A 72,089-nucleotide genomic window follows, 5' to 3' on the forward strand; every position below is an offset into this window, starting at 1 on the left:
ACACAGGCAGGGCCATCGGACCCCGACCAGGCTTGGAGCCGCCGACAATAGTCAAATCCGAATGTGACCGGAACCCCAGGGGTTTCCTAACTGCAAAAGTCCTGATTGAAGGCAACCACCCACACTGTGAGGGTATACAGCTACCGCCTAAGGCTAGAGACCCAAGGGCCAGCGCCTGCGGGCAAACGGGCTCCTCTGGTACCCATACACCGGGGAGCAGACTACCGTTGGGGATCCATAGTAGTCAAACGAGAACATCAAGGTGCAGGGAAAGACAGCCGCCATCACCTGTCCGGGGAGAGACACAGCAGGCGGCTGCGGGACCAGTCCATCCAGCCGTTTGGTTTACCGAGGACTTTGTACGTTTCTTACTGAGTGAGTACACCCGTGCCATCCGGCACCGCGCCGCGCTGTCCCTGCAACCCTGCACCTTACCAACCCTGCTTCCCCGTCACATCATCGGGCCCCGAGACCACTGACCCCTACCCACGGAGGTGGAAAACAACATCCCAGCTGCTCCCTACCATCGCTCCCGGGATCCCCGTCACCAGCAGCGGTGGTACCCATCTTCACCACGACCCGTGGGTGGCGTCACGGACTAAATCCCCCAAACCAACCACCCCTTTCACTCACGGGCGAGGAGCGCCGCTCGAATCCTCGGATCCGGCCCACCGCTCGAGCCACCGAGCAGCAGCCGCAGCAGCGCCGGATCCGAGCGTTAGCGAGAGCGCAGCAGTGGCGGCGTCCTCCCCGCCCGCGACAACTTGGCGTCACAAACAGGATTGGACCCATCTACTTACCATTAGAAGTGCGCCTTGTGATCTCCGCTGGCAGTGTCCGGCCGAAAATTTTGAAGCGCCGCCATCTTGGTGCGAAAATCTCCCGCTCGAGCGTCTTCTCCGAGCAGGGAAGGCGCGAAAGCGAAGCCCCACCCCCAACAAACGGAAGTGCTGAAGAGATCCAAGGGGGGGCGGGTGTAAGTCTGCCTAATGTAGCCAAGTGATGCTGTTGTGCTGCCGTAACCGGGCCCAAGTACGGGACCTGCTAGATTTCTGGACCGCTGAGATGGAGGAGCTGGCTGCGGTCGCGCGGGCGCATGAAATAGAGACCATGCTAGAGGAGCTGGTGAGAGACCCACACCCTTGTGTCCCTAGAGGACCGGCCGCTGCGGCTTAAGGACTCGGTCTACCCCTGGCCCAAGCAGGGCCCGACCCATCGCCTGTGCTGACCGCCCGTACAACCCCGCTCAGACCGCCGTCCCCGATGGAGGTGGCGGAGTACTTGTTGCCCCGCCAGGGCCCGGAGGCCCGAGAGAAAGCCAGCCAATCAACAGCTGGAGGGGGTGACTTAGAAGAACCGATGGCAGACCTCCATACACCGGCCAATGACGGGCCACTCGCCACGGAGGAGCCACGAGTCTGGGCTCAGCTGGAAACCGTTACCAACCTGCCAAACCCCACCATTAGTTCCCTGGAGTCGGATGACAGCAGCTCGGGGGCTGACACAGAACCGGTTTCGGAGTCCGAGGAGGCGGGTGAAAGTCTTCCCAATGGCAGTGCGCCAGTAGCTTTCTATGTCCCACGTGGTGGAGGGAACGGATACCGGGCGGCCCACTCAAACCAGGCCTGCCACCGGATGTTTGCAATATTAACAGCGGAGGGCGAGGCCACCTCGGAGGAAGAGGTGGAATAGGCAGCGGTCCGCCATTGCAAGCAGTTGTCTCCCATTGGGACCCTCAGCAGTTTAATTGAATGATAGTAATCAACCGTGACCTTCATCTGATTATCTGTGTGATTATCCCGACCGTTGCCGGCAAGTTGTCCCCGGAGGGACTTTATGTGTTTACAACCTGCATGAGAGACTACTCATGGACATGGCCGAGAACTGGCAGGCCACCCATGAACTGGTGGGCATGTAAATAATTTCATGGGATGGAAGCCGTTGCTGCCTCCGGAGAGGCAGATTAAAGGAAGGGCCCGCAGCAGAGCAGGCTGGGGACCGGCCACCACCAGGACCGGTGGACATCCTCCGGGGGTCAGGGGTCCCCCAAGGACGTGGGGTCCTTTGAAATGACAGCCGGGTGCGAGTTACCGTACCCGTTCCCGCTCGGGCAGCCTGAACCTGGACTGGGGTCAAGGGGTGCTGCCCACTTCTTAGGGGCAGCATCAGGGCGAGGATGCTTGGGTGGGAGAGCGGAAGACATCCATCCGTCTGTCAGTATTAAAAATGTTTTTGTTTTATATGTGCAACGTTTAAGTGTCCTCACAAAAATGCTTACATGTTCAAAATGTTTTATATGTTAATTTATATTTTACAGCTTTTAAAAAAAAAATAAAAAAAAAAATAAAACCGGTGATGGACGGGCAGCCCGCAGATGGTCTGCATTTCACCAAGGGGGAATGTGGCGCCCTGGACTAGCCAGGTCGTCACAGCTAACACACAAACACCCCCACCCCCATTAGACAGGGACACCAGCCATACACAAAACCCTTGTTGCCTCCCTCCAGTTTCTGATGTCCACACCAGGTGGGGCGGAGCCAAGCGGTTGGCCCCACCCACTGAGGAGTTCACAGGCCTGGAGGCGGGAAAAGTGAGAGTTGAGTGCTGGAGTTTGAGAAGTGAGGAGTAAGCACTTGGGTGTCTGGGTAGTGGCCCAGGCACTGACAGCAAGGTTGGCAGACGGTGGTGCAGGAGTGGTGGAGCAACGTGGAACCGTAGGACCAGGGTCGGGCGTTGGCCCGCCGGTACCGACCGGGGAGTGAAGTGAAGCCAGCACACACAGGCAGGGCCATCGGACCCCGACCAGGCTTGGAGCCGCCGACAATAGTCAAATCCGAATGTGACCGGAACCCCAGGGGTTTCCTAACTGCAAAAGTCCCGATTGAAGGCAACCACCCACACTGTGAGGGTATACAGCTACCGCCTAAGGTTGCAAGCAGTTGTCCACCATTGGGACCCTCAGCAGTTTAATTGAATGATAGTAATCAACCGTGACCTTCATCTGATTATCTGTGTGATTATCCCGGCTGTTGCCGGCAAGTTGTCCCCAGAGGGACTTTATGTGTTTACAACCTGCATGAGAGACTACTCATGGACATGGCCAAGAACTGGCAGGCCACCCACGAACTGGTGGGGCGGAGCCAAGCGGTTGGCCCCACCCACTGAGGAGTGGGTGATAATGTCACCTTTTGAAGCCAAAGGTACAGTACCTGGGTCATGTAGTCAGCGCAGAAGGAGTGGCACCTGATCCAGAGAAAGTCACAGTAATCAAGGACTGGCCAAGACCCACCACGATAAAGGAGGTGCGGCAGTTCCTTGGGCTGGTGGGCTACTACCGAAGGTTCATTGATGGTTTCACGAAAGTAGCAGCACCTCTTCAAGATCTCCTGGTGGGTCAGCCGAAGAAGGCTAAGAAGCAGAGTCCTCCATTCGAATGGAACAGCCAAGTAGAAACATCCTTTGTCCGGTTGAAGATGGCTCTCACTGGAGAAGAAATCCTGGCCTACCCTGACTATGGCCAGCCGTTTGTACTGTACACAGATGCCAGCAATGTAGGATTAGGCGCAGTCCTGTCCCAAGTACAGGGAGGCAGAGAAAAGGTGATAGCTGATGCCAGTAGGAAGCTTCGTCCCACAGAAAGGAATCCAGAAAACTACAGTTCTTTTAAACTGGAGTTCCTCGCTATCGTCTGAGCAGTGACTGAACGCTTCAAGCACTATCTGGCGTCGGCCATGTTCACCTTCTTCACGGACAACAATCCGTTGACCCACCTGGCAACAGCTAAACTAGGTGCACTAGAACAGCGATGGATGGCTCGACTGTCCAACTTTGACTTTACCATCAAGTACAGAGCTGGACGAAAGAATAACAATGCAGACGCGCTGTCCAGAATGCCTCACTTACTTGAGTCTGGAGAAGACCTGGATGAACTGGAAGAGATAGAGTTACCAGCTTTCCACCAACAAGGTGTCTCCCAGTGCGGGCATGCTGTAAAAAAGAAGCGCCCGAGCCAGCAAGGGGTCTCTGTCAACCCATTACTTCACCATGGTTGGGAGGGAACACAGAACAGTGACCCGGCCGTCCGGTTAGTCAAAGAAAAGCTGGCGCCAGATGACCCCCATCTTGGTCCAGATGCTCCACAAGAAGTCCAACAGCTGTGGAAGGAGAGGGGACGACTGTTTCTATACAAGGGCAAGTTATGCAAAAGATATGTTAACTGGCGGACCAATGAACTCGTCTGGCAAATAGTGGTTCCACAAAGGGATGCCTCTATGGTCCTAGAAGCTTACCACGATGGAGCAGGACACTTCGGGTGGAAGACGTTGGAGATCCTACTCCATGATCGGTTCTACTTGGTTGGCATGAGAAAGGCAATTGAGAAGTGGTGCCAAAAATGTGGTCCATGTAACCTGAGGTGGAAAGATGATACCAACCAGAGTTCGCCCCTGCAGCCCATTATCACGCAGCAGCCCATTGAGTTGGTGGCCATGGACCACGTGAAATTAACACCAAGTCAGTCAGGCTATGTCTATGCCCTCACCATTGTGGACCATTACTCTTGTTTCCTAGTAGTAGTGCCTGTGAAAGATCAAACAGCCAAAACAGCAGCTAGGGCATTTCAAGCATACTTTTGTCGGCCCCACGGTGATCCTGAAAGGGTACTGACTGATCAAGGCCATGCATTCGAGGCAGAAGTGTTCCAAGAATTCTGTAACATGTACGGCTGTAAGAACATCAGAATAACACCGTACCACCCTCAAACCAATGGACTGTGTGAGAAAATGAATCATGTGGTTATTGACTTGCTCAAGACTCTGCCTCTAGAAGAAAGAAACCAATGGCTGGAGAAGTTGCCAGATCTGGTGGACCTGTACAATCATATCCCAGTAAACTCCACCAACTGCAGCCCAGCTTACTTGATGCGAGCAAGACCTGTCAAGTTACCTGTAGACTTCGACATGGGAACTGTGTCACCTGAAGCAGTCCAACAGAAGGAATATTGGGATACAGAGTGACAACAACAATACTGCAAAGTTCAGGAATGCGTAGAAAAGAGCCTGTCCCAAGCAAGAATGAGACAAGAAAAGAACTACAATCAAACAGCCCCAGCAACTCCCTTAGCACCTGGAGAACAGGTCCTCAAGAAAAAGTGGAGAATGCACAAATTAGATGACCAGTGGGAAACTGAACCCTACACAATTATTCCCTCAAATTTTGACAATCACCAAGTCTGTCTCATAAGTAAAGATAGAGGCAAAACATATCAAGCAGTTTCAAGAGATCGTCTGAAAGTATGCCCTGAACGGTGTAAAACCAATGAAGAAGTACAAGAAAGTCCCCAACTTCAAGAAAAAGAAGAGATGATCCAAACAATACTTGGAAAATTCCCCAAAACATCAACCCAAATAAATCAGGCTATAGTGGTGCCAGTATTGACATTCCCGCAAGTGATCGTACCAGAAACAGAAGAGGTTCCAGATCCACCTGAAGACCTGTTGAGCCCAACACTAGATGCCACACCAGCAGTGGAACAGGAGAATCAACCCCCTGCCAGTGGTGAATCTGTCATGCCTATGGTGAATCTAAGAACACGTAGGAGATTGCCAGCCCTACCAGCTAGGCCAACCTGCAACATTACGGTAGTACACACATCAGATAGTGAAGAATTGCAACCACCACTACGTAGGTCCCAACGTAGCACTCAGGGACAGCCCCCTCTAAGGTATAGACATTAAAAAAAATAACTATTAGATTGTAAATAGTCATTTGAAATGTCTTGTTTATAATGCTTTTGTTTATGTAATTAAGCATATGGACAGCTGGGTCATTGGACTATGGGTGAGCAAAACTTTAATTGTATATAGTTAGCACCCTTTGTGCTCAACACCCCAGAAGAAAAACCCGTCCGGCGTGCATAGAATCGGGGCATCGATGCTCTGGCGCACGCCCAGAGCCTACGTTGGGGGTTTTCTTGCGGCGGGTACCCCATTAACTGTTACTTACAACTGGAGCAGTGTAATGGACACCCGGCAGGGAGCCACACTGGACTCACGAGAATTGTATTATTGTTATTACGTTTGTAACGTTTAAGTGATCTTGCCTCCCAAAAAGGGATGAAAAAGTCCTAATATGTTTTTGTTTGTTTCCTCAGTCCGGGAGTACTGATTTTAACTAAGGGGGAGTGTGGCACCCCAGCAGTCTGGTTGCCACAGCAGTATTGCCCTCCTCAAAAGAGTTAATGCTGAGCCTGGAGGTAGTTGGGGAAATCCATTGGCCAGTAAGTACCATCATCCAACACAGTTTCTCTCCCAGGCCAGCAGAGGGAGCTCTGAACCTGGAGTTCCAGGGAGGATCCCTTAAGCTCTGACCTGGGGGGGGAGTTAGTTAGTCTGTGAGGAGAGTTCAGTGAAAGAGGAACTCGAGTAGTGTGGTGTGTGAGCTGGGAGCTGAGCCAGATTGCTCAGCCCAGGAAAACACAGGCCACAGAGAGGCAAAAGAGGAGAAGAACATTGGGGAGTGGAGTGCAGCCAGCTCACCCTGACGTGATTGCTATAAAACTTGAATATCAGAGTTCAGGGCCACTCGAGTACTCGAGTACCAGTGGTCACATCCGGAGAACGAGAGGACTGCAGGTCTCTGTCCACCCCACACCCGGAGGCGCAGCTGTAAAGTCAGGACAGGGAGCCCGGATAGACATAACGGCACCTGTAATTGTCCACACAGCCCACCACACGGGGGAGGTAATAAACCACCTCAAAGAGCAACAGAACGGGTCTCAGCATTACCAAAACCACGGGGCCCCATTTACCAGACAAAGCATAGGGAGTAGGCCTCATTACTCACCTGGCCAGTGTGAGACCCCCGCCTTATTCCAGGCCTCCGGACCACCGTACCACCTGTAACAGGCTCCCAGGACTTCCCCAGTTGCCAAAGACAAGTAAAGGAGAAACGTAAAGAGATCAGTGTCAGTGTCTGTTCCTTTCTACTGTCCTGTCGGCCCTGCACCTCAACCCCAGCACACAACACCATAGAACCTGCAAAGTACCAAAGGTTGCCCCGGGGTACCCGCTCTACCTGTGGAGAGCAAGCAACATCTCAGCTGCTATAACATCAGCCCCGGAGGTCCCTTCCAGCAGCTGCGGCAGTAAAGAGCTGCAATTTACCACAGGTGGCGTCACGAATCTTTCATAAACTTTATTATAATCATCACCCCCCCCAGCCGCCATATTAATTGACCCCGCCAGGGTCACGGAATCGGGCCCCGCCACCGCTGACTACCCAGGACTTGTCCGGCCTGACACCGGGTCACCCAAAGCCGAGGGGTGGGCGAGTCAGATGTTCTTGGTCTAAGTAGATATAAATATTTTACATATATCCTACTAGCTGAATTAGCCACTTTCAGGGTCTGATAGAGTAAATTTCATATGTGTGCATCCATCATAATATTTAATATTAGAAAAAAAGGGTCCAATGGCCAGTACTTAGCAGCTCATCGCCCGACGCGTTTCTCCCCCAAGCATAATCAGTTGGAGGTTCATCAGGGGCTGTCCTCAATCAGACCACATCTTATGACAAGAATAGGGCCATATCATTCAGGAGCTGTCCTCAACCAAACCAATTTGTATATCAGTAACGGAACACGCTGTTCCACATAGCTCAAACCACAAACGCCGGTAATATGGTGACTGATTGGTGTCAATAGGGTCCCAATTCCGCGTCTTAAATGGTGGCGCCACCCTCCATTACATGTTCGCACTGAACAATCAAAAATCCCCCTTTGCGCATGTCTATTAGTGTTACTGCAAATCTACCCTCCCACTTACTTTCATTGGTGGAATACGTTCCTATGACTGGTAACACCTACGGTGTGTATGCGATAATCTAACAGCAGGTCAGCGTAAATTGGAGGAATTGGATGATATAGTGTTCAAACCAGCGGACAAGGGAGAAACGTACTCTGGCCGGTAGAAATGTATGAGAGGGAAGCATTCAGGCAACTAAAAGACAAAAATGTTTATGAAAAACTAGACAGTAATCCCCTACCTTCTTTCTCCTCTATTTTGGAAACGATTATATACTGCATAGTGATACACCAAAATATTGTATTTTTCAAAAACCAGATTTCATTATATTTAAATAACCCCCTTGGGGGAACCATTTTCAAAGTTCTATATAAATAGAGACATATACTAATGATGATGTAAATTGATATACTGCTGATGTAAATGGGAATATAAGTATCTGAGGATTTGGTGCAGCCCTATGCAAGAACACATGTAATAATAAAAATAAAAAAATAATAATCTATGATGATATGTGGCTAATCGAGACAAGTATAAGCAAATAGTGGTAATGAATTTTTAAGAGCTAATAAGCCAAACCATTGTTCTGGACTAGACAAGACAGCAACTGTGGACTGGGACTAAAATGTTTTTTTGATGATGATGGCCATGGCAATTTTAACTTTTTGTATGTAGAAATTTCAATAAAATAAATATATTTTTGATAGCGACTCGGATGTCTCCTGTTTGTAAATTCTATGGATTCTGTCCACTATGAGATCCATTGATTCGCACTCTGGGAGGAGCAGCTGGAGAAATTTGTGGAAGAATTCAGGCAGATCTTTGTCAGCCACTGAAGTCGGGATTCCCATTATTTTGAGGTTGTTCTGTCTGGATCTGTCTTCTAGGTCACAAAGCTTAATTTTCAGTAGCCCACTTCCTCCTCTAATGCTGCATTAGCATCTATCAGGTCATTATGTGATGCTGCAAATTTGGCCATTTTGGATTCCACAAGGTCTGTGTGGTCCCCCAGGGTTTTGATCTCCTCCTTCACCTCTCTTATCATGCCCTTGAGATCCTTAAGGTCCTCCTGCAGTATACCTCTCAGAGACCTGAGCAGGGACTGCATTCTTTCAACGGTAAGAGAAATGCCTGCTCTACTATCTCTGAAGGAGACACCGGCGACATTTTTTCAGGGGAGGTAGGTGCTTTATCCCGGGGGTAGTGTCTCGGGCAGGGGCTCAGGCCACGGCAGGGGAGGCTACCTGAGGCACTCGGATCTGGGATCGTGGCTTAAGTGGCAGCCGGATCCGGGGCTCGTGCAGCAGCCCGCCGCCCACAACTGTATAAAGAGGTTATTTGCAGGGGGAGAGTTTGTCAGTAACACCGCCGCTGCCTTTGTATGGGACGCTCGGGGCTGATGGAGTGGGGCAGCAGGATGGTATCCCCTCCACGGGTAGGGGAGGTGTAGTCCCGGGGCCCAGGTGTAGGTGGAGTGGAATGCTGGGGCGCAGTTTGCAGGGCTGGACCGGATGTTACCGGTGTACTCACAGTTTTCAAGTAAGTCACACAAAGTCCAAGTAGTAAACCAAGTGTCGCGGGCGGGGAGGAGGGTGTCAGCACTGCGCTCACCCCTCTGCTCGGGTCCGGCGGCTGCTGCTCAGTGGTGGCTCGAGCGGGGTGCCGGATCCCGGGGGTTCTCGAGCGGCGCTCCTCGCCCGTGAGTGAAAGGGGATTGGGTGTTGGGATTTTGTCTATTGTCCGTGATGCCACCCACGGTTGTGGTGATTTCACCACCGCTGCTCTATAGGCCCGGGAACGATGGTGTGTGGCAGCGAGATGTTGGGTTGCCCCTCCGTGGGTAGGGGTTGGTGATCCCGGAGCCCGGTGATGGGATTAGATGCAGGGCCTGGTGGGTGCAGGGACGCGGGGGCAGCGCTGTGCCTTGCGGCACTGTGGTACTCACTCAGCCTGAGACACTGACACAGTTCTTAGTAAAACACTCGGCTGGATGGACGGGTACCCTCAGACGGCTGCGGTTGTTGTTTCTCCCCTGACCCAGTTTGATGGTGTAAGTCCTTTCTTCCACCTCCGTGCACCCCTCTCCTGCACTCCGGCTTCCAGATGGCTCCCCGACTCCGGGATGTCTGCTGTGAACTGCTGGGGGTGGGGGTGTGTGTGTTGTTACCTGTGTCCCCTGGCTTGTCCAGGGCGACACACAAGTGTCGGTAGCCTCCGGAGGGGTGTGCTCAGGTCCCGCACCCCTGTGAACAGAACAGGGGCCCTCCCTCCTGCACTCTAGTTTGATGTCTCATCTGTATAAGTAGAAGTCAGTAAGATTCAAGGGAGGGGCGGGTTTTTTGGGTCTCCCCTTGGGCATGGGTTTCAGAGGGGGATTCTCCGGTGTACAGTGCAGTTTTGAGGCGGTTTGGACTACTGCAGCACGGAGCTCAGTTCTTAAGCAGTCGTCGCCATCAGCCTGCAGGTCACTCACCCAAGATGGAGGTTTCTAAAGAACCTCTAAAGGTCCATGTGTAAACGAAAATAGTCAAACTTATACGTGGGACAAAACGTTAAGCCCTTCTGTAAAAGTTGCATCTGCTCTGGTGTTTATCTTTTAGAAAAGATAATAATTACCAGTGGGTATTCCCTACCTGTGACCTGGTCATCATGTTTGTGTGTGCGGAGCCTCTGTTACACTGTCCCCCCCTGCCTCGTTTGCTTCTTCGGCCTGGTTGGCATCGCTGACCTAAAAAAGAAAGTTTGGTATATCTCCCTTGTCGATAGTATGCGTAAAACTGTCTGAGTCTGACAGTGAAGCATCCGGGGAGGAACGATAAGGTCTCGATTGTTGTGTTTTGAATGAGTTGTGCCATCGATAAACTCTATTATTCAAGTAGTCCTCTGTGTCACATAAAAAGTTCTGTTGCTTCTTTTACAGGGATTTTTGACGGTCGACTTAAAGGGAGTTTTGTAGTTTGTCTTTGATTACTGTAAAGGCCACGTCTCACTAAGCGTCATCGCTAGCGACATCGCTGCTGAGTCATGGTTTTTGTGACGCAACAGCGATCTTGCTAGCGATGTCGCAGTGTGTGACATCCAGCAACGACCTGGCCCCTGCTGTGAGGTCGCCGATCGTTGCTGAATGTCCTTGACTATTATTTGGTCGTTGCTCTCCCGCTGTGAAGCACAGATCGCTGTGTTTGACAACGAAAGAGCAACGATCTGAATGTGCAGGGAGCAGGGAGCCGGCTTCTGCGGATGCTGGTAACTAAGGTACACATCGGGTAACCAAGCAAAGGATTTGTTTGGTTACCCGATATTTACCTTGGTTACCAGCGTCCGCAGCTTCTAGAAGCCGGCTCCCTGCTCACGTAGCTAAGGTACACATCGAGTAACTATAAGCAAAGCGCTTTGCTTAGTAACCCGATGTGTACTATGGTTACCAAGCACAGGGTCATTACATGGGTCACTGGTGGCTGGTGGCTGATCTCTGATCGCTGTGGAGATCTGCCTGCTTGACAGCTCACCAGTGACCATGTAGCGACTCCAGCGATCCCTGCCAGGTCAGATCGCTGGAGGGATCGCTGGAGCGTCGCTTAGTGTGACGGTACCTTAAGTTCTTCAGGTGAGGAAGTAGAGATTAGATGTGTTTCAATGGAAGATACTTTTTCTTTGGTAGAATTGATAGTTTTATGTAAATATTCAAGTGTAGGGTCATCAGATTCAGTGAGCATTTGTTTAAAATCTGTTCAAAAACTTTGCAAAATTCCTTATTATCGCTAAAAATAGTAGGCCGTAGATTTACCAGGAGTCCTCTTGGGATCCTCTTCACCCGGAGGTATACGGGTTATTGTAGCGCAGTGGAGTTCCAAATTGAGAAGATGGCGGGATTCCTTTTCAAAGTCCCTGGTTTTGAACTCTTGTGTAGGGATATGCAGAAAGTCATCAGGTATGGTGGTCCATCTGATGATGTCTGCTGTTTCTACAGTAGAATATGAGAATGCTTCGGTGGTCATACAGGATTCACAGGTGCACATACTACAGGTAAATTCAATGAGGAAAGGAAGATACAGCACTTTGTGTATAACGGTGCTTTTATAGGATCCAAATCCTTAATATAATATCAAAGAAATCTGGCACTCAGACATAGGAGAACGTGAAATAACAAGTACTTTAATTCAGTGAACAAGGGCGTTTGCCTGAAATATGTTTGAATTTTATTCTGTCCAAGGCCTGTGCCTCCGGTACGTGTTTGGCAGTTTTTTCACGTACCGGAGGCACGTACACACGTGGATGGACATATGATTTCATAACTGCAAAAACTGCAAAATAACTACGCAAAACGTAACGGTGACCACTCGCTGCTTATTCTTCTTGACCTTTCTGCAGCCTTCGACACTGTTGACCACCATCTCCTTCTCTCTATGCTCCATTCTATTGGCCTAAAGGACACTGTGCTTTCCTGGTTCTCTTCCTATCTTTCTGGCCGCTCGTTCAGTGTATCATTTGCTGGCTCCACATCTTCTCCTCTTCCTCTCACTGTTGGGGTCCCTCAAGGTTCAGTCCTTGGCCCTCTTCTGTTCTCCCTCTACACTGCCCCAATTGGACAGACCATCAGCAGATTTGGCTTTCAGTACCATCTTTATGCTGATGACACACAGCTATACACCTCATCCCCTGAGCTCACCCCCGCTGTACTACAGAACACAAGTGACTGCCTGACTGCAGTTTGCAACATCATGTCTGCTCTCTATCTGAAACTTAACCTTTCCAAAACTGAACTTCTTCTTTTCCCTCCATCTCTCAACCTTCCTAAACCTGACATCTCCCTCTCTGTGTGTGGCACAGCGATAAGTTCTAGACCGCAGGCCCGCTGTCTGGGGGTTATACTTGACACTGATCTCTCCTTCACCTCCCACATACAATCTCTTGCCCGCACCTGCCACTTGCACCTTAAGAACATCTCTAGAATCCGCCCCTTTCTCACAATGGAAACGACAAAAACCCTCACCGTGGCCCTGATCCACTCTCGCCTTGACTACTGTAACTCTCTATTAATTGGTCTCCCCCTAACTAGACTCTCCCCTCTACAGTCCATCCTTAATGCAGCAGCCAGGGTCACCTATCTGGCTAACCGCTACTCGGACGCCTCTGCGCTGTGCCAGTCATTGCACTGGCTGCCCATATATCACAGGATCCAATTCAAACTGCTTGTTCTCACCCACAAAGCTCTCCACAGTGCAGCACCCTCCTACATCTCCACCCTCCTCTCTGTCTATCATCCCACCCGTTCTCTACGCTCTGCAAATGACTTTCGACTAACATCCACACTAATTCGAACCTCCCACTCCCGAATCCAAGACTTCTTCCGAGCTGCACCAAACCTCTGGAACGCTCTACCCCAAGAAGTTAGGACAAATCACAACTTACTCAGCTTCAGACGCTCCCTAAAAACGCATCTTTTTAGGGCGGCCTATCACACTCCCTAGCCAAACTAATTTCACATAATCCCTCTACAACTTCTCAGAACATAACCCCACGTCAAACTCCTTGGCACCCAAATGCATCTCAAGGCTCTTGCCAACTGGTCCAGGAAGCCATCATCTATCCCCCATGAGCTGGCTGGATTGTCATTTTAAATAAACACTTGTACCTTGCCCCTCCCCCCATCTCATTGTAGATTGTAAGCTCTCACGAGCAGGGTTGCCATTTTTCCTTTTAAATATTGTAGCCTCTATAATTGTTACTTGTTTGTATATGTTTATGTATATGATATGTATATGTTCCTCCTGAATTGTAAAGCGCTGCGGAATATGTTGGCGCTATAGAAATAAAGATTATTATTATTATTATTATAACTGTTTGGACACACGTAAGTATTTTGGAACGGAACGTATGTCCGTTCCATACTTACGTGTGTCCGTGTGTTTCGCACGCTGACATAACCACGTATTCTCCGGCAGCACGGGTGTCACACGACATGCACCCGTACCACACGGATGCAGTGTGGATGCGGTCCCGTGTGACACGCGCTGGAGAAACACATGTCATTATTTTAAAATAAAAAAACTCATACTCACCTCCACCAGCCCTGCAGAATCTTCCGCTCCAAACAGTTGCTGTCGGCTGCCGCTCGTTAGGAGCATGTTGTGGAGGTGGGGTGCTGTCACAGGCGCTGATCTCCGCTCGGCCAGAAGCAGCATCAGCGGGGAGTGGGCGGGGCTGGAGCCGAAGATCAGAACCCTGGACAGCAGCGAGGACCATGTGAGTATGTAAATTACCTGTTCTCCATGTGCTATCCGCGATACCACACGGAGAACACATGTGGACCGCACGTACCGGAAACACGTACTTACCTCACGCAACACATAAGGAAAATACGTGTCTCGCGGCACGTGCGTGATTTTAACGTGATTGTGGCACAGACCCAACATGGAGTTAAAATGGATTAAATAAAGGATTTGCATTTTATTCAGAGGATCCGGATTTTTTTCTTTCTACATGAAGGTTTCCCGTTGGTCCACGGCTGTACAACCAGAGTCCAACATTATAGTAGCCGGGTGGAAATATTAGAACGGTACTAGTGAGCATAAACTTTCTTCTTTAATTCAACACAGTGTTTGGTTGGTGACGTTTCGGTCATACAATAAGACCTTCATCAGAATCATACTACAAAAATAGAAGAAAAAAATATATATAATACATAGAAATGTGAAATATATATTCACAAATAATAACATCCAAATATAATGTATTTGATATAATAATACAAACAATATTATGAAAACAGCAAAATATCTAGTCAATGCATATGAAAGCACATATAAAGAGTTAAGGGCAATGAGATGCAGGTTACAGAATATAGCATATTACTAAAGGAGGAATGGAATGAATGTTTCAGAGAAGGAGGCCCCCAGTAGCAGTAGAGATTAGAATTGAGAGCGGTTTGTGGTTCGTGGTTCTCCAGTTCGCAGTTCCAGTGATTTTGGGGGGTGTTCTAGATAGAACTAGAACTCGAGCTTTTTGCTAAAAGTTCGGCAGCTCGAGTTACGTTCAAGAACGGTTCTATCAGCAAAAAGCCTAGCTAATTACTAGCTAGCTTTTCACTGTAATAGTGTGTCACTCTGTGATTCACACTATTATCAAATTTCAGCGTATAGTGTGCGGGGGCTGCGCGTTTAGATCACTGCTGCTGGGATAATGGCGATCGGCATTTTTGTTTTCTTCCTTCCCTAAGCACGCGTGTAGTGGGGCGGGCCAGCATGTCAGCCGATCCCAGACACGCACACGGCTAAGTGGACTTTTTGTCAGACAAGCAAGGGCATGTGTCATAGGCTGTCCATGTCACATGTCCTTGCATTATAAAAACGGACATTTTCCCTCAGGAAGCCATTATCTGCCTTCTGCGTCTGGGTGTCAGTCACCGCTCACGCAGCTCCTGTCGCCGGTCCTGCTATGTACGCTATATACACAGCGCTCTACTGATTAGGGACAGAAGTTTATTTCAGCCCTTGTCAGGGCTAATTACATCTGGCTCAGAGCCATAAGTGACAGTCAGGTCCGTGGAAATGCTGTATACAGCTTCAGATAACAGCGTCTGTGTAGCTAAGCTCAGGGAATTCTTTGCTGCATTTCACCATTAGGAGGGATAGAAAGTGAGGCTTCCTTTCCTCTACACTGACCCACAACCCGGCCACTGTACCCTCCTGCAAATTTTTGCAAAGCCATTTTAATTTAAATGAGTGCTGCCAGTTAGTGCCATCCAAAGAGTGGCTGCAGTACTCCATTATTGTGCCACTTGTGCCAAGCAAGTCCCACCACCTCTGCATTCTCCTCTCCTGCACATTTTAGCAAAGCCATTTTATTTTAAAAGAGTGCTGCCAGTTAGTGGCATCCAAAAAGTGGCTGTTGTACTACATTATTGTGCCACTTGTGCCAAGCAAGTCCCACCACCTCTGCATTCTCCCCTCCTGCACATTTTTGCAAAGCCATTTTAATTGAAAAGAGTGCTGCCAGTTAATGGCATCAAAAAAGTGGCTGTTGTACTCCATTAGTGTCCCACTGGTGCCAAGCAATTTCCAGCACCTCTGCATTACACCCTCCTGCTCATTTTTACTAAGCTATTATAATAGCAAAAAATGCTGAAACTTAGTGGCATCCAAAAAGTGGCTGTTGTACTCCATTTGTGTCCCTCTGGTGCCAAGCAATTTCCAGCACCTCTGCATTACACCCTCCTGCTCATTTTTACTAAGCTATTATAATAGCAAACACTGCTGAAACTTAGTGGCATCCAAAAAGTGGCTGTTGTACTCCATTAGTGTCCCACTGGTGCCAAGCAAGTCCCACCACCTCTGCATTCTACCCTCATGCACATTTTGCTACGCTAATTTTATAGCAAACTCAGGGAATTCCTTGCTGCATTTGATCATTAGTAGGGGTAAAAAGTGAGGCTTCCTTTACTGTCCTGGTACCCACAGAACACGGCCACTGTACCCACCTGCCCACTTTTGCCACACTATTTAATTTGCCCAAAGAGCTGACTCTTTTTCTGCCATCCTAAAATTGTCTGGAATATCGTTCCTTTGCTGCCAAGCAAGGTACAACACCTGTGCATTCTACACTCCTTTCCATTTCTGGAACGCAATTATTAACTGCAGCTAGTCCAGGCAATCTGTGACGAAGGTGCAGGCGTGGATATAATGTTGCCTTCATCCAATGCTGGTTCTCTCGATGTCTGACAGCTCAACAATACCATCTGTTTCCACTTCCAAAAAGACGACCTGCCAATCACACTCCCGCTTACTGGTAAAGGGGTGGAAGTTCAGTGTGAAAAAGCATGTGTGACTGCTGTCCCCACAGTCACAGAGGATGAAGAGCACACAGAGGCACTTGATGGGGCAGGCGGTGGTTGCACAGGCTTGCTAGGCCGCATTTTTGCACAGTGAAATTTCCATTGCGACCTATGCTTCATTTTAAGTTGTGTACAGGGTGGGTATGCAGCAAAACCACGCAACAAGAAAAGGACTTTAGGCAGTTGGGTTGATAAATGATTGTTTAACTTTCCCAAAACAAACAATAAGAACCATGCATAAAATTGAAATAATAGAACAATATATTCTGTTGCCTACTACCTGCTAATCCCTCTGCGTAGCAGCAGTAATTGTGTGTTTGTGCGTGTATGTGTGTGTGCGAACACGACTTACCAGTGGCGCATCACAATAGCTTCCAAGTTATCTACCGAAACATAGACAAAACACATTATACCCTTGTTAGCTGAAGCCTCACAGATAATGCAGATGATAACAGTGTGAATGCAAACCACACAGCTCTGCAACATAGTCATGGAAATCTTGAAAAGCAACAGTTAATGCAAACATGTGTCGTAGTCCCTCTATGATTTAAACTGTACGTGACAATTTTACAGTGCAGAGGCAGCAAGTCTTATTGTCTATATAGTTGGCCTACACAAAACAGATATGTGTTTTGATAATAAAACAAAGTGTTGCGTGCACACAGTGCTGGGCACAGCCTACCGTACCCGGGTACTGTGATGTCCAATTGCCATAAATACAGACTTTACGCTCCTCTCACGGTAAACAGTATAGACAGCACCGGAAGAATGTCTGTCTGTGGCACAGGATGCTGCTCACTGGCGTTACGGTGCTCCTCATCAAAGTACAACCCGACTCCCCTCACAATTGAATGAAGTGTTTCCGTGGTGGCTCCTTGCTGTAACACAAACCTTTAGCTTTTCCTTCTGTTCATAAACAGCATCTCCAAGTCCACACCCGAAGACCAATTTGCTTTTGCTATAGTGACCAAACAGACAAAGGCAGATCCAAAAAAGCAGCTGCCCCTTGTGTGTAGTCTACAACAATGCATGCAATGAACGGCAAATAAGCATGTTGCATTGACAGTGGCTAAAGCTGAGCAATACACCTTCACGCTATCAATTCATATCCATGTGACACTTCATGGAGGAAGTACTCAAAGGTGTGAGTTTTTGCCTTCTACTTATAGATTGTTGACAAATCTTACAGATTCCATGACTTGAGTGATCCTTTGCGATGTCCAAAAAGTCCCAGGCTAGGCAAGGCTTACAGCCCATGCGACCTGCATAGCCAACACGACTTCTGCTCAGAGTCAAAGTTGTGGCCCAGGATTCAGTTGTTGACGTGCTTCCAGTACTTTGTCTCTGGCCAGGAAGACGCAACGTAACCTCGTCGTCAGTAGCATCCTCCTCCACCTCCTCTGCTGACCTCATCGACTGGCTGACTTTGATTTGACAGTAAGTGTGGTCTCCAACCTCATCAATCACCCTGTGTGTTTTCATTCCCCTCATCCTGAGTCCTCCGAGACAACCTCTTCCTGCCCTGACCGAATAGTAAAGTTGTCGTTCTAATCAGGTATCTGTGTCTCCTCATCATGTTTCCCATTGTCTCCACCAGGAGGATTTACTGTTTGGAAATGAGGGTGTAGATTAGGCTCAGCACCTTCTTCATCGGGGCCTGGATCCGACTCACAAAGCTTCTGGCCATCTGTGCAGAACATTTCCCCTGTCTCCTGGAACTCGCTACCTCAACACGTCAGATTATCTGCTACACCCGCAAGCTTCAAACGGAATCTGAAAACTCATCTGTTCAGAAATGACTATAACTTTCAATGACACCACCACCGTGCATACCTGACGCCCAACCTACACCACACCTACTGTCTCCTCCCAAAAATCCTTTAGAATGTAATCCCACAAGGGCAGGGCCCTCTTCCCTCTGTACCAGTCTGTCTATTTTTACTTGTATATGTATTCTGTATGTAACCCCCTTATCATGTGACGGGGGGTACTCGATTGTGCGACACATTCCACAAATTGAACGTGCCGCACATACGATGGTGCAGGTTATGATCGCATACGATATCGTATGCTTAATCGTAACGTGTAAAGCAGGCTTTAGTCTTCATTTCGGGCTACAGCGCATGCTCCCACACTTAGTGCGAAAAGCCTCTTTGCACAGGTACTTGCACTTCTGGCCGGGTCTAAGTCCTGTGTTGTGCCTAGACAGCATGCTGAAGCTGATAGTCTTTTTTCGGAGACTGTATTTCATGCTATTGAGCATGGTCAGGTAGTTACTGCATCAGAGGCTAGGTCCGGTAATGAACTCTTTGGCCCTGCCCCTGATGTGGGGGGCCCATATAGACCACAGGGCATCAGGTGTCCTGACGATGTGGCCAGGCCACTCCCAACTGGCTTGCAGAGGCCCGCCCCTATGACTTGTCACCTCATTATTGTTGGTCAGACAATGACTGGTGAGGTGTTTGGGTCGTGGCAACCATGAGGTCATCATTGAAGTGGCGGTTCCGAATAGGACGCTAGTTATGCCACTCATGACATTTCATTCTGCTTTTGTCTCCAGGAGGCGCATTGTGGTCCACCCTGGTTTGGGGCGGACCCAGGTTATAAAAGGGGCTGGAGCCAACAAGGAGGTGTACAGTCTTCTATTATGCTCCGAAAGAGCACACCTCCATCAGTCCTCTGAGAGCCATGACTTGTTCATCTTGGTTCTTTTAGAAACACAGCGAGGGGACTCCAACCACAGTCTCCTTCGTTTCCACTAATTGGGCCACACACACACACCCCACTTGACTGTCATCAGTTGACCCCCCTTTTCAAAATGAAAAAGATGCTTGGCATGAAGCACTCTCAAAAATACGCGTGCCTTTTGCCTCCCATGGATGACCCAGGGGAAGAAAAGTCCTCTGAGAGCCATGACTTCCTCATCTTGGTGAACGTTAGTATGTCCACATTGTCAGTGGACGCGTGTGCTTATGTGTTAGCACACCCCCAGCAGCACTGAGGACACGTTCAGAGAGAACGCTGGCTGCAGGACACGACAAGATCCCCAAGGCGTACGTGGTGAGCTCAGGCAATTTATCCAGATTGGAAGCCTAAAATGAGCTGGGCTCAAGTTGCACAGTAATGGCATCGATGTTCCCTTGCATATACTCATATATCTGTGTCTCGTCCTCTTTTTCCTCGCCAAGTTGTTTTGTTTTCGCATGAGAATTTGTTCCTGTCACTTTCCCATGTGTTTGTGTTGTGTTGTGAGTTGTTTGTCACCTTTTGGACACCTTTGAGGGTGTTTTCTAGGTGTTTTTATGTGTTTGTGAATGCCTCCCATTGTTTCCTATGGGGTTCTAGAGGATCGCCGAACCGAACTCGAACGCGACCTCCGTTCGGCGAACCAAGCTCTTGCCGAACCGCGACCGGTTCGCTCAACTCTAGTAGAGATACTCAAGGACCTGAAGCAAGTCCCAGGTCACAATGATCAAGTCTGGAAGAAAAGGAACAGAGTTTAAAAAAACTCATATATAAAAAATATATAAATATTTATTCTTACCAGCGTTAGTGATATAGATAGGTATGCAGTGTCCAGTACAATGTAGATATGCGAGCACGTTGCTAAGGGAGGGTGCTAATGTAGATTCAGACTGGGTAAAACTTTAAACACGTATCAAAAAGAGAAAAAAAATTCTCAAATCCAGCTCACCAGTATGTATGAAGTCCAAAGATGGTGCAAGGAAGATGAATCACGGCCATGACACTAGGATATACAAAAAAGGGAATCTAGCACGACATCCAATGGATAAAAATCTTCTATTTGCTTTATTAATCCATGTTAAAAGGTGAAGTTTAAAATACAGACAAGGGACGCGTTTCGGAATATACTTCCTTATTCACAATCCTATACAGACTAACATAAAACAGTTCCTCATAAAGGCAAGGTAGAATGGATCAGGAAATGACATCATATGTTAATAAACCACAAACAAAAAAAAAAAATAGGGCTGACAATTCAATACAAATATAATAGATCATTTTTGAAATTCATGCCCATTGGATATCTTGTGTGCATATAATAAATCCATTTTGCCTCTCGATAATGTAACAATTTCTTTATATCACCACCCCTTTTGGGAAGATTAACTCTTTCAATAGCATTAACTTTCAAACTACTACAACTCACATGATGTTCCTTCAAAAAATGTTGAGAGGCCCCTGACAGGCTCCTGGTTTTACTATTTGCGGCATCATATATATGCTTTGATACACGGCGTCTCATAGTTCTTAAAGTGCTTCCAACATATTGTTTTTTACATGTGTCGCATGACAAAAGATATATAACATTAGACATTCCACAATTTATTAATGAATTTATATTGTATTTTTTCCAGTTGTAAAAGATACAAAACTTTTTGTATTATGTATATATTTGCACAGACCACAATTTTTCTGGCCACATTTGACCGATCCTGTTGTAGGCAACCACATAGATTTGTCTGAAATTTTAACACTATGAGATCTGGTGTTGTGATCACTGGGGGCCAAAACATTTCCTAGAGACATGTTGTTTCTAGAAACAAACTTCACTCCTTGTTCCAAAATTCTATTCAAAATTGGATCGACTGACAGTATTGGGAGGAACCTTTTTACGATGTGAACTACATCATAAAAATCTTTGCTAAATCTGGTGGAAAATATTACCTGTGAATCACTAAAATCACAATTTTTAGCAATATGAGTTTTATCCTCCAAATATTGACTTCTCGATTTTAAATCAGTTTTATCTTTTGCTTTGTCAATCATTTTTTTGGAGTAACCTCTATTTTGTAATCTCCTACTAATAGTTTCACATTCATTTTGGTACATCTCAGAATTTGTGCAGCATCTCTTCGCACGTATAAATTCTCCCGCTGGTAAATTTGTGGTGATATGTTTGGGGTGGCAGCTCCTGACGTGTAATAGGGAGTTGCCTGCTGATTTTTTTTCGATATAAGCTACACTCCACCTTTGTTAAGGCCTGCAACACACATCCGTTTAAAACGTGCGTGTTTGGTCCGTTTCCGAACATACCGGAGATACGACCAAACGTGCACATATGTTTTTTTATGTTTAAAGGCACACGTGTGTGTTATTTCATCTTCTGTGTGTTCGTGTGCGTCCCACATTTTTTGCTCCGTTTGGCACGGAAGCATGTTCATTTTTGGGATGGAGCACGCACACACGGACATAATGTTAGCCTATGGGAGTCCAAATAAAACGTTCCTTGCACAGATGTGTGGTTATGTTGTCCGTGAGAAATGTCCATGTGTGATGCAAAATGTCGTTACTACATGTCGGAAGACAGAGTAGCGGGATGAGAATGAACTCGGGGGAAATTCACCCAACTTCATTGTCATGCCGCGGCTCTGTCTATGTGCCGTGTACTGATTAGCGGTCACCTGTGAAGGATTCACCGGTGACCGCTAATCCCCCGAGTGACTAAAGTGTCCCCCTCTCTCTCATACTCACCGATCCCCGGCGCTGCACGGCAGTCACACTGCTCCGGCGGCTTTTTCTAATTTGAAAAAGCCGTCCGCTCATTAAACAATCTCGTATTCCCTGCTTTCCCCGCCCACCGGCGCCTATGATTGGTTGCAGTGAGACACGCCCCCACGCTGAGTGACAGGTGTCTCACTGCACCCAATCACAGCAGCCGGTGGGCGTGTCACTATGGAGTATAGAAATAAATAAATAAATAATTAAAAAACTGGCGTGCGGTCCCCCCAATTTTAATACCAGCCAGATAAAGCCATACGGCTGAAGGCTGGTATTCTCAGGATGGGGAGCTCCACATTATGGGGACCCCACCAGTCTAACAATATCAGTCAGCAGCCGCCCAGAATGGCCGCATACATTAGATGCGACTGTTCTGGGACAGTACCCGGCTCTTCCCAATTTGCCCTGGTGCGTTGGCAAATTGGGGTAATAAGGACTTAATGGCAGCCCATAGCTGCCACTAAATCCTAGATTAATCATGTCAGGCGTCTCCCCGAGATACCTTCCATGATTAATCTGTAGGGTTACAGTAAATAAACACACACACACCAGAAAAAATAATTTATTAGAAATAAAAAACACTAACAAATTCCCTGGTTCACCAATTTAATAAGCACCAAAAAGCCCTCCATGTCCGGCGGAATCCAGGATGGTCCAGCGTCGCTTCCAGCTCTGCTGCATGAAGGTGACAGGAGCTGCAGAAGACACCGCCGCTCCTGACACCTCCACACAGCAACTGAGGTGAGTAGCACAATCAGCTGAGCTGTTAGTGAGGTTACCTGGATCCAGCGGTGGCCGCGGGTAACCTCAGTGACAGCTCAGCTGATCGCGCGGCTGTCTTCATTTGCTGCGTGCAGCTGACAGGAGCGGCAGTGTATTCTGCTGCTCCGGTCACCTTCATGCAGCAGAGCTGGAAGTGATGCTGGACCATCCTGGATTACGCCGGACATGGAGGGCTTTTTCGGGCTGATTAAATTGGTGAACCAGGAAATGTGTTAGTGTTTTTTATTTCTAATAAAGGATTTTTCAGGTGTGTGTGTTTATTTACCGTAACTTACAGATTAATCATTGAAGGTATCTCTGGGAGACGCCTGCCATGATTAATCTAGGATTTAGTGGCAGCTATGAGCTGCCATTAACTCCTTATTACCCCGATTTGCCAACGCACCAGGGCAAATCTGGAAGAGCCGGGTACAGTTCCAGAACTGTCGCATCTAATGTATGCGGCAATTCTGGGCGTCTGCTGGCTGATATTGTTAGGCTGGGGAGCTCCACATAACGTGGGGCTCCCCATCCTGAGAATACCAGCCTGCAGCCGTATGGCTTTATCTGGCTGGTATTAAAATAGGGGGGTAACGCACGCCAGTTTTTTTAATTATTTATTTATTTATTTTACTGCACAGTATAGACACGCCCACCGGCTGCTGTGATTGGGTGCAGTGACACAGCTGTCACTCAGCGTGTGGGCGTGTCTCACTGCAACCAATCCTATTTGCCGGTGGGTGGGGAAAGCAGGGAATACAAGATTGATTAATGAGCGGCCGGCTTTTTCAAAAGAGGAAAAGCCGCCGGAGTTTAGAGAACAGCCGTGCAGCGTCACGCCGGTGATCGGGGAACGGTGAGTATGCAAGAGGGGTACTCCATTCAGTTACTCTGGTGATTAGCGGTCTCCGGTGAGTCCACCGGTGAGTATGAGGATGAAGTCGGGTGAAGTACACCCGAGTTCATTCTCAGCGCGCGACTCTCTCTGCTGTCAGTCGGCATGTATCAATGACATTTAACATGAATGCCCTACCACAAGAGGTAGTAATGGCAGATACTATAACAGCTTTTAAAAAAGGGCTGGATGATTTCCTCAGTACACAAAACATTGTTGGTTATAAATGACTTAGTGACTAAATGTAGAACTGGTGGAGGAAGGTTGAACTAGATGGACCTAGGTCTTTTTTCAACCTAAGTAACTATGTAACTATGTAACATCACACACGGACATTTCACACGGACAACACACACACACGTCAGTTAAGTTTCACACGCACACACGGCCATTCCACACGCACACGTGGTTACCATACGCCGGACACACAGCCACCACACGTGCGTTATTTACGGACCAAAAAACGGATTACGGACATGAAAAACGGCCCGTACTACACGTGCGTGGTTATCAAGGACGTGTGTTTTAGGCCTAAGAGAGTTACCTTCCAAAAAAATATCTAAAACCGCAATGCGGTTTTTGTGTTGTTCAAAAGTGAAAAAAATATTACACGGGTTATTATTGATATAGTTGATGAAGTAAAAAATGTGTTCTTCAGACCCACGCCAAATAAGGCAAATAAGCACATCATCTATAAATCTTAAAAAAATACCGATGTTCTTGCTGAATGGATTACAAATGTCAAAAATATATTGCTCCTCCCACCAACTCATGTAAATATTCGCCAGACAGGGAAAATTTCGCTCCCATAGAACAACCTTTGTTTTGAATGTAAAAATCATTAGAAAACATAAAAAAATTGTTTTTTAACAAAAAATGTGTAGCAGTCAAAATAAATTCTTGTAGGTCTGGCAAATAGTTACTATATTTGTTCAGTTGGTGTTTGAGGGCAATCAAAGCAAGATTATGGGGAATGGATGAATACAATGATTGCACATCACAGGTTATCCAACTAAAATCATCCTGCCAGGAGATGTTATTCATTACATTTAGTACATGTTTTGAATCCTGTAAAAAACTGGGAGAGTTTCGTGACAAAGTTTGCAATCTTGTATCCACCCATTCTGATAAATATTCCAGGAGAGAATCAATAACTGAAACTATAGGACGAAAAATCGGAGGAAAAATTTCTTTATGAAGTTTTGGTAATGCATGAAATAAGGGGATACGCGAGTCTGAAGGACACAAATAATCAACTTGTTTTTTATTTAAAATTCCCAAATGTAATCCCTCCTGCAATAAACTCAGTAATGATTCCTTAATTTTGCTAGAGGGATCATTGGGGATTTTTTTATAAGTGTTTTCATCATTCAGCATGTGATTTAATTCTCGTGTATATAAGAATTTGTCTATGATAGCAATGGAACCTCCTTTATCTGAATTTCTGACAATGATGTATGGATTTTCATTTAATGATTTTAGGACTGTTTTTTGTCTGCTAGATATATTAGGACAGAACTTTTTTTCTTTTCTATGTAAATTTGTAAGTTCAGATTCCACCATGTGTTGGAAATCCTCCATCGACTGAGTCCGTGTCTGGACAGGGTAGAAGGAAGGATTTGTAACATGGGTGGAAAAACTAGAATCTTGCAGAGACATTAATTTACCACCATTGTCAGACAAATCTAGCAAAATCTGAATGGACATTTGCTCATTAAAGGAAGAAAAAGTTAGTTTATCAACATTATTTGCACAAATAAAAGACTCTTCTACTGGTTTATCACAGAGTGTCCGATCTAGAACAAGTGTTGTAATGTTCAAAGGTCCACTCGGTTGAGCCCCGTTCACACTAACAGAGTCAGTTTCTAGGTCTCTACATTGTTCAGGATAAGATGTTAAGTTCTCAATTGCTTGGATATCAGACGCTGATGAAGGCTCTCCATTTGCAAGATTGGAAGAAGAGGAAACATTTATGTCTGCTTTTTCTATTTGATGAAAGTGCTTTGCCACTGTCAATCTCCTTATGAATTTATTTACATCCAATAAAGTATCAAAAAGGTTGAACCTAGTGTCAGGCACAAAACTTAATCCTTTCTTGAGTAAATCAAGTGGATGTTGCTTGATTGTGCAAGCTGATAAGTTCACCACTGTGAAATCCTCCTCAGTTAATAATTGTATTTCTTTTTGAAAAAACTGTGGGTTTTTCTTTGACTGATGTTTTCTTCCTCCCCTCCTTGTTTTTTTCAAGGTTTACATTCAACATAGTCACGTTTTTTGAATTTTTTCCATTCACATTTCTTAATGATGTTGAAGGTAAAGCAGAGTCAGAATCAGATAAGTCCGTGTTCACATCTGTGGTTTCAATATCTGTGGAAGAAAAACTGACTCTAGAGGTGTCAGATGGATAAGATCTGTTTTTCCCTTTAAGGATGGATTTAAAACCTGATTGAAAATTTCTGCGATGTTGTGGCCAGGTATAAACTTGATCTTTACTGTAATCCATAACATCTCTTTTGAATTTTCTTTCTTTAATAGCAGTAATGTTATCTTCCATTTCCGTTAATTTTTTATTTATTCTCATTTTGTGAACATTCTAATTGCTGGTATCCATATATTTGGTAAGAGAACTTTCAATTTTTTTAATATTCTCTTCCAAAGTAGTCAATTTAATCTGTTCATGTTCAACAATGAGTGTTATTAATTTAGTAGAACACTCCGACAATATTGTATTCCATTTAGTCATGAAATCAGCATCATATTCTGTAGTTGGGCGTTTGTTCATACGCAACCCCCTTTGTATCATATTACGTGTGAGATATGACTGCAAAGTCTGTTTGTCCCACCACACTCTAAGGCGGGCATTGCACACTACGACATCGCAGGCCGATGCTGCGATGCCGAGTGCGATAGTGCCCGCCCCCGTCGCAGCAGCGATATGTGGTGATAGCTGGCGTAGCGAAAGTTATCGCTACGCCAGCTTCACACACACACTCACCTGCCGTGCGACGTCCCTGTGGCCGGCGACCCGCCTCCTTGTTAAGGGGGCGGGTCGTGCGGCGTCACTGCGACGTCACACGGCAGGCGGCCAATCAGAGCGGAGGGGCGGAGATGAGCAGGATGTAAACATCCTGCCCACCTCCTTCCTTCCGCATATCGTACGGAAGCCGCAGTGAGGCCGGTAGGAGACGTTCCTCGCTCCTGCGACTTCACACACAGCGATGTGTGCTGCCGCAGGAGCGAGGAACAACATCGGACCATTGCGTCAGCGTAATTATGAATTACGCCGACGCTATACCGATGATACGATTACGACGCTTTTGCGCTCGTTAATCGTATCATCCAGCCTTTACACACTGCGATGTCGCATGCGATGCCGGAAGTGCGTCATTTTCAATTTGACCCCACCGACATCGCACCTGCGATGTCGCAGTGTGCAAAGTGCCCCTTAGGTGAGAGGCCATGGTTTTATCCAAATCAAACATCAGCTGTTCAAATTCTTCATTTTCTGCTTGTGGTATGTCACTATCCATTGAAAAAATATCCGCTACTTTTTTTAAAACTTTAAATATCCTGGCGTCTGACGTCATATCTGGTCATGAGGCAGATGGTTGGCAAAAATATGTAGTAGATGTCACAGCCGTTCGCGAGACCGGATATGACGCAGACGGTGTCACTACTGTTTGGAAAACCGGAAGTGGCATCAGCGATTGACATAAAATCACAAGGGAACCAAAATGTACACGGAGCTCCAGCCAGACAGCCAGATATGATGTGACGGGATGGCAAAGAAGTGTAACAAAGAAATAAGTGTATATGATTGGCAATAGAAACCATATGTTCAGAAAAGAAACGTTAATGCAGCACCCTGGGATAGCAGGATCCTAAGGCTTTCTGGAACACCCTATGCTGACAACCCACACCTCACACACAGGTAGGGGCACATTCCCTGAGACCTGGGCGCAGCATGTAGAGGGTTAATAGTGGTCAGGTGTGAAAACCAATCCGTTAGCTATTAGCCTGGGAAAGGGGTGTGGCTTGTGGGAAGTGTCGCGGGCGGAGGAGGGGACGCTGCGCTCTCCCTCTGCTCGGGTCCGGCTGCCGCTGCTGCTGCGGCTTGCTGCTGCTCGGTGGCTCGAGCGATGGACCGGATCCCGGGGACTTGAGCGGCGCTCCTCGCCCGTGAGTGAAAGGGTTTTGGTTTTGGGGATTTATTGTCCGTGACGCCACCCACGGTTGTGGTGATTTTTGATAACACCACCGCTGCTCTGTATGGGGATCCCGGGAGTGGTGACAGGGAGCAGCAAAGTTGTTAGTTCTCCCCTCCGTGGTAGGGGGTGGTTGTCCCGGGGTCCAGTGATGAGGTGGAGGATGAGGGATGGCGGGGCCGGTGCAGGGCTTGCTGAGGTGCAGGGTCGCGGGGGCAGCGCTGTGCCTCACGGCACGGTGGTACTCACTCAGCCTGAGACAATGACACAGTTCTCGGTAAAACACACGGCTGGAAAGACGGTTCCCACGGACGGCTGCTGTTGCTTTTCCCCGGTAGTTAACGGTGACTGTCTCTTTCCCTGCACCTACGTTCACTGTTGGTAGCGATGGATTCCCACCGGTAACCCGCTCCCCGACTTGGATATGGGCCGGAGGAGCCCCTCTTTGCCCGCAGGCGCTGGCCCTGAGAAACTGGTGCCTTGGCGGTGGTGGTGTCTCTCTCATACGGATGGACTGTTGCCTTCAATTGGGACTTAGTTGTTTGGAGACCCGGAGGTCCCCTTCACTGACGGATTTGGCAAATTCACGGCGACTCCTAGCCTTGCCGGGATCCGAAAGGCCCCTGCCACTGGTGCTGGCTTCTCCTTGTGTACCGGTCCGGTACTGCCGGGCCACCACCCGTCCGCGGTCCTTACGGCAACTCCGATCAGCCTCCACTGCAGACGGTCACCGCCGTCTGCTAACCTTGCTGTCTCAGTCCGGGGCACACACCCGGACCAACTTCAGGCTTCCAAACTGTCACTTTCCTCTTTCTCCTTTCACCTCACAACTCCTCTCTTTCCTTTCCACTACTCCACTCTAACTCATCTCTAAACTGAACTGCCTGGTTTTCCCGCCTCCAGGACTGTGAACTCCTTGGTAGGCAGAGCCAACCGCCTGGCCCACCCCCTGGTGTGGACATTAGCCCCTGGAGGAAGGCAACAAGGATTTCAGGTCTAGCTTAGGTGTACCTAACCGGGGTGTAGGGTGTGGTGATGTCATTACCTGTGACCCCTGGCTGGTCCAGGGCGTCACAGAAGCAACAGGTGTTGCTAGGCAGAGTTGGCAGAGAGGAAAAATGACAGTTGAAGGAGTGACAGTTGAAAAGAGCCAGTGAGTGAGAGGGGTGTGAGGATTGTGAGGAGACCCCCAAAAGGCGACTAGGAGGTAGTAGCCTGAGGGTAGATAGATCCCAGGCACTACGCACGAGGGGGTACTGGACCCCAGAGTAGACAACAGCTCCAAGCGGTCTGCTGATCCAGCCGTGTGTGGTGACTTCCAGGGTACCACACCACCCATAGGCTCAGGGACACAGCCTCATATATAGGACCCGGGAGAGGGCACAGAGAAGTAGCCTACCCCACAAGGGACCGCGAGGCCTGTCATACTGGGCCCGGAAAACAAAGGAGCGGAGCGCCGCAGGTCACCAACAGCTTCAGGCAAGGGGACCATCAGCTCTGCATGTGCACAGAGGGCTCAACTGGGACTCACGTCAGCACTGGGACAAAGGAAAGTCGGTTGACCAGCCGTGCCAAACTGCACTTGCAACATCCTGTGAGTAAATTACCAGTTAATCTGCAAGAACTGTGTCGTGTTTATTACTGGTGCACCACAAGGTGCAGCACACCTACATGGGACTTAAGCCCCTACTGGCGGAGGGTGCGAACACACTTGCTGCTATACCATCTGTACCTAAAACCACAGCAGCGGCGGGACATCTTATTACCGCAACCCGCCAGTGGCATCACAAGTGACATATAAAATAACCCTGTTAACGAGCGCCCCCCCAGGTAACGGAACCGGGCATGGCTACCTGTGATGGCGATCCCCATTATCCACCACCCGGAACCGAGTATCCCAAGGGCCTAGGGTGTGGCAGCGCTCTGCAAATTGGCGTCACGAACAGGATACAAACTAGGCCCAGCAACCCTGGGTGCAGTGTGCCTTAAACCGTTTAAAATTGTATATAAACTATGTCGCCCTTTTGGCTCAGTAAAAACTACTGCGCCATTGTCGCGGGCGGAGGAGGGGATGCTGCGCTCTCCCACTGCTCGGGTCCGGCTGCCGCTGCTGCTGCGGCCGCTGCTGCTGCTCGGTAGTGGCTCGAGCGGTGGGCCGGATCCCGGGACTTGAGCGGCGCTCCTCGCCCATGAGTGAAAAGGGGGATGATTGGTTGTGGGGGTTTTGATTATGGACGCCACCCACGGTTGTGGTGAGATTGGTGACACCACCGCTGCTCTAGACGGGGATCCCGGGAACGGTGACTGGGAGCAGCTTGGTTGTTAGTTCTCCCCTCCGTGGGTAGGGGGTTGGTTGTCCCGGGGCCCGGTGATGGGGTAGGAATGGATGACAGGCGGGTTGCGGGGCCTGATGAGGTGCAGGGTCGCAGGGGCAGCGCTGTGCCGCACGGCACGGAGGTACTCACTCAGCCCAATGATGATGACACAGTTCACGGTAAAACAAGCGGCTGGATGGTCGGGTCCCTCGGACGGCTGCGGTGTTGTTGTTCCCTGCAGGTTAGCGGTGACTGTCTTTTCCCTGCACCTACTCTGTCTGTACGGTTTCGATGGGTTCCCACCGGTAACCCGCTTCCCGACTTGGATATGGGCCGGAGGAGCCCCTTTTGCCCGCAGGCGCTGGCCCTGAGAAATGGTTGCCTTGGCGGTGGTGGTGTCTCTCTCACTGGGTTGGACTGTTGCCTTCTGTCGGGACTTGACTGTTTGGAAACCCGGAGGTCCCCTTCACTAACGGATTCGGCAACTTCACGGCGACTCCTAGCCTTGCCGGGGTCCGAAAAGCCCCTGCCACTGGTGCTGGGTTCTCTTTGTGTACCGGTCCGGTACCGCCGGGCCACCACCCGTCCACGGTCCTTATGGTAGACTCCAATCGGCCACTCCTTCAGACGGTCACCACCGTCTGCCAACCTTGCTGATCTGTCCGGGCCACACACCCGGACTAACTTCAGGCTGTCTTGCTGTCACTTTTCTCTTTCCACTTTTACTACTCCAACTGCTCTCTTTCTTCTCCAAACTCTATCTGCCTGGTTTTCCCGCCTCCAGGACTGTGAACTCCTTGGTGGGCGGAGACCAACCGCCTGGCTCCACCCCATGGTGTGGACATCAGCCCCTGGAGGAAGGCAACAAGGGTTTTGTGTCTGACCTTGATGTGCCTACAGGGAGTGTGGGGTGTGTTGGTGTTGTTCTCTGTGGCCCCTGGCTTGTCCAGGGCGACACACCATCACTCTGACTGTAAAAGAGCGCAAAGTTTGAAAAAGTGCGCAGGAAAACCTGGTTCCGCCCCCCCACAGGGAATCTGCAGAGAAGCCAAACACCGAGCAGTAGCCTGACTTCAGGAGCTCCTGAGCCGCTCGGGATCCCCATAGAGAAGGTTGCTGAAATTAACCAAGGGGGACTAAAATGGAAGCGCAAGAGTACGGAGACGCTACCGGACCGAGTTGGAGCGCAGACGCTGTGGTGGTGGCACCGATCATGCCGCTCATGCTACCCTACCTCCCAGGCGCGACCTGGATGCCCCAGTACAATGGCAAATTGGATACCTTAGCCGGATTCAAAAAGAAAATAACTACTTCAATGGACATGTATCCCTTAACCGGCAAGCAAAGGGCGTCCATTATACTGGGTCAGCTTAATAGGGCAGCGGAGCTAGAAGCAGAAACTTGGTCAGATGCTGAACGCGAGTTTGTAACCACAATCTTTGACAAATTGAAACTTGCATTTGAGACCCGCACTGTGGCAGAACTGCGGATGGAGTTCTACAACTGCAGGCAGAAACCGCAGGATAACATTAGGGACTATGCCCTGAGACTCCAAGCATCAATAAGGACATTAAAACATGTCGATCCTCTCAGTGCCAGAGATGAAAACCGGATGCTAATGGAGCAGTTCATACACGGCCTGTTGTCATCAGAGGACCGCAAGCAACTGCGCCTGTGGTCCCTTGAACATGCTGATGCGGACTTTGCAACTCTAAAAGATCGGGCTATCAAGGCGTTGCAGCCCCCGACAACCTCAGACTCTACCCTGACGGTGCTACCTGCAAGTGTCCCTTCCTTGGAAGTGGAACCTGCCTCCTCTACTCCAGCAAAGGCCAACGGGCAGGTTGCGACCCCTAGTGCACTAGAGGACCTGCGTTCCCAAGTGCAGCAACTCAGCGAGGACGTAGCAAAGATCCTCAAAGCCATGCAGCTTGCTCCAGAGCCCAAGCCACCAAACCGTATCCTGCTTGCTGACTGCCCTGAGGACATCCCGTGGATGAGGAACCGGAGGAGTCCCCCACTGCGAGGAAGACCCACCGATCGCTATTGTTCTTCAGGACAACCCATCTGCCGGCATTGCAGTAAAACAGGCCTTCTTGCAAGAAGGTGTCCTTTAAATATGCAACCCCTGGGGCCAAGGGCCAATCCCCAGGTGTAAGTCGACAAGGCCCAATGGAATGGCGTGACCGGTATGTGGGTGGACGTCCGATTCTGTCCATTACCTTGGACGGGATCCCCACTTCTGCACTGTTGGACACCGGTTCACAGGTAACCACCATTCCCTATGAGTTGTACTGCCCATTCTGGTGTGATGAAGAACTCACCCGACCTGATCCAAGCCTCACCATATATGCTGTAAATGGGTTACCGGTAGAGCAGATAGGATTTAAAGAAGTAACCATAAAGGTGGGGAGGGTGGAGCTTAGGGGTCAGGGATTGATTGTTGTTAAAACTGATGCAAATGATAGAAATCCCCATGTGATCCTAGGTACCAATGTAATTGAAAATTGTTTGGAGAAGTATTGTTCTTGCTCCAACAGATCGCCAAGATTGCCGATGTCAGGCAGCAGAGGGTCCTGCAGAAGAAGATTAAAGTCCTCTTGCTAAAACAACAGGTAAACCAGTCTGGTGGAGAACTGGGTAGTGTGCGGGTAATGGATTCTAACCCCATTGTATTACCTCCAAGAAGTGAAATGATGGTGTGGTGTCGGGCATCCATAGGTCCTAGAGGGCGAGATTACCAGGCAGTGGTAGAGCCCGTGTACTCAGGGGACTGGTCCACAATCCTGACAGCCAGGGGGGTAGTCAATGTACACAAAGGGAGAGTTCCTGTACGTATATTAAATTGTGGGGACGAGGAAGCCAAATTGCCCAGGTACGCTACCATTGGTAAATTGTTTACCGTCACTGAAAATGCCATTCCAGCAGCAGAACCACTTGCCCCAACAGACCTGGAAGATGAGCAATTAGCAAACTGGTGCCAGGAACTCCATGTTGGTACCGACTCCAAGCCTTCTTAACAGAAGCAAGGAGTATACCGGGTTGTGCAGGAATATGAACCAGTCTTCAGTAAGCATCCATTGGGAGAATTAAAGGGGTACAACACCATATCCCCACTGGGAACCATCCTCCCATCAGAGAGCGATACAGACCTGTTCCACCAAAACACTATCAGAGGGCCAAAGAAATGCTACATGACATGAAGGAGGCTGGGGTTATCCGAGATAGTTATAGCCCTTGGGCAGCTCCACTAGTCTTAGTGAGAAAAAAAGATGGCACCATGCGGATGTGTGTAGATTACAGGCAGATAAATCGCATTACACATAAGGATGCTTACCCATTACCTCGCATAGAAGAGTCACTAGTTGCACTCAAGACTGCTAACTACTTTTCCACCTTAGACCTTACTAGTGGGTATTGGCAGGTCTCTGTAGCAGAGGAAGACCGGGAGAAGACTGCGTTTGCCACCCCGATGGGCCTGTGCGAGTTCAACAGTATGCCGTTTGGACTCTGTAACGCACCTGGAACCTTCCAGCGCCTGATGGACTGTTGTCTGGGGCATCTGAACTTTGAAACTGTACTACTCTATTTAGATGACGTCATTGTGTTCTCCAAGTCCTACGAAGACCATCTGGAACATCTGGCAGCGGTGTTTGAAGCACTATCCAAGTACGGCAAGAAGCTGAAACCATCCAAGTGCCAGCTCCTTAAACCCAAGGTTCAGTATCTGGGACACGTAGTCAGTGCTGAAGGAGTCGCGCCAGATCCATACAAGATAACAGTCATCAAGAGCTGGCCAAGACCAACTACTATCAAAGAGGTACGTCAATTCCTCTGCCCGGTAGGATACTACCGAAGATTCATCAAAGGTTACACCAAGATGGCTGCCCCCTTGCAAGACCTCCTGGTTGATCAACCCAAGAAAGGCAAGAGGTCTGATCCTCCATTAGAATGGGGTGAAAAAGAAGAAAGTTCCTTCAAACAAATGAAGTGGGCTCTGACGGGGGAAGAAATTCTTGCTTATCCAGACTACAACTTACCCTTTGTGCTCTACACAGACGCCAGCAACGTGGGATTAGGAGCAGTGTTGTCACAGGTCCAGAATGGGAGAGAGCGAGTAATTTCCTACGCTAGCAGGAAGCTTCGGCCTACTGAGAGAAATCCAGAAAATTACAGCTCTTTCAAGTTGGAGTTCCTGGCCATGGTCTGGGCTATCACTGAGAGGTTCAAGCACTATCTAGCAGCCACTAAGTTCACAGTCTTCACTGACAACAATCCTCTTACCCATCTAGACACAGCAAAGTTGGGTGCATTAGAACAACGCTGGGCAGCTCGGTTATCCAACTATGACTTTACCATCAAATACAGAGCTGGACGTAACAACAAAAATGCAGATGCGCTGTCAAGAATGCCCCATTTGCAAGAAGAGGGAGAAGACATAGATGAGCTAGAGGAGATAGAGTTACCTGCCTTCCATCGCAAGAGAACATGCCAATGTCAACAAACTGGTTCTAGACCAAAAGAGGCAACCTTGAAACCCTTATTCCATTTTAGTTGGAAAGAGACACAGGACAGTGATCCCGCTGTCAGCTTAATCAAGAGACTGGTAAGCCAAACAGATTCTCGTCTTGCACCAGAGGCTCCACAAGAAGCCCAACATCTGTGGAAGAATAGAAATAAGTTGTTTATCTACCGAGGAACACTCTGTAGACGATTCATCAATCCAAAAACTCACGAGATGAGGTGGCAAGTGATAATACCAAAAAGAGACATCCCAATAGTGTTAGAAGCGTACCACAATGACGCCGGACACTTCGGTTGGAAGAAACTTGAGATATTACTCCGTGAAAGATTCTACTGGGTTGGAATGAGATCTTCTATCGAAAACTGGTGTAGAAATTGTGGTCCATGTGCTTTAAGAAGAAAAGACAGAGATAGTCAAAGAGCACCACTGCAACCTATTGTTACCAAACAACCTCTAGAACTAGTCGCCTTAGACCATGTGAAGTTAACACCGAGTACCAAACGTTATACTTATGCCCTTACCATTGTAGACCACTATTCAAGATTCCTTGTAGTAGTACCAGTCAAGGACCTAACAGCACAAACAGCAGCAAAAGCGTTTCAAGCCTACTTTTGCAGACCTCATGGTTATCCAGAGCAAGTAATTGCAGATCAAGGACCAGCGTTTGAAGCAGAAGTTTTTCAAGAGTTCTGTAATATGTATGGTTGTAAAAAGATTCGTACAACATCCTATCATCCTCAAGGAAATGGAATGTGTGAGAAAATGAATCAGATCGTCATTGCTATGCTAAAGACCCTACCACTGGAAGATAGGAACAAATGGCCAGAAAAATTACCTGACCTAGTGGATATGTATAACAACATCCCCGTAGGGTCTACAAACGTCACCCCAGCTTATGCAAGCAAGACCAGGAAGATTACCCGTCGACTTAGACCTGGGAGTCCTAAACCCTGAAGACCATCTACAAAGTGATTGGAATACAGCTCGTCAAGCTCAATACAAGAAGGTTCAAGAATGTGTTGAAAGGAATTTAGACCAAAGTAGGGAAAAACAAGAAAGAGATTACATCAAAAACGCAAAAGCTGTACCATTGACACCTGGAGAAAGAGTACTAAAAAGAAAAAGAAGACTTCACAAACTTGATGATCAATGGGAAGAAGAACCTTACATTGTCCAAACATCTAACTTTGACAACAAAAAAGTCTGTATTATTAGCAAAGATGAAGGAAAAACATCAACAGCTGTTTCTAGAGACCATTTAAAGAAATGCCCAGAACAGTTAGCACCAAAAGAAAATACAGAAAGAATTGTAAATCTACCTCAACCTGAGCCAAAGAAGAAAATGATCCATACTGTATTAGGAGATTTCCCAGAAGATTGGCTGCAATACAATGGAGCCATAGTCATACCTTGTATCACCTTTCCACAAGTACCAGAAGAACCTGTACCAAGACAAGAAGAACTTGTACCAGTACAAGAACCAGAAGAAATCTCAGGGGAAGTTGAACCAGAATGTTCTGCAAACATTGACCTTGTCAATCCTACAGTAAGGGTAAGAACACGTAGATACTTACCAAGTCAACCTACTGTACCAAGTGTAGTACAAAACACAGACAACATTGACACACCAGAGTTGCGTAGGTCAAACAGAAGCAACATTGGTCATCCCCCATCCAGACTAGGAGACTGGGAATACTACTAAAGATGGTCATTAAATACATATTAACTGTATGTAAAATGTAAATAATGTATATTAAGCATGTTGACCCTACAGAGACTGACCTGTATGGACTTTTGGGTCACTAACAACTGTTCGTAATGTTTGTTTAAGTACTGTGCCTCCCTTTGGGAAGAATCCAGGTTTTTCCCCATCCTTTGTTTTTAATGGACCTAAGCCACAGGACTGGCGTGGCATAAAAATATTTGTATATAGTTGCATACGTGGTGCTTTTCATTGGTATTACCCAGGAACTGAATTTTTGTTCCCAACACCCGAAAAAGAGAGCCAGAAGTCACAGGGAGGGTCTGCAGCGACCCCCATCACCATCATAACCGGTGATGTGCTCCCTAGGGCAGTCCCCACAGGGAACAGTCACCAGGACGTTCGGAGAGGTCCACCGGATAGTGGCCTCAGAGACTTTGGGTGGTGGTAAGAAAAGTGTACAGAGTACTAACCTGTTACAAATGTATATTTGTTATTTATTGCTGTTTTAAAAATAATATATATTTTGCAGATTTTCTTGTTTTGCAGCCCGCGGACGTGCTGGTCTTAACCAAGGGGGAATGCAGCACCCTGGGATATGCTACCCCAGTGATCTGCAGGATCCTAAGGCTTTCTAGAACACCCTATGCTGACAACCCACACCTCACACACAGGTAGGGGCACATTCCCTGAGACCTGGGCGCAGCATGTAGAGGGTTAACAGTGGTCAGGTGTGAGAACCAATCCGTTAGCTGTTAGCCTGGGAAAGGGGTGTGGCTTGTGGGAAGCAACAGGTGTTGCTAGGCAGAGTTGGCAGAGAGGAAAAATGACAGTTGAAGGAGTGGCAGTTGAAAAGAGCCAGTGAGTGAGAGGGGTGTGAGGATTGTGAGGAGACCCCCAAAAGGCGACTAGGAGGTAGTAGCCTGAGGGTAGATAGATCCCAGGCACTACGCACGAGGGGGTACTGGACCCCAGAGTAGACAACAGCTCCAAGCGGACTGCTGATCCAGCCGTGTGTGGTGACTTCCAGGGTACCACACCACCTATAGGCTCAGGGACACAGCCTCATATATAGGAGAGGGCACAGAGAAGTAGCCTACCCCAAAGGACCGCGAGGCCTGTCATACTGGGCCCGGAAAACAAAGGAGCGGAGCGCCGCAGGTCACCAACAGCTTCAGGCAAGGGGACCATCAGCTCTGCATGTGCACGGAGGGCTCAACTGGGACTCACGTCAGCACTGGGACAAAGGAAAGTCGGTTGACCAGCCGTGCCAAACTGCACTTGCAACATCCTGTGAGTAAATTACCAGTTAATCTGCAAGAACTGTGTTTATTACTGGTGCACCACAAGGCGCAGCACACCTACATGAGACTTAAGCCCCTACTGGCGGAGGGTGCGAACACACTTGCTGCTATACCATCTGTACCTAAAACCACAGCAGCGGTGGGACATCTTATTACCGCAACCCGCCAGTGGCATCATAAGTGACATATAAAATAACCCTGTTAACGAGCGCCCCCCCCCCCCAGGTAACGGAACCGGGCACGGCTACCTGTGATGGCTATCCCCATTATCCACCACCCGGAACCGAGTATCCCAAGGGCCTGGGGTGTGGCAGCGCTCTGCATTAATATAAGTATAGATCAGTTCTAAGGACCGAAATATGAGTGTATAGGTGTAAATAGGTGTGCATATCTGCATATATATATATATATATATATATATATATACATATTTACAGAAAACCAGCAAATATGGTAATACAAAGAAATGGTAATGTAGAAAATGAATATAAAAAATTATAAAAATTGCTTATAAAAATTGTCAGTATAAACTACAAAGAACAGGCAATAAGAAAAATCAATATGGTATTGTATTGTATGTATTATTGTAAAATGGAAAATATTATAAAGAAAATATGGAAAAAATAAAATTAAAATTAAAAATAAAAAATAAAAATGATAAGTAAAAACAAGAATAAAGTGTTGACTTTCCATCAGGAACTTAATAACATATGGCCAGAACTCCAGTTTACCATTCAGTACAACCAAAACCATCTAAATTTTATGGACACTATGGTTATCAAAGGAGTTGGAGGCAAGCTAGAAACGGACCTATCTCTAAGCCATGTAGCGGGGTGGACTCTTTAGGATACAGCGAAGTCACAAACGGGAAAAAAACGGCCCCAAAACTAGATCAACTAACGAAAGTACTTTACTACAATTTGGATATGAATGCAATCAAAACAGGGGAAAACACTCAGGGAAAATCCCCAGACACTCAGCAAAGAGGCTGAGACCCTTGTACTATACAGCATGGTGCCTTGCAATATGTATCAACTACAATATATACACTATGCGTTACCTACAGGCGTAACTGGATAATGCAACCACCAACTACCTATTAATACTCTTAAAGATGAAAAAATGAGATGGGTGTGAAACACCAGCCATCCGCTGTACAGCACAACAGTTTACAAACTTAAGATAAATTTACTCTAACCCCCAAATGACTATTCACCTGCCCCAAAATAAATACAGTGCACATTAATGGAGAATCCTTCCCAAGATTCACTTTGAATGATCAAACAACTTACTATATGCAACGGCTGCTTAGCGAAAAGAATAAAAACTTAAATAAATAACACATATATTTTTCAACACAAGCTTCTACCTGGATGAGCTCAATTATAGCCTAAAGTCCGTGATAGGTCTTAGCAACATCCAGTTCTAAGTGAGGTCTTTGTTTCCGCACAGAAGCCTCAATGGCGAAGAAATAGATGATGTAGTCATGGAACCAGTTGTCTTAAATGATGATTGTGCAGTAATTGCAGGCTGACAGGGTTACTATGCCTACCTAAACTCACTACAGGCCCTGACTCAGTCTCAAATATTCTGGCGCCAAACTGGTGTGAGATGCTTGCATGGTTTCCCACTGTCATGATGCAGTGGGATTTAGTTATCTTACTGACCTGGGTCTGCTATAGATAATATGTCTGAAGTACACAGTCAGATGAGAGGCCTCTGCAACAGATGAGCAATACTGCTGGTAATTGTGGCTTGTCTCCTTGGAAACATCCTATCAACTTCATGACAGCGTCCTTTCAGCAATCTTCTCCCATCTGGTAAGGATTCGGATACAGTCACGATCAGCTGCACTCTGTCACAGTTCTGGTCAATATGATGAATTTCTACTGCAAATATTATTTCTTCCCTCTTCTGCACGTCCTCTGTCTTTGTGTTCATTCACTACCAACTGTGAACTGCTTCCAAGATGGCTGCCACTTTACTTCCTGTGATGTACATTTTTATATCCGCTTGTAGCTCCGCTCCCATTTGAGCTACTTATTGCAGTCCTTCATCTGTGCTGAAAAGCAGGGGTCCCTTGGGTTGAATAATGACATTTAATCTCCTTATAAAGTATTATCACATTTTTACTGACAGAAAGGAGGTCGTAAAGTTACATACAATGTTCACATTTATGCGACACAAATATATACAACTAAACCATGCTTGTGAGGTGATACAGGGGCTTGCCCTTAGAGGTGAGCGGTGTTCTAATCGAACTGTTCGCCAATCTCAAATTTGACCTGTTTTAGGCGATGTTCGAGTCGTTCCACGAACGCAAACAATTAGCTTCAAGTTCGACAGTTCGAGGTTATGTTGGATAACGGTTCAATCACCAAAAGCGTAACTGGCTTTTCACTACTGTCATTGTCATTGTCATTGTAATACTGTCATTCAATGTTAATACAGTGGAACCTTGGTTAACAAGAACAATCCGTTCTGGGAGTGTGCTTGTAAACCACGTTACTCATTCAGCAAAGCAAAATTTCCCATAGGAAATCTTTGCAATGCAGACAATTCATTCCACAACTTGTGCAATCTCCCATCCTGGTCCCCTATTGTGCCATTCCACACATGCACAAACACACACAAACATGTACAAACACACGCAAACATAGTTACCCGATACACATCCTATACTACGTGTATCGGGTAACCATCGCAAGAGGGAAGAACTTCCTCTGTCAGACGCTACTGAAAGGCAGCTCCTGCCTTTAACATCAGCGTGCTGGCAGCGGAAGCTCCGGGGCATCGGTCGCATGATTACCCGATACACATCTTGTACCGGCGAACTGCAAGTCCCAGGAGGCCGGCGATGGTGCGGAAGGTAAGGTGAGCATAATATGTGTCTGTGAGTTCGTGTTTGTGCATGTTTGTATGTGTTTGTGTTTGCCTGCTATTGTTTTCAATGATGTTCGAAGATGTTCGAAAATGTTCAAAGAACATCCGACGAACACAGCCCAAGTTCGACAAAGCGAACTCGAACACTAGGATGGTGGCTCATCTCTACGTGCCATACACCATCTTTAACCAGGTACATATTTCTGGCTGTTACACCATCTCACATACTGTATATATACTGAATATATCAAGGCTACTGATTGAAATAATCTATTACACTTCACTAGCTGTCACTCTCAGGCCACAAAAAAATAAATTCCTAGATCCCAATTCTTATAAGTTAACAGAATAGTAAGCCAAGACAATATCAGGGCTGGAGAGGAGAAATGGGGTTAAAGGGAGCCTGTCAGGTTCAATATGCATCCAGAACCACGAGCAGTTCTGGGTGCATATTGCTAATCCATGCCTAACTGTCCCTGTATCTAGTAGCATAGATAAAGAGATCTTTAGAAAAAGTATTTGTAAAGATCTTTTACCGTATGCTAATGAGCGAGGGGACTAGTCCCCTGGGCGTTAGTTCCCTTGGCTGGTCAGCTCCATTAGCATGTTAGTATGCCCCTGTGGGCGTGCTAACATGCTAATGAATGTGCAGCGTCACAGGATGATCTCACTCACCTCCCTGCTGCCATCTTGTCCGACGCTGCATTTCGGCTCAGTGTGCATGACCCTGGAATTTGAGGGCGGAGAGGTGAGTGAGATCATCCTCTGACGCTGCACATTCATTAGCATGTTAGCACGCCCACAGGGGAATACTAACATGCTAATGGAGCCGACTAGCAAGGGTAACTAACTCCCTTGGGACTAGTCCCCGCACTCATTAGCATATGGCAAAATATCTTTAGAAATACTTTTCTTAAGATCTCTTTATCTATGCTAGTGTATACAGGGACAGTTAGGCAGGGATTACCAATATGCACCCAGAACTGCTCATGGTTTTGGGTGCATATTGGACCTGACAGGTTCCCTTTAATGCCGTGCTGCTACCAATTAAAAATACTGTTGATTATTAATAAACTTCTTTTATTTCATAGGTCATTTGTCCTCAGCTTTATATAAGATGATATCAGGGACACAAGATTAAATGAAATACATGCCATATTCAAAGCAAGAGGCTTCCCTGAAACCATATTGAGGAGTAATAGAAATCTGACTCCACGCACCAATATATCTAGGACTGACCATCATGTTACTTTCGTTTATACTTTCCACCCTTATGCCTATAGTTACATAGTTCCATAGTTACTTAGGTTGAAAAAAGACCTAGGTCCATCTAGTTCAACCTTCCTCCACAAAGTTCTACATTTGGTCACTGTCATTTATAACCGATGTTGTGTTTACTGAGGAAATCATCCAGCCCTTTTTTAAAAGCCGTTATAGTATCTGCCATTACTACCTCTTGTGGTAGGGCATTCCACAGTCTGACTGCTCTAACTGTAAAGAACCCTTTCCTATTTATCTGCCGGAATCGCTTTTCTTCCACTCGCAGTGAGTGCCCCCTGGTCCTTAGTACTGTCTTTGGAAGGAATAAGTCATTTGCCAGTCCTTTATATGGACCACACATGTATTTTTACATATAAATGAGATCTCCTCTGAGACGTCATTTTTCTAAGCTAAACATATCTAACTTTTTCAACCTGTCATCATATGGGAGGTCTTCCATTCCTTGTAATAGTCTAGTTACCTGCCTTTGAACTGACTCTAACTTCTGAATATCCTTTTTAAAATGTGGAGCCCAAAACTGAATCCCATATTCCAGATGTGGCCTTACAAGTGATTTATAGAGGGGTAACAATACGTTGGGATCCCGGGATCTAATCTCTCTTTTTATACACCCTAAAATCTTGTTTGCTTTAACTGCTGCCTGACATTGAGTACTGCTGCTCAGCTTATTTGTAACCAGAATACCCAAGTCCTTCTCCTGTTCTGTAGTTCCGAGTTTACTTCCATTTGATGTATACGCAACTATAGGATTACTCCGTCCTAGGTGCATTACTTTACATTTATCAACATTAAATCTCATTTGCCAAGTATCTGCCCATTCTGACATCTTATCCAGATCTTTTTGAAAAAATTGTACTATCAAGGTCACTTTTTAATATCCTATATAGTTTGGTGTCATCAGCAAAGACTGACACTTTACTATCTATCCCATCCACAAGGTCATTAATAAAAAGATTAAAAAAAAATGGTCCTAGCACAGATCCCTGCGGCACCCCACTGCTGACTATAGCCCATTTAGAGAATGTACCATTTATGGCTACTCTTTTTTTTCTATCTTTTATCCAATTCCTTACCCAGTTGCATATAGATTCCCCTAGTCCTTGCTTCTGGAGCTTTAGTATAAGGCTATTATGTGGTACAATATCAAATATATTTGCAAAGTCCAAAAAAATCACATCAGCTGCATTACCAATATCCAGATTTGCAATTACCCCCTCATAGAACCTAACAGGTTGATTAGACATGACTTATCTTTCATAAATCCATGCTGTCTGTCAGTTATTATATTATATTCTGCAATATATTTTTGCATGTCATTCATTAAAATGCTCTCTAAAACTTAGCATACTACTGATGTCAGGCTTACTGGACGGTAGTTGCCTGGATCCACCTTCTTACCTTTCTTAAATATCGGTACCACATCAGCAATCCTCCAATCCTGAGGCACCAGTCCTGTTACAAGTGAGTGTAAAAAGATGAGATACAGCGATCTGTTGGCGCTTAATTCCTTCAATATTCGTGGATGAATGTCATCTGGCCCTGAGGATTTGTCAATGTTTAATTTACTCAGACACAGGCATACCTCTTCTTGTGTTAAATTAATTATATCAGGTGGTGAACTTTGATTTTTCACTTGTTGAATGATCCCTGGAACAGTCAGTTCCTTGGTGAACACAGATGAGAAATGCCTATTTAATACAGTCATATGAAAAAGTTTGGGCACCGCTATTAATGTTAATCTTTTTTCTTTATAATAATTTGGGTTATTGCAACAGCTATTTCAGTTTCATATATCTAATAACTGATGGACTCAGTAATATTTCTGGATTGAAATGAAGTTTATTGTACTAACAGAAAATGTGCAATCCGCATTTAAACAAAATTTGACCGGTGCAAAAGTATGGGCTTCCTTATCAATTTCTTGATTTGAACACTCCTAACTACTTTTTACTGACTTACTAAAGCACTAAATTAGTTTTATAACCTCATTGAGCTTTAAACTTCATAGGCAGGTGTATCTAATCATGAGAAAAGGTATTTAAGGTGGCCACTTGCAAGTTGTTCTCCTATTTGAATCTCCTATGAAGAGTGGCATCATGGGCTCCTCAAAACAACTCTCAAATGATCTGAAAACAAAGATTATTTAACATAGTTGTTCAGGGGAAGGATATAAAAAATTGTCTCAGAGATTTAAATTGTCAGTTTCCACTGTGAGGAACATAGTAAGGAAATGGAAGAACACAGGTACAGTTCTTGTTAAGCCCAGAAGTGGCAGGCCAAGAAAAATATCAGAAAGGCAGAGAGGAAGAATGGTGAGAACAGTCAAGGACAATCCACAGACCACTTCCAAAGACCTGCAGCATCATCTTTCTGCAGATGGTGTCAATGTGCATCGGTCAACAATACAGCGCACGTTGCACAAGGAGAAGCTGTATGGGAGAGTGATGTGAAAGAAGCCGTTTCTGTAAGCACACCACAAACAGAGTCGCCTGAGGTATGCAAAAGCACATTTGGACAAGCCAGTTACATTTTGGAAGAAGGTCCTATGGACTGATGAAGCAAAGATTGAGTTGTTTGGTCATACAAAAAGGCGTTATGTATGGAGACAAAAAACACACGGCATTCCAAGAAAAGCACTTGCTACACACAGTACAATTTGGTGGAGGTTCCATCATGTTTTGGGGCTGTGTGGCCAATGCCGGCGGAATATTGTTAAAGTTGAGGGTCGCATGGATTCAACTCTGTATCAGCAGATTCTTGACAATAATGTGCAAGAATCAGTGACGAAGTTGAAGTTACGCAGGGGATGGATATTTCAGCAAGACAATGATCCAAAACACTGCTCCAAATCTACTCAGGCATTTATGCAGAGGAACAATTAAAATGTTCTGGAATGGCCATCCCAGTCCCCAGACCTGAATATCATTGAAAATCTGTGGGATGATTTGAAGCGTGCTATCCATGCTTGGCGATCATCAAACTTAACTGAACTGGAATTGTTTTGTAAGCAGGAATGGTCAAATATACCTTCATCCAGGATCCAGGAACTCATTAAAAGCTACAGGAAGCAACTAGAGGCTGTTATTTTTGCAAAAGGAGGATCTACAAAATATTAATGTCACTTTTATGTTGAGGCGCCCATACTTTTGCATCGTTCAAATTTTGTTAAAATGCGGATTGCACATTTTCTGTTAGTACAATAAACCTCATTTCAATCCAGAAATATTACTCAGTCCATCAGTTATTAGATATATGAAACTGAAATAGCTGTTGCAAAAACCTAAATTGTTATAAAGAAAAAAGGTTAACATTAATAGGGGTGCCCAAACTTTTCATATGACTGTATGTCCCACTGAATGTCAGGATAGTTGAAATACCCCATAATAAGAACCCAAATGTTATTATTAGCTTCCTTTTCAATTTGTTGCAGCATTTCATCCTCTACCTGTTCAGGTATGTTAGGAGGCTTATAGCAAACTCCAATTAGCATTTTTCCATTATTCCCCATTCCATGTACATTCACCCATATTGACTTTAAATTGTTGCAGTTCCCCCCAATGTCATCATTCAAACAGGTTTTAAGTTAGATTTGATAAATATACACACCCCACCACCTTTCTTGTCTTTTCTATCCTTCCTGAATGTAGTATAACCCTGTATGTTTGTTACCCAGTCACGGCTTTCATCCAGCCAGGTTTCTGTAATGCCCACCACATCATATTCCATGGTTGACATAAGAGTCTCCAATTCATTCATTTGCTTGCAAGACATCTTGCATTTGCCAGTAGACATGTAATACTATTAATACATTCCTTACTCCTTGCCGCCTTACGTTCTTAGCATGTCCCAGCCCCCCTAATCCTTTATTGATCTCTACAGTCTCACTGTCTCCATCTGCTCTATCCCCTTATTTGCTTCACTACCCTCCCTCCTCCCAGATCCTAGTTTAAAAGCTCTTCCATCCATCTGACCATTTTTTCCCCCAGCACAGCTGCACCCTTTCCCCATTGAGGTGCAGCTCGTCCCTACCGTAGAGCCTGTAGCCGACTGAGAAGTATGCCCAGTTCTCCATGGACCCAAACCCTTCCTTCCTGCACCAATTTCTAAGCCACATATTTATCTCCCTAAGCTCCCGCTGTCTTTCTAGTGATGCTCGTGGCACCGGTAGTATTTCTGAAAACACCACCTTGGAGGTCCTGGACTTCAGCTTCTCTCCTAGTTCACTGTAATCATTTTTAAGGACCTTTCACCTGCCTCTAACTTTGTCATTAGTACCAATGCGCCTCATGACCTCTGGGTTTTCCCCAGCCCCACCAAGGAATCTGTGTATCTGATCCATAATATGCCGAACCCAAGCATCTGACAGACATCACACTGTTCGGCATTCACGGTCTCGGCGACAGATGACCCTGTCTGTCCGCCTAATTATAGAGTCCCCTACTAACAATATCTGTCTGGCCTTTGCTGCACTCCTATTTCCCTCCTTCCTACAGCAGTTGTTTTCCTGGTTGCTAGGAGCAATGTCCTGCTGTAGTGATCCTAGTCCTGGCCGTTCATTCCTAATATTAGCCAAACAGGCATATTTACTAGGTTGTGCCAGATCAGGCCTAGGCACCCTGACACTTTTTCCCCTACCTCTTCTTCTAACCGTTACCCAGCTACCTACCTCTGGGTCCTGCCTAGAGATGAGCGATGTTCGAATCGAACCGTTCGCCAATTTCAAATTCGAGTGATATTGGGCGGTGTTCAAGTCGTTTAACGAACTCGAACGATTTGCTTCAAGTTCGGCAGTTCGAGTTACCGTTCGATAACGGTTCGATCACCAAAAGCGTGGCTTTTCACAGTAAGGCTATGTGCGCACGTTGCGTATCTGCATGCGTCCTGCGTCCCCAGCACAATCCCTCTCTCTTTCCTACTCACCGATCACGGGCGTGGCTGTCACAAAGCTATGACGGCTTTTCCTCTTTTGAAAATGGCTGCCGCTCATTATTCAATCTGGTATTCCCTGCTTTCCCCACCCACCGGCACCCATGATTGGTTGCAGTCAGACACGCCCCCACGCGGAGTGACAGCTGTCTCACTGCAACCAATCACAGCCGCCGGTGGGCGGATCTATATCGTGCAGTAAAATAAATAAATAATGAAAAAAAAAAAACAAAACTGCGGTCCCCCCAATTTTGACACTAGCCAAGATAAAGCCACACGGCTGGAGGCTGGTATTGTCAGGATGGAGAGCGCCACGTTATGAGGAGCCCACCACCCTAACAATATCAGCCAGCATCTGCCTGGAATTGGCACATCCATTAGATGCAACAGTCCCGGGACTCTACCCGGCTCATCCCGAATTGCCCTGGTGCGGTGGCAAACGGGGTAATAAGGGGTTAATCATGACAGGCGTCTACCCGAGATACCTTCCATGATTAACATGTAAGTGAGAGTAAATAAACACACACAACGAAAAATCCTTTATTTGGAATAAAAGACAAAAAATCACCCTCATTTACCTCTTTATTAATCCCCAAACAACAATCCAGGTCCAAAGTAATCCACACGACGCTTTCAGCTCTGCTACATGAAGCTGACAGGGAGCGCCGTAGAACAGTAGCTCTGTGTCAGCTCCACACAGCAACGGACGTTAGCCGCGCTTTCACCGGAGACTTCACTTAGGTAGTGTCTGCATGTGATATCTCTCTACTGCAATACAGAGGTCAAGATTACCAAAGCTTCCTATGCTTTTCATTAGAGGCAGTGGCTCAATGGCTAGTGCTACTGCCTAAGGAGAATTAGTTCACGAGTTTGAGTCCCGGTAAAGAATTTAATTTAATTTATTTTTAATTTTAAATTATAATTATTATTTATTTATACTTATAATTTAATTTAATTATGCACTGAGGGGAGGAGCCGGATATCAGCTGTGAGCCACGGGACACACCTGTAAAATCGGAGCAGTTCACGGAATGAGGCTGCATTGCTCTCTCCTCTCTCTCTTCTCTCTCTCTTTTCTCACTCCTCTCTCTCCTCTCTCTCTTTTTTCTCTCTCTCTTTTTCTATCTTTCTTTCTCTCTCTTTCTCTCTCTTTCTCCCTCTCTCTTTCTCTCTCTCTCTTTCTCTCTCTCTTTCTCTTTTTCTTTCTCTCTCTTTTTCTCTTTTTTTCTCTCTCTCTATTTTTCTCTCTATCTTTTTATCTCTCTCTCTTTTTCTCTCTTTTTCGCTCTCTTTTTCTCTCTATCTTTTTCTCTCTTTTTCTCTCTCTCTCTTTCTCTCTTTTTCTCTCTTCTTCCCTCTCTCTCCTCTTTGTAGCTGAATAATCCACTTCTGGATTCTCTACTGCAATACAGAGGTTATGATTACCAAATCTTCCAATGCTTTTCATTAGAGGTAGTGGCTCAATGGGTAGAGCTACTGCCTAAGGAGAATTAGTTCACGCGTTCGAGTCCTGGCCATCCTGGTAAAGCATTGAATTTAATTTATTTTTAATTTTAAATTATAATTATTATTTATTTATAATTAAATTTAATTATGCACTGAGGGGAGGAGCCAGATATCAGCTGTGAGCCGCGGGACACATCTCTAAAATTGGAGCAGTTCACGGAATGAGGCTGCATTGCTCTCTCCTCTTTCTCGTCTCTCTCCTCTCTCTCTTCTCTCTCCTCTCTCTCTCTTTCTCTCTCTCCTCTCTCGTCTCTCCTCTTCGCTCTCTCTTCTCTCTCCTCTCTCTCATCTCTCTCCTCTCTCTCTTCTCTCTCTCTCTTGTCTCTCTCTTCTCTCTCTCCTCGCTCCCTCTTCTCTCTCTCTTCTCTCTCTCTTCTCTCTCTCTGCTCTCCTCTATCCTCTCTCTCTTCTCTCTCTCCATCTCTCTCCTCTCTCCTCTCTCTCTTCTATCTCTTCTCCCTCTCTCTCCATCTCTCTTCTCTCATATCCCTCTCTCTCCATCTCTCTTCTCTATCCTCTCTCTTCTCTCTCTCCTCTCTCTCTCTTCTCTCTCTTTCTTCACTCCTCCTCTCTCCTCTCTTCTGTCTCTCTCTTCTCTCTCTCTTCTCTCCCTCTCTCTCTCCCTCTCTCTCCTCTTTTCTCTCTGTTTTCTCTCTCTATTCTCTCTCTCTTTTCTCTGTCTTTTCTCTTTCTTTTCTATCTCTTTTCTCTCTCAGCACTGGCGATGATCAGCTGATGCGGTCACCTGATGGAATCAGCTGACACTATAAGTCGAGCGGTGAGGCCGGCTTTTTACCGCCCGGCCGGCTAAACTATCAGTTGCTGCTGTCGGACAGGAGTCTGCACAGAAGTGTGTAGTTTGTTTTTTGTTTTTTTGTTTTTTTTTTTGCACTGATGCATCAGCTGATTGTATAAAAGCCGTTTATACAATCAGCTGCTGTGTCATGTGATTCAGGCCCTCGAACCTGACACATCATCTGATCACTTTGCCTTCCAGCAAACCAATCAGATGATATTGGATCCGGATTGGACGGCGCGGGACCCTTGACCCAGGATTACTGCGGGGATGGGGGGGGTTCTTTATTTCAATAAAGATGGAGTCACTAATTGTGTTATTTTATTTTTAATAAAAATATTTTTCTGTGTGTTGTGTTTTTTTATCTGTACTATAAATTCATGGTGGCAATATCTAATATTGGCATGACACCATGAATTTCGGGCTTAGGACCAGTTGATAATATACAGCTAGCCCTAACCCCATTATTACCCAGCGAGCTACCCATCACCAGGGCAGCTGGAAGAGTTGGATACAGTGCCAGTAGATGGCGCTTCTATGATAGCGCCATTTTCTGGGGCAGCTGTGGACTGCAATTCACAGCAGGGGTGCCCAGAAAGCTTGGGCACCTTGAGCTACGGATTCCAATCCCCAGCTGCCTAATTGTACCTCGCTGGACACAAAAATTGGGCGAAGCCCACGTCATTTTTTTTTGTTATTTCATGAAATTCATGAAATAATTAAAAAAAAAAGGGCTTCCGTATATTTTTGGTTCCCAGCCGGGTACAAATAGGCAGCTGGGGGTTGAGCGCAGCCCGTACCTGCCTTCTGTACCTGGCTAGCATACAAAAACATGGCGAAGCCCACGTAATTTTTGGGGGGTCAAAAAACTCCTGCATACAGTCTTGGATGGACTATGCTGAGCCTTGTAGCTCTGCAGCTGCTGTCTGCTGTCCGATTCCGCTATTACCTAGCGGCAGCCAAGTTCACCGCTTATACGGACAATAACCCGCTAACCCATCTGGATACAGCTAAGCTGGGCGTACTGGAGCAGCGGTGGGTGGCCAGGTTGGCTAACTATGACTTCACCATCAAGTACCGAGCCGGCCGTAAAAATGCTAATGCAGACGCACTCTCCCGGATGCCCCACCTGTTGGGAGAGGGGCCGGATGATGATGACCTCAAAGAAATCGAGTTGCCTGCGTTCCACCGCCCGCCAGCCGAGAAGCTGCATGTTCAGCAACAACAAGTGAACTTAGACCCGCTGCCCAGCCAAGGGTGGCAAGAAGCACAGGACCAGGCACCTGCTGTCCGCTTGGTCAAGACCCTGGTGGAACAAGGCTCTGCCGGAATGGACCCTGCCGCCCCCGCCGAGGCCCAACGACTGTGGAGGGAACGAGCCCGGCTGTACCTGCACCAGGGGAAGCTGTATCGGAAATTGATCAACCCGAAGACCCATGAGAAGGTTCGCCAGCTGGTGGTTCCCCAGACTAACGTGGCCACTGTTCTGCAGGCATACCATGACGGTGCCGGGCACTTTGGGTGGAAGAAGCTGGAGATGCTGTTGAGGTAGCGATTCTATTGGAGTGGGATGCGGGAGTCGGTGGAGACCTAGTCCCGAGAATGTGGTCCCTGTGCACTGAGAAGAAGGGACGAGGCCAGTCAGAAGGCCCCTTTGCGTCCAATCATTACACATCAGCCGCTCGAGCTGGTCGCCCTCGACCACGTGAAGCTCACCCCTAGCCGAAGTGGGTACACCTACGCTCTGACCATTGTAGACCACTATTCAAGATTTATGGTGGTTGTGCCCGTCAAGGACCTGACCGGCCGTACCGCTGCTAGAGCATTCCAGGCCTATTTCTGCCGACCGCATGGGTACCCGGAGAGGGTGCTTACCGACTGGGGCCCGGCTTTTGAAGCAGAGGTGTTTCAAGAATTCTGCCAGTTGTACGGCTGCAAGAAAATTCGGACCACGCCCTACCATGCCCAGACCAATGGCATGTGTGAAAAGATGAACCATCTGGTCCTGGGTCTCCTCAAGACATTACCGCTAGAAGAACGGAAACTATAGCCAGAAAAGCTGCCTGACCTGGTCGATATGTACAATAACATCCCTTCCAGTTCAACCAAATGCACACCGGCGTACCTAATGAGGACTCGGCCCGGTCGGCTGCCAGTGGACCTAGAGATGGGTTTGGAAGCCCCAGAAGCCCTCCCTTCGACTGCTGGATGGGACACCCGGCGGAGGGTGCAGTACCGACAGGTCCAAGAATACGTAGAAAAGAACTTGTGCAGGAGTCGGGGACAGCAAGAACAGTGCTTCAACAGGAAGGCTCCCGCAGGTCCCTTTCAGCCTGGAGATGTAGTGCTGAAGCGAAAGAGAAGAACCCATAAACTGGATGACCAATGGGAGAGGACCCCATATGTTATACAACCCACTGAGTGGGAAAATGGGAAGGCCTACCAGATCAGCCGCGACCAGGGGAAGACTTCGGCCACAGTTTCCAGGGACCACCTGAAGAAGTGCCCGCTACCGTTGAGGGTGGCAACTGAAGTTCCGGCCCCCAGACCGGCTGGGGAGAAAGGAAAAGAGGTAATCCACACCATGATGGGCGATTTCCCAGCAGATTGGCCTACACAGAACGGCGCAGTGATTCTTCCAGTGATACTGTTCCCACAACCCGTGGAGGAAAAAGAGATGGAAGTAGCCGCCAATGAGCCAGTGCCCAGGGATGCACCTGTACCCAGCCCCCCTATGTCTCCGCCTGCCCCACACAATAGCCGGGGAGGGGAACCAGCTGTTTCCTCTGCCCCACTGCCTGTCACCACTGACATTGGGCCCCGAAGGTCCATGCGCTCCAACCTAGGCCGACCCCCGCTTAGGTATAGAGAGACTGACATTTAGGGGTGCAACTTGTTGACTGTGTACATAAGTGTTTGAATGAATGATAAGACTAATCAAACCAAAGTTTTACCTGATTGACACAGTGATTGACCCGGCCGTTGCCGGCAAGTAGTCCCCGTAGGGACCCTTTGCTACCGTTGCATGAGGATCTCTTCATGGACATGCCTGAGAACTATCAGGGCACCCACGAACTTGTGGGATTGTAAATATGTTGGGGCATGTTTCCGTTGCCGCCTCCGGAGAGGCTGATTTGGAGGATGGGCCTGGAGGAAAGAGAAGGCCCAGGCCCGCCACTACCGAAACCGGTGGCGATTCTCCGGGGGTCAGGGGTCCCCCATGGACGTGGGGTCCCCTGAAGTGACAGCCGGGTGTGAGGCACCGTACCCGTTCCCACTCGGGCAGCCTGGTTCTGGACTGGGGTCAAGGGGTGCTGCCCACTTCTTAGGGGCAGCATCAGGGCTAGGTTGCTTGGGTGGGAGAGCGGAAGCCGTCTGTCCATTGTTATTAAAAATGTAAATATCTGTGTTTTGTAACGTTCAAGTGACCTGCCTCCCGTAAGGGAAGATTTAAACTGCATAAACTGTTGATGTTTATTTTATATTTTTACAGTTAAAAAGAAAAATAAAACCGGAGATGGACGGGCAGCCCGCGGACGGTCTGCATTTAACCAAGGGGAATGTGGCGCCCTGGACTAGCCAGGTCGTCACAGGTACTACAACACCCCCCCCCCCCCCACCCTGAGACATGTACATCAGCCAGACACAAAATCCTTGTTGCCTTCCTCCAGGGGCTGATGTCCACACCAGGAGGGGTGGAGCCAGGCGGCTGGCCCCACCCACTGAGGAGTTCACAGTCCTGGAGGCGGGAGAAGGAAGTCAGATCAGTGAGGGAAGTGCAAGTGAAAGGAGGAGAGTAGAAGTGGAGGAGCGAACTGACCGTGTCCGGGTGTGTGGCCCGGGCACTTAGAGCAAGGTTGGCAGATGGTGGTGGCCGTTTGCAGGAGAGGCAGATCAACGCGGAACTCTAGGACCGGGGACGGGCGGTGGCCCGCCGGTACCGAACCGGGGAGCGAAGTGAAGCCAGCACACTCAGGCAGGGCCTACGGACCCCGACCAGGCTTGGTGTCACCATTAGAGGTCAAATCCGTTAGTGACCGGAACCCCAGGGGTTTCCTAACAGCCAAGACCCGATTGAAGGCAACCGTCCGACCAACAGAAGGAAATACAGCTACCGCCACAGCTAGAGTTCCAAGGGCCAGAGCCTGCGGGCAAAAGTGCTCCTCCGGCACATATAAACGCTGGGGAGTGGGTTACCGGTGGGAATCCATCTGGACCGAACATACACAAAGGTGCAGGGAAAGGCAGCCACCACTAACCGTCCGGGAGAGACTACAGCAGCCGGCTGCGGGACCCGTCCATCCAGCCGTTTGGTTTACCAGAGACTTTGCATACCTTTGTGGCTGAGTGAGTACAACCGTGCCATCCGGCACCACGCTGCGCAGTCCAGGCGACCCTGCAACCATCCAACCCTGCCTCCCCGTCATCTCACCGGGCCCCGGGACCACCAACCCCTACCCACGGAGGGGGAAAACAACATCCCAGCTGCTGCCTGCCATCGCTCCCGGGATCCCCGTCACCAGCAGCGGTGGTGCCCAACCTCACCACAACCCATGGGTGGCGTCATGGACCAAATCCCCAAACCAAACTACCCCCTTTCACTCACGGGAGAAGAGCGCCTCTGGAGTCCCCGGATCCGGCCCACTGCTCGAGCCACCGAGCCGCCACCACAGCAGCGCCAGACCCGAGCGCTAGCGAGCGCAGCGGCGACCTTCCCCGCCCGCAACACAAGCTGCATATTTAGATCAGTTACCTGGGCTTCCAAATATGCAACATGCTGACATCGAATGCAGACATATTCACCCTCGAACGGCTGTTCAAGGCATGCATACATCTGACAAGATACACACTTGGTAGCATTGTCCATGGAGCACTTATTAAATGGTGACAAACAGTACAGGAATGGTGGAAAAGGAAAGAAAAAAACCCAATGGGAAACCTATAAGGATAACTTCAAACTATTCTCTTGTGTCAAACTTTGGTATTGTGTTTAAACTATGCACTTGTAATAACCTGCAGGTAACGGGATACGCAAGTACTGCACGGAACCACGGGGGTTAATCAATGCAAATTTAATAATGTATTGCACAACACAGGTGGAGGAAAAGTGAGGGAAGGGAGCACAGCAGTGGAGATAATGCAATATACATACAACTACTTTGAATAACTTGTCAAAGATAGGAAGCCTCAGATTGTACTCCCAAAAGCAAAACACAGAAATCCTTATTAAACAAAAAAAAAACGCAGAGTCCTTGTTATCTTACTCGTATAACACAGTGCAGAGTCTTTTCCTATCTGTCCCTAACTAAAAGTAGTGTGCACACTTAACTGCAGATTTCAGCGTGGGGTACCTCGTCACCGTTGGGGCCCGTATTCCGCCGGCAGACACCTCTAAAGTTCAGTCTTTGTCCCGGATCTGTAACTCGCACGTGCTGCCTGGCTCCTCGCTCTCCACATCCAGCCTCATTGGATCTGTAATTTGCACGTGCTGTCTGGCCCCTCGCTCCACATCCAGCCTTTTTGGATCTGTGTCTTGGGGGGGACACCACGCAACACTCTAAGGTACTTGGACCTCGGAAAACAGGGCAGACTGAGGCCTTCTATCTTACAGCCCACTCGAGCACACTCCTCTCTGCAAAACACAGCCACAAGTAGACTCCTCCTCCTCCTGTTCCAGACTGAACCAGTCACTCGAGCAGTAGGACTTTTGCCCGTTGTTCTCTGTTTTGACAGCAGGTGGCAGCATAACACAAGGCAGTCCACCAAACAGTCTTTTAACCTATATATATATAAATGTTAACAGGTCTTACATTTCCCCCCCTCTTTAACCTCGGCCGTCCCGGCCGATACACTCCTGAGGCACTCTGCAAAGGGGCACACGGTGGCAACTCCTGCCCTGCTTCACAACCTGTTGCTTGGGAGCCAATGTCGTAAAACAGGATTCAGTGACAGAACACACAAATTCATCTGCCAAGTACCGATCAGGGGGAATACCAGCATTAGCCCGCTCAGTCCGGCGTGGCACCACAGCTAACTCACCAGACGTCGGTGCCGTATCAGGGAGTACAGTATTCCCGTCCCCATCTCTGGAGATTAGTGACTCCTGCTCTGCAGGGGTGGCACCTGTGTTTTGAAAGGATGGGGGTGTGGATCTCTCCCAGTCTGCTGGGTTGGTCGGGGCCCGCCACCATTCTTCATCGTCAGAGCCCTCTTCGAAGGTAACAGGAACAGGCACGGGCACCGTCTCCGAGGTACTTTGTCTGGTCCTGTCTTCTGAATAGCAGGGCCTCAGCATATTACGATGCAGGATGAGGGTGTCACCTCTTCGCTCACCTCTCACTTCGTATACTGATCCGTGGGGAGAGATTCTTCTAATCACAATGTACGGCTCTGTTTTCCAGCGCTCACTCAACTTGTGTCTCGGGTGTTTCTCTGCAACTAGTACTCGGTCTCCTGGCAAGAACGGGGCTTCACACACAGGTTTCCGCTGCGGGTGTGTCTTTTCTTGCAACTGCTTGGTGACAATTCGATGGATAGTCTCCAGCTGCCGACGGTGACAGTCAACCCAGGAACCTACGCTCTGACCTTCACTGATCTCGGGGGGAGCCAGGTTGAGCTCTTCTATGCCTCTTCCGGCTCTTCCAAACAGTAGTACGTATGGGGTGTACCCAGTGGTGGAGTGGACACGATTATTGTACGCCCACACGAGTTCTGCGAGATAGCCGGGCCAGTGATTCTTACGATCATCCTCCAACGTGCGTAGCATTTGTAGGAGGGTCCGGTTAAATCTCTCGCAGGCTCCGTTGCCCTGTGGATGATAAGGCGTAGTCCTTGACTTCTGCATTCCGTAAATCCTTTGCAGCTCTCTCATGACACAGCCTTGAAAGCAAGCCCCTTGGTCGGAATGTATTCTTTTGGGGCAGCCGTACACCCGGATAAAGTCATCACTGATGGCTCGAGCAGCTGATTCAGCTGTCTGATCTCTGGTGGGCGTCACCACCGCAAATTTGGAGAGTGATCTGTCATCACAAGGCAGAACTGATAGCCCCGGTGGGAGTGACCAATCTTCAGATAATCGATCATGAGTACTTCCAACGGCTCTTTGGTTACAATAGTCTGTACTGGTGCTTGCTGTGGGGGAGCCTTAATTAACTCGCAGGAACGGCACAATTTACAGGCCTTCTCTACTGCCCGAAGCATCTGAGGACAGTATACTATTCTTTGCAACCACTGGTAAGTCTTGTCCGGTCCAAAATGGGCTCCCTTCTCATGCGCCTCTCGGGCCAGTGGTACTGCCATCTTCTGGGGTATCACTACTTGCCACCGTACTTCCAACTCTGTAGCTAGGTGCACCTTCCGATACAGCATCCCTTCTTGCACCGACAGCTTATCCCACTGGCTGAGAATCTGGAGGGCCACGTGCGACAGCGTGGCCCGTATTTCCTTTCTAGGCTTGCGCTGCTGGATCACCCACTCTTTCACTTGAAGCAGTTCTGGGTCACATGATTGAATTTTCACCCATTCCTCTCTGGTTTGGCCAAGCAGGCGTGATGTCGTGCCCGACGTAATTTCCAGCATACGAGCCTCTACCACTTGAGCGGTGAATTTACTGAAGTCCAGAATTTCGTCTTCCTCCAACTGTTCATCTCTCTCCCCCACTGGGGCTTCGGTGGTAACATGAGAAAGGGCATCCGCATTCTGATTTTCATGCTTAGAGCGGTACTGCACATGATAATTGTATCTGGAGAGTCGTGCCAGCCACCTCTGTTCCATTGCTCCCAGTTTGGCGGTGGAGATGTGAGCCAGTGGGTTATTTTCCGTATAGACTTCAATTTGAGCTCCCGTGAGATATTCCGAGAACCTTTCGGTTATCGCCCATACTAGTGCCAGTAACTCCAGCCGAAAGGAACTGTAATTCTCGGGATGGCGCTCGGCTTCTCGCAACGTCCGACTTCCATATGCAATCACCCGTTCAGTACCATTCTGTACCTGGGCCAGTACTGCACCCAGGCCGTAGAGGCTCGCGTCTGTATACAACCAAAAGGGGAGGTTATAGTCTGCATAGGCAAGCATAGGGGCGCTAACCAAGGCCTCTTTCAATCGGTGTAAGGCTTCTGCTTGTCTTGGTCCCCAGCAAATTTTCTGTGCTTTTAGTCCTTTCGCAGTCCCTCGGAGCAATTCGTGCAAAGGTTCTGCCTCCTTCGCGAAATCTTTGATAAAGCGACGGTAATATCCGGCTAGCCCCAGGAAAGCTCGAACCTCCCGCACTGTGCTGGGTGTGGGTCATTGTAGCACTGCTCTCACTTTCCCATCGGAGGGCTGTACGCCGGCTTCTGACACCTTGTGTCCGAGATATTCAATCTCTTCCTGAAAGATCCGACATTTTTTTGGTTTTAGTTTAAGCCCATGGGCCCGTAACCGCTGAAACACTTGGCCCAGGTTTTCTAGATGTTTCTCAAAGGTTGCAGAATACACTACTATGTCGTCCAGGTAAATCAATGTGGCCTCGAAGTTCATGTCTCCAAGGCAACTTTCCATGAGGCGCTGAAAAGTTCCTGGGGCATTATTTAGTCCAAACGGCATGCGATTGAACTCGAAGAGTCCCATGAGTACAATAAATGCGGTCTTGGCCTTGTCTTTCTCTGCCACAGGAACCTGCCAATATCCGCTGGCCAGATCGAGGGAGGAGAAGTAGCATGCCTTTCCCAACGCCGACAGGGACTCCTCTATCCGGGGCAGAGGGTAGGAATCACGAACCGTGCATCCATTAAGCTTGCGGTAGTCAACACAGAAGCGGGTAGACCCATCCTTTTTCTTGACCAGCACGATTGGGGCAGCCCATGGACTCTGACTTTCTCTTACCACCCCGCTCTTCAACATCTGTGCCAAAAGCTCTTTTACCTCTTGGTAGTACTTTGGGGGTATTTGCCTGTACCTTTCCCTGATCGGTGGGGCATCTCCCGTGGGTATTTCTTGCTGAATCTTGTCAGTACAGCCGAAATCTTCTGCGTGACGGGAGAACGTGGCTTGATTCTCCCAAATAAAGTCCTCTATGGCTTGGGCTTGATCCAAAGCGAAGGGGCTCAGGTCCACTCCCATCTGCCCTAAGATGACGCGACTGTTCCATTGATCAGTGGGTTTCTCTTTTCTTTCCATAGAAAGAGCCCAAGTCCAGGCTTCCCCTGCCATGGGCTGCAATTCAATCGATTCTGCGGCCGCCACCTCTTCAGGCGCCAGGTAGACATGGGCCAGAACAACTCCCGAGGTCAAGGTGTAGGCCTGTTCACCGGTGTTCACGCAACGGAAAGGGACCCTTTAATTTCTTACTGTTGCTAAAGTGCGAGCCACCAACGGTTCGTCTCCGTTCTCTTCACCACGATAAGGCTCCACCAACACCTCCATCCCCTCGAGTGTACGGTGGGCCCCGACTGGCAAGGTGAGGACTGTCTCACGATTTGGAGGTAGCGTAATTGTTGTCTGTCTTGGGACTCGAACCCTCCCCACCGGGTAGCGGCTCCCACCATTCTTCGACAGTCCTTGGGCACGGATAAGGTGTTGGAAGACCTTTTGGGCAGGCCGGTTAGCAACTGTCGTCTTCCAGTAATCACAGCCCCCCTTGTTGAAGAGCAACTGGTCTAATTCTTTCAGGATGTTCATGCCCACGATAGCTGGCACCTCTCTGTCATACCGGCCCTCCGTTAACACAATCCTTTTTTTGCCTAAGTTCTGGCCACAGGCATGTATGTTCATCCACACGACCCCTACAACCGGAATGGGAAGATTGTTTGCAGCCCTCAGTTTGATATGTGCCCCTTTGTCAATGGATACAGTTTGTCCAAAATGTTGGTAGAAGAACTGTTCTGGCATGGTGGTCACTTGGGACCCAGTATCCATCAGGCATCTTACTTCTTTCCCTTCAAATTCGGCCATGATCGTCGGCGTGCTGGCTGCTATATCTTCAGGGCGTTGGTTTTCTCTAAGCTCAGTTGGTCTCCCCGCCATGTGCCCATCCATGGAGGGAGGCACTAGTTTAACGGCGGTCTTTCTTGAGATGTCTTCCTCTCCGGACAGTGTCGGAATAAATGGTTCCGATTTCCACAGTTCCAACACTGGTAGTCTCCAGCGGGTCTCGATCATCTCTGCTCGATCTGTCCCCTCTCTTCTTGATAGGTATGCGTGCGGGTATTTGGCGGCGGTGCTGTAGTTCCTACTTCTGACGCCGGGGCTTGCATATTCTTCAGCAACTCTTGTAGAGCAGTAACAGTCTCTTGTAACTGATCCACTTTAGCCTCAAGCTGGCTCGGTTCTCGGTTTTTCTCACCCGGGACTACCTTATGCATACAAACTTCACCCCAGGCGTTCTGCGGGTCGCAATTTTCAGTTTGTGTGAGGGAGACTGCTTCTTCCAATATCACCTGGAAAGTTAGTTTTTTTTCTACCCTGAGCCGTTCACGGAGGGCACCTTTGATCTTGGGGCTATGTAACCCACGGAGGAATTGATCTCGTAGGGTACGGTCAGCATAACCGGGGGTTTGTGCTAGCTCTGGCTCTGCTGTAAGCATTTGTCTCATTATTCTCTGGAGTGCATTTGCATACTGTGGCAGACCTTCTTCTTCACCCTGCAGCCTGTAGAACAGTTGCGCCTGTAAATCTCCTGCTTCTGGTTTCCCGCCATACACTCTCTCAAGAATCTTCACCACCTGCTCTAACGTCTTTCGTTCACTCTCAGGGCGCAATAAAATAGTCTCTTGAGCATGGCCTTCAAGGGCAATCAACAGTATCTCCCCTTGATTTTCTGCAGTCACTCCTGCTACTCTCAACATGCCCCTCACTCTCTGCGCCCAGTCATGGAGAGGTACATTGCTGCCAGTAAATTTTGGTATATGGGTCAGCATAGCCCCCAGGGACAGTTGCCTTGCTGGTATTCCCTCATCAGGTTGTATTAGAACACCTCCATCAGCGGCACCCCCCTGTCCGTCCATTGTTCCGTACCAGCCTGCGTATCCTGCCGACTACGCCAAATGTAATAACCTGCAGGTAATGGGATACGCAAGGACTGCACGGAACCACGGGGGTTAATCAATGCAAATTTAATAATGTATTGCACAACACAGGTGGAGGAAAAGTGAGGGAAGGGAGCACAGCAGTGGAGATAATGCAATATACATACAACTACTTTGAATAACTTGTCAAAGATAGGAAGCCTCAGATTGTACTCCCAAAAGCAAAACACAGAAATCCTTATTAAACAAAAAAAACCCGCAGAGTCCTTGTTATCTTACTCGTATAACACAGTGCAGAGTCTTTTCCTATCTGTCCCTAACTAAAAGTAGTGTGCACACTTAACTGCAGATTTCAGCGTGGGGTACCTCGTCACCGTTGGGGCCCGTATTCCGCCGGCAGACACCTCTAAAGTTCAGTCTTTGTCCCGGATCTGTAACTTGCACATGCTGCCTGGCTCCTCGCTCTCCACATCCAGCCTCTTTGGATCTGTAATTTGCACGTGCTGTCTGGCCCCTCGCTCCACATCCAGCCTCTTTGGATCTGTGTCTTGGGGGGGACACCACGCAACACTCTAAGGTACTTGGACCTCGGAAAACAGGGCAGACTGAGGCCTTCTATCTTACAGCCCACTCGAGCACACTCCTCTCTGCAAAACACAGCCACAAGTAGACTCCTCCTCCTCCTGTTCCAGACTGAACCAGTCACTCGAGCAGTAGGACTTTTGCCCACTGTTCTCTGTTTTGACAGCAGGTGGCAGCATAACACAAGGAAGTCCACCAAACAGTCTTTTAACCTATATATATATAAATGTTAACAGGTCTTACACACTTACCTGCAATCCCCGCACTTCGCTTCAGACCCTCGCAAGCTCAGTGCAACCCTCGCTTGCTGGCTGGAATATGTAGTTCTACAAGAACTACCAGTAGTTTCCAGAAGATTCTATAAACAGCTGTGGCTACTACTACTACTAATTAAATCACAAGACACACCTTTTTTTTTCTTGTTTTTTGTTTTCTCACAGTATCACAGACAAAATAGACACAAATCCCTGATTAAATTTAAACAATTACATAGTTATCCTAACTATGGTATTGTGTTTAAACTATGCACTTACTAGCAACCCCACAAGCTCAGAACAACCCTCACTTGCTGGCTGGAATATGAAGTTCTACAAGGATCCATACATTTTTACACACTCATTAGCACATTTTGAGTCACGGCTATCCAGGGGTGTTACATTCCAAAACTCCTTCCTTCCATGTTTCTGCTGGGCCCCTAATCTTAGCAATAAGCTAATTAGGGCTAACCTTGGCACCAAATTTATTGAGTCTAGTCAAACTTACCTTAGGGGTGCTTCACACACAGCGAGCTCACTGCCGAGATCGCTGCTGAGTCACGCTTTTTGTGACGCAGCAGTGACCTCATTAGCGATCTCGCTGTGTGTGACAATGAGCAGCGATCTGGCCCCTGCTGCGAGATCGCTGCTCGTTACACACAGCCCTGGTTCGTTTTCTTCAAAGCCGCTCTCCCGCTGTGACACACAGATCGCTGTGTGTGACAGCGAGAGAGCGACAAATGAAGCGAGCAGGAGCCGGCATCTGACAGCTGAGGTAAGCTGTATCCAAGATAAACATCGGGTAACCAAGGTGGTTACCCGATATTTACCTTAGTTACGAGCCTCTGCAGCTCTCACGCTGCCTGTGCTGCCGGCTCCGGCTCTCTGCACATGTAGCTGCTGTACACATCGGGTTAATTAACCCGATGTGTACAGCAGCTAGGAGAGCAAGGAGCCAGCGCTAAGCAGTGTGCGCGGCTCCCTGCTCTCTGAACATGTAGCTGCATTACACATCGGGTTAATTAACCCGATGTGTACTGTAGCTATGGTAGGAGAGCAAGGAGCCAGCGCTCAGTGTGCGCGGCTCCCTGCTCCCTGCACACACAGCTGTGCGCTGGTAACTAATGTAAACATCGGGTAACCATACCCGATGTTTACCTTAGTTACCAGTCTCCGCAGCTTCCAGACGGCAGCTCCGTGCAAGCGCAGCGTCGCTTGCACGTCGCTGCTGGCTGGGGGCTGTTCACTGGTCGCTGGTGAGATCTGCCTGTTTGACAGCTCACCAGCGACCATGTAGCGATGCAGCAGCGATCCTGACCAGGTCAGATCGCTGGTCGGATCGCTGCTGCATCGCTAAGTGTGAAGGTACCCTAAGTACACCAACGAAGGGTACATTACCATACCTTAATTGCCTACAGTGCAATCACATAACCAAAGGGGATAAAGTCTATCACATTCAAACAGGCCAGGGTTTCCCTATTAAGTGATTCTATACGTGTGAAAGCTTATTCGTGGTTTATATCATCAAGTGTCCTTGTGGCCTAGTTTATGTGGGAGAAACAACACAACCGGTACGTGGCCGAATCTCCCAACACAAGTCTACAATATGCTGGGAACGTCTTACCCTTTTTCTTCCATTCGACTTTCACAAGATGGGCCACAAGCTATCTCAGCTACGATTCTAGGTTCTGGAGCAGATTCCTCAACATAGGAGAAGCCAGAACAGAATTATTCAACTCAAAAGACTAGAGGCATACTGGATATTCACGCTCCAGACTCTGGAACCCAAAGTTTTAAATAGAGAATTTGATGCTGATAGCTTCATGTGAATTTAAATCCAACTGTATTTCCCTTTTTCCCTTTAGTCTCAATCACAACCATTCTTGACCAGGTGATTCCATCTATCAACAATGGGTATATGCTATACAATTTATACTTTCCTTCTTACTCATATTCATCCATATTCTCCCCTCCCCCTTTTTTTCTTTTGCCTCCTACTAATACCATCTTCCTGTTTTTTAACATACGGTATATACACTTTTATTCTTATTTTTACTTATTTTTATTTTTTATTTTTACTTTTATTTTTAAATCTTTAAGTCGTTTTTTCTTCATTTTTTCCACATTTTCTTTATAATATTTTTCCCTCCTACATTAACATACTAATTGCTTTTTCTTATTGCCTCTTCTTTGTAGTTTATACTGACAAGTTTTATAATAAATTTTTATAATATTTTATATTCATTTTCTACATAACCATTTCTTTGTATTACCATATTTGCAGTCTTTCTGTATATATGTATACTGTATATATGCACATATGCACACCTATTTACACCTATACACTCATATTCCGGTCCCTAGAACTGATCTATAGTTATATTGCCATTCCTTTTCTGGACATATGATTTCTATGGCTAAACATATACCCCTTTTTCCTTGTTACACCTCTCTGCCATCCCTTTTACCTCATATCCGGCTGTCTGGCCGGAGCTCCATGTACATTTCAGTTCCCTGGTCATTTTATGTCAATTACTGATGCCACTTCCGGTTTCCCGAACGGTAGTGATGTCGTCTGCCAACCTACTAAACGCGTAGGTCATATTCGGTCTCGCGAATGGCTGTGACATCTATTACATATCTTTGCCAACTATCTGTCACCGTGAACATCACATCCGGCCACATGACCTGATATGACATCAGTCGCCGGGATATTAAAAGTTCTCCAGCCTGTATCTACATTAGCACCCTTCCTTAGCGATGTGCTCACATATCTACGTTGTACTGGACACTGCATACCTACTTATATCACCAATGCTGTTAAGAATATATATTTATATATTTATATTTTTTTTTTATTAAACTCTGTTCCTTTTCTTCCAGACTTGGTCATTGTGGCCTGGAACTTGCTTCAGGTCCTTGTGTATCTCTAGTTCTCTACTGCTACTGGGTGCCTCCTCCTCTGAAATATTCGTTCCATTCCAACTTTAGTAATACAGTATGTTATATTCTGTATGTGTAACCTGCATCTCATTCCCCCTGACTCTTTATATGTGCTTTCCTATGCATTGACTAGACCTGTTGTTCTGTCCATAATGCTGTTTGTATTATTATATCAAATACATTATTCTATTTGGATGTTATTTGTGAATATACAGTATATTTCCCGTTTCTATGTATTATGTATATTTTTTTCTTCTATTTTTGTAGTGTGATTCTGATGGTCTAATTGTATGACCGAAACGCCACCAACCACACACTGTGTTGAATTAAAGTACTTGTTATTTCACATTCTCCTACGTCTGAGTGCTGGATTTCTTTGATATTATAGCAGGAGTTCTTTTTTGCTAGTCTGCTGATTATCTTTTGCATCATATGTTGTGGGATACCTATCTTAGGGTACCGTCACACTTTAGCGACGCAGCAGCGATCCCACCAGCGATCTGACCTGGTCAGGATCGCTGCTGCATCGCTACATGGTCGCTGGTGAGCTGTCAAACAGGCAGATCTCACCAGCGACCAGTGACCAGCCCCCAGCCAGCAGCGACGTGCAAGCGATGCTGCGCTTGCACGGAGCCGGCGTCTGGAAGCTGTGGACACTGGTAACTAAGGTAAACATCGGGTATGGTTACCTGATGTTTACCTTAGTTACCAGCGCACACCGCTTAGCTTAGCGTGTGCAGGGAGCAGGAGCCGGCACTGGCAGCGTGAGAGCTGCGGAGGGTGGTAACGAAAGTAAATATCGGGTAACCACCTTGGTTACCCGATGTTTACCTTGGTTACAGCTTACCGCAGGCTGTCAGACGCCGGCTCCTGCTCCCTGCACATTCAGGATTGTTGCTCTCTCGCTGTCACACACAGCGATCTGTGCTTATCAGCGGTAGAGCAACAATAAAAAAATGAACCAGGGCTGTGTGTAACGAGCAGCGATCTCACAGCAGGGGCCAGATCGCTGCTCAGTGTCACACACAGCGAGATCGCTAATGAGGTCACAAAAAACGTGACTCAGCAGCGATCTCAGTAGCGATCTCGCTGTGTGTGAAGTACCCCATAGTTACGCCCTGCCTTTTTAAAATGGAGTAATTTATCTTCCCATGCCAACTATAGATTTTTGCTAAACCAGTTTGTGTATTGTGTTGTGTTTCAGTAACTGGTGTTTTACTCCTCTGGTAGTGAGGTGCAGCAGGTGGGAATTGTGGTCTTTAGCTAGAGTGGGGACCCACAAGCATGGGTTTTTTTTCCTTGCCCCCTGAGTCACCTGGGTTTGTGTCAGTGGATGGATTTTTCTCTGCACTTGGTCTAATTATGATGACCCTGATAAGGTATCTTAAGCTGAGTGTAAATCTGTTCATTGCACCAAAGGAATTGGCCAGCAGAGGATTATTGTGCTGAATTCTGGAGCTGGCCTTCTGACACTCTGTGGAACTATGCTGTCCTCAAAAAACAGTTTTCCAGGGTGTGTCTGAAAGGGTAAAGGATGCGTAGGTGATATATGAAACTCCGCCTTCTCTTGAGTATGCCATATCTCTTGTACTCCTTATTGATCGCCGTTTCTGACAGAGGTCTCATAATACCAAGGCTCTCTGGGAGGAGGTTACTGTACCTACTCTACCTCCCAAGACCTCATCTGAGCCCATGAAGCTTGGTGGGACATCCAAGGAGTGGAAAAATTCCCCTACTCCCAAGAAGGGAAGAATCTTTTTTACTGTTATAAAAGGGACACTTTGTGAGCATTGGTCCCTTGGTGTCAAAAATGCAGGCTACAGTTGTATGCTTTACATGATCTGGTTATTAAAAATAGGCGGGACCCTGTATAATTTTTTTTTATTTATTCACTATTCACATTTGTTTGCAATGCAATTGCCTCCATTTTGCTTCTTTTTACAGCCCCCTAGCCCTTACTACAATCATTTTACAGACATTTTCCAGCATAGAAGTTCAGTCAAGTCCAAGCCCCAAATCAAACTTTTAACAAAAGTCCGGCCAAACCCGGTGAATCAGAGCTTTTTTTTTCTAAGAAAATAACTTATGAATAGTATATGCATAACATACTTTCTCTAAATATTGATTCAGTTGATAAGGATTCTGGATCAGAAGAGCAAAACTTGCTCCTTAGACTGGGTCATTCATTATGGATGTACCTATTACTTTTTATTCCCATATTTACCATCCCCTTATCTCCTCCCATCCCTCAGTTCAACTTGATGGACGTGTCTTTTTTCAACCATGCTAAGTATATAACTATAATAGAAATGAATTCAAACATATTAACATATTTATAATTATCAAGAGTAAACATGAGCAAACCTCTCAAGGTCCAATTCGGTTTGTGTTTGCCAACTTCACCTGTGCTCGCCGAGTGGCTCGACAAATGGCTTGACAAACATATCCAAACCTCATTTAATTAAATGGGAGGCAAAAACAAAGGCATAGACAACACCTTTAGGGGGAGGGAAAAACTGTCAAAACAGCTCTATTTTTGTGCAGTAAGATTCCCAGAACAACACATGTTGGTTGTGCATGTGCCAGTTAATGCATGTAGTAGTCAAGTTACTGCAATTTCGGCCTCTACTGAGTAATTTTTTACAAAGTTGGCAGATAAGGTAAGTTGGATCATCTTTTGCAGTCTCGAAAAAGGCCCAGGCTAAGCAACCATGATGTAACCGCTGCTGGCCACAGCCAGAGTTTTGGCTGTGGATGTAGTGCTTGTCATGGTTGCATCACTACATGTTTGTGTGTGAAGCAGCAACAAAATCTCCACGTCTTCCTCCGTCTCCTCCACCTCCTTTGCTAAGCTGCTCAGCTGTGTGCCTCTGGGTTCACACCAAGTGGGCTCTAGAACCTCATCATCATCCTCTCTGTTGTCCCACCCATTGCCCTCACCTTCTTTCTGCCCTAACAGCACGTGCGCCTCAGGTATCTGAGTCTCATAATCATTACCTTGACCCTCGGGGGTTAACGTCTGGTGACGATGGTCTGGATTCTGCTCAGACCCTACTTCATCTGACCCCAGATCCAACTGACAAAGATTTTGAGCATCGGTGCAGATGTTTTCCTCCTTTTGTGTCTGAATCTTTGGAGCAGACCTCTGATGCGGTCATCTGTGGTTCCGCACAGTTAGTTGGCCTGATGGAGAGTTGTGACGTGAGTGGAAACAAGGGTAATTGGGGTGCCACCTCTGAGGACTATACTGTGAGTGACGTTGAGGTGGAGAAAAAGGAGGAGATTCTACTTGATGCAGTGCTTGTCATCCACTGTAGCACATGCTGTTTCTGGCCCTCATCTACAAATCATACCTCTGTGTGGCTGTCAAAGAAAGGGAGTAAAGTAGCCTGTCTAGTAACAGAAGTTGTCAGTTGTCTTTGGATAGGATGAGATGGTGTTTGTTCAGTAATGCTTTCAGAAACTTTAGCGCCTACCTCACGTATACGTAACACCATGGCTATTCCCCTTCCACCGTGATTTCCCACTCATATTTGATGTACCTGTCCCCTCTTCTAACTAGATGTTTCACAACCCTAGGCCCACACCTAACAGTCACTTGTCACTAAATTAGCAATGACTATTTGGATGATGAAATGGTAATTTTTGGCTGGATGACAGATTTTGCACTATTTAGATGATGAAATAACAATTTTGGGCTGGGCCACATAATTACCACTATTTAGATGATGAAATGGCATTTTTTGGCTTCATGACAGAAATGGCACTATTTAGATGATGAAATATCAATTTTGGCTGGACAACACAATTACCACTATTTAGATGACAAAATGGCAATTTTTATCTCTGCAATCTCTAGATGATGAAATAGTAATTTTTGGAAGGACCACACAATTAGCAATTAAAAGATGATGAAATGCTGATTTGTGACACACAGCGTTCCCTACTGTACACTGCACGTCCCTGCACTGCCTATTCTACACTATCACTTTCCTAACTATTTCAACTACTTAAAATTAAATGCACTAGCTAAGCTAACTGTCTAGCAGCAGCGGCAGGAGCACTGTGCCTAAGCTGCAGCAATCACAAATTTGCACTGACGCCTAATGTCCACTTTTTATAAGCAGAGGGACATGTGATTTAGTCAGCCAATGACACAAGCCCTTATGTCTGAACGTTGTAGATGTTTTCTGCACCCTGATTGGCTGATTACACCCTGATTATTTACACATAAAGTTAAGAAAAGAAAAAAACTGTCCTCCTCCCCTCTGACCACTCCCCGCCCCATCCCCTCATCAAACACATCCCACCGCTCACTATAGAGTACCACTATTCTAGCTATAGTGATAATAAGGTAGAAGAAAAACATTAGGGTTTTGCCAATTTTTTAAAAAGTGCTTGTGAATCTGAGGTCGACCTGAAATAGCCAAGGCTCATACCGAATTTGAAATCGGCGAACCTTTTTTGAACAAGTTCGCTCATCTCTAACCAAGAGCATCAATTATAATGGGTCAGGAAAGTATTTCAGAATCACTTGGATACATAGAAGCATTTCAGATTTATTACCATATTAAGGGACACATGACAGACTTGAAAAATGGAGCTGTGTCATAAAGGCCAATCTGGCTGTGAAGAGAAAAGGTTGAAAGAACTCTGTCAACAGGATGTCACCTCCTATATTTATATGTGCGTGTAGCTCTTTCAAAGACACATCCAGCACTAGCGTAACCTAGTTGCTCTGTAATACCCACTACACACGTCCGTGCAAAAAACAAACGTCTGTTGTGAAGTTCCGTGGGCCATCCATGTGGAACTGTGTATGTCATTAGTGTGCTGTCTGAATAGGACACGGACAGCATGAATGTCTATACTTATCTGTCTCCGGCGCTGCTAACTCTAAGTGACGTGTTTTCTCTGGTATGTGTCACATTGATGTTACACGGATCACATTAGTGTGCAGTCCGTATGACACCCGTGCTGCTAGTGGAAAATGGACATGTTGCTGTGTATAGAGCATGTGTGTTTTGTGTGAAAACATGGATATGTGTGCAAACCCATTGAATTTAATAGGTCTATGTGTTTCCTTGTCTCTGGTACATGTGGAAACAGAGGTGTGAAGGAAGCCTTATTCAACTGATGAGAAGTCAACGTTTGAATGGATATGCAAATGAGGCTAATGTGACTTTGGGGAGTGGAAGCTCTTCTCAAGCCTGTCACTTCAGCTTTAGTCCCTGCCCAGGTACCTCCTACTGCTCTTTCTGTAAGTTAAACAGGAGAATTGAGCACTGGGAGGGGAAAATAAATAGAGCTAGAGTGGTAGAGGCTAATGGAGATCTTCAATGTGCCAAAAGTACTTAAGCCTCATTTGCATAGCCATTCAACTACATATTTGTCAGTAATGAAGAAAGAACATATTATACTGGATTTGTCATTTAAAGAGCTACATCAGCATTTAATAGTTTGGGGGATTGAAATAATGATAGATTTTCCGTTTTTCGTTTTCATTTTTTTTTGCTTCCCTCCCTCTAAGAGCCATAACTTTTTTATTTTTCTGTCAATATAGCCATATGAGGGCTTGTTTTTTGCAAGACAAATTATACTTTTGAGTGACACCATTCATTCTGGTCCATATTGTACTGGAAAATGGGAAAAAAATCCAATTGCAAAAAAGGTGCAACTGCACAATAGTTTTTTGGGATTTTTATTATGTGCCATATTCACTATATGGTAAAATGGACCTAGCAGGTCAGTACGAGTTTGTAGATCCCAAACATGTACAGTTTTACTTTTATCTAATGATAAAAAAATCAGAAGTTTGTAAAAAAAAAAAAAGAATTGCGTTTTTGATGCAATTTCCGAGACCTGCAGCTTTCTCACTTTTCCGTATCTGGGGCTGTATTGTAGCTTATGTTTTGCATTTAGAGCTGATATTTTTAATTATACAATTTTTAGGTAAGTACGATGTTTTGATTGCCTATTATTGCATTTTAATGCAATGTTGCAGCAAACAAGAAAAGGTAATTGTGGCGCCCCTGAGGGTCCAGTCGCCACAGAGGTACTGTACCTCAGCCAGAGGTGTGATATCCCATTCCCTGATAAGGAGGAGTACACAAACCACAGTACACACACACTCTTAGTATAGCTACACCACTTCAGGCAATGGTTTGGGCGAGATAGCTCTTTAGGGATAGCACAGTGCTGGAGCCAGTCTGGAGGTGGGGTTAATTAGTGGGTGGACACTTAGAACGTAGTGCAGAATGAATTAGGAAGCGGAGGGGAGAGGTCCTGAGGACTGGAGCCGGAGGAGCTCGTCCTAGGACAAGGAGGAAGTAAGTGTCGCGGGCGGCGGGGTGCTGTGCTCACCACGCTCGGGTCCGGCGCTGCTGCTGCTCGGTGGCTTGAGCGGTGGGCCGGATCCGGGGACTCGAGCGGCGCTCCTCGCCCGTGAGTGAAAGGGGGGGTAGTTCGGTTTGGGGATTTGGTCCGTGACGCCACCCACGGGTTGTGGTGAGGTTGGGCACCACCGCTGCTATTGACGGGGATCCCGGGAGCGATGGTAGGGAGCAGCTGGGATGTTTCTCTCCCCTCCGTGGGTAGGGGTTGGTGGTCCCGGGGCCCGGTGAGGTGTCGGGGAGGCAGAGTTGGCAAGGTGCAGGGTCGCTTGGACTGCGCAGCGCGGTGCCGGATGGCACGGTAGTACTCACTCAGTCACAAATGGATGCAAAGTCTCTGGTAAACCAAACGGCTGGATTGACGGGTCCCGCAGCCGGCTGCTGTGGTTTCTCCCGGACGGTTGGTGGTGGCTGCCTTTCCCTGCACCTTTTGTGTATGTTCGGTCCCGATGGCTTCCCACCGGTAACCCACTCCCCAGCATGTATATGTGCCGGAGGAGCCCTTTTGCCCGCAGGCTCTGGCCTTGGGAACCCTAGCTGTGGCGGTAGCTGTATTTCCCTTTTTCTGGTTGGACGGTTGCCTTCAATCGGGTCTTGGCTGTTAGGAAACACCTGGGGTTCCGGTCACTAACGGATTTGACCTGTTTAACGGCGACTCCAAGCCTGGTCGGGGTCCGCAGGCCCTGCCGGTTTGTGCTGGCTTCACTTCGCTCCCCGGTTCGGTGCCGTCGGGCCACCGCCCGTGCCCGGTCCTATGGTTCCGCGTTGATCTGCCTCTCCTGCAGACTGCCACCACCGTCTGCCAACCTTGCTCTCGGTGCCCGGGCCATGTACCCGGACATAGTCAGTTTGCTACCCTACTAACACTTCCCTAACTTCACTCGAGCTCTGCCCGAGCTGAACTAACTTCCTTTCCCGCCTCCAGGACCGTGAACTCCTCAGTGGGTGGGGCCATCCGCCTGGCTCCACCACACCTGGTGTGGACATCAGCCCCTGGAGGGGGGCAACAAGGATTTGTGTCTGACTGATGTGCCTATCTCGGGGTGGGGGTGTCGTGTTGTAGTCCCTGTGACGACCTGGCTAGTCCAGGGCGCCCCATTCCCACTTGGTTAAATGCAGACCATCCGCGGGCTGCCAGTCCATCACCGGTTTTATTTTTCAACTGTAAAAGGTAGAAAACAGAAAACATATGAAAACAGTCAACAAAAACATATTTATGAATCTTCCCTTAACGGGAGGCACGGTACTTTAACGTTACAAACACATTTTTATTAATAACGGTCGGCTTCCGCTCTCCCACCCAAACAACCTGGCCCTGATGCTGCCCCTAAGAAGTGGGCAGCACCCCTTGACCCCAGTCCAGATCCAGGCTGCCCGAGCAGGAACGGGTACGGTGTCTCGCACCCGACTGTCACTTCAGGGGACCCCACGTCCATGAGGGACCCCTGACCCCCAGAAGATTGACACCGGTTGCGGTAGTGGCGGACCTGGGCCATCACTTTCCTCCAGGCCCATCCTCCAAATCAGCCTCTCCGGAGATGGCAACGGAATTATGCCCAACATATTTACATTTCCACTAGTTTGTGGGTGCCCTGCTAGTTCTCAGACATGTCCATAAGCAGTTTCTTATGCAACGGTACAAAGGGTCCCTGCGGGG

The 72,089-nt window shown here is 47.4% G+C and overlaps 1 long non-coding RNA gene across 1 annotated transcript; it reads right to left on the bottom strand.

Annotated features, from left to right (window-relative positions):
• Positions 1-14,255: 14,255 nt before the first annotated feature.
• Positions 14,256-43,508, bottom strand: LOC142295127 (uncharacterized). Its single transcript, XR_012751373.1, has 3 exons — positions 43,429-43,508; positions 20,330-20,383; positions 14,256-14,453 (listed from the first exon to the last, which is right to left on the bottom strand). It is a non-coding gene; the product is annotated as an uncharacterized LOC142295127 (long non-coding RNA).
• Positions 43,509-72,089: the final 28,581 nt, after the last annotated feature.

The sequence above is a fragment of the Anomaloglossus baeobatrachus genome, chromosome 3 (assembly GCF_048569485.1).
Source record: "Anomaloglossus baeobatrachus isolate aAnoBae1 chromosome 3, aAnoBae1.hap1, whole genome shotgun sequence".
Classification (NCBI taxonomy): domain Eukaryota; kingdom Metazoa; phylum Chordata; class Amphibia; order Anura; family Aromobatidae; genus Anomaloglossus; species Anomaloglossus baeobatrachus.